The sequence below is a fragment of the Gymnoscopelus microlampas genome (assembly GCF_963454915.1).
Source record: "Gymnoscopelus microlampas genome assembly, chromosome: 6".
NCBI lineage: Eukaryota > Metazoa > Chordata > Actinopteri > Myctophiformes > Myctophidae > Gymnoscopelus > Gymnoscopelus microlampas.
This window is the reverse complement of record NC_139943.1, coordinates 50,851,801-50,903,316: the sequence shown is the minus strand read 5'-3', so window position 1 is coordinate 50,903,316 and position 51,516 is coordinate 50,851,801. Positions and strand designations below refer to the sequence as shown.

Below are 51,516 nucleotides of genomic sequence, written 5' to 3'. Positions count from 1 at the left end.
GGCTACAAGCCTACGTGACAGAGATTGTACCGCTACGCTACGGATTACATGAAAGACAAACTTATATACATACTTATTGGCTTTTCATGCTTTGTTTGGGTCGTATTCTGGTTCTTCATGTCGTAAAATCGGGGCGTTTTGAGAATATTTAAGGGCGTGTTATTTAAATGATGCTCGTTTTCAGACGTTGGCTGGGACCAAATGTACGCTCGGATCAGCTGTGTAGGATGCGTTGATAAATGTGACTTCGACGTTGGTGTACGGCCGAATATATGGAAAAATATACGCCGGTTTATACGCTGCGTTGATAAATGAGGGCCAGTGTATCCTCATATCAACCCTGCGATGGCACATACTCCTATTTAGTGACATGTCTGACCCTGATGAGTGGCACACAACTTCTAACCTTGGATGGATGGAGGGCAACCTGCAGTGTAGCATGCGGCCTTGTGATTGGGAGCAGCAGCGAGGGCGGCTCCTCCTACTCGTATACGGAAGGAGGGACAGACAGACAGGTGCATCTGGATTCTGACAAGTTCCGGAAAGGACACGCTGTGATTGGCTAGTAGTCGCTTTGATTATCAGCTGCGTCTTGTTAGTGTTTGTCAGCGTGATCTAGTATGAGAGTGACGACACTGGCATAGACTCATAAGAATGGAATGTAGAAATGCTCTGTCTATCTCAATGAGGAAGTATATTATGTGTTATCTATGTTATACTTTATTTTATATTTGAAAATAGCCGATGTAGGGTTAGGCTGGCGCAGGGCTCCAGACTAATATTTTGTTTTTATTAATTATTATTAACACATTGGGTGCCAGAGGTTTATTAAAATATTATACGTTGAGTGCCTACATTTCTTCCATCCACTTGCGTTTCGTGCTGTAGAAACCCCGACGCGGAAGTGCATGTAAACAAAGCGTGCGTGCGAGACAGCGGAGGGTCCCGACTAACGCCTGGAACAATAATATTTCCAACGCGATCCTCCATTGCAGCGTGATCGCTGATCGAAAACGGCTCGTTTCCACCACGTTAAAAAGAAATGGAGATATTAAGCTTTTAGTCAAGGAGATAACATTGGAAACGCCGACCGGAAGGATTTTTGACATGGAGCCACATCCAGCCTCTTCTTCTCAGAAACTCCTTGGGTGATCCCAAAGTTTCGTTTTAGCGCCTCACGTGGGCCCCTCGTATAAAAATAGAATTGGGTCAATAACGGTCCCGACCGTTTTCGGCACTTCTCGTTTGGATCCTCAAAAACGGTCCGGACCGTTTATGGCACTCGATGTGTTAATACAACATAAGAATTAATTAATTAAAACAATATGCGCGCACAGATAATTTTTTGCGCCCGTGAGTCTCTCTCTTTGTGCTCCTCCACACAAAGACAAACTCAGGCGCGCTTGGACTCCCAAATACATATTATTATGTCCCCGGGACAGGATTCCCTTCGTCTCGAACCCTGGTCTGGCATGTAGGGCAGCAATAAAGGATGTCCAGTCCTGTGTGTGGGATGAAGAAGAAGTGAAACATTTTCTTTTTGTAAGTTTTCTGGCAATTTTTATTTAGGAAAAAAAAACTAAACCAAGTAAAAGTAATAATATTCATTTGGTAGGAAAATCCCTCTTGACTTGAAAAAACAATGAATACATCTGCACCTGATGTTACATGAGCATGTATATTTAAGAAAACAAACAGATACATCATTCTACTTCTACGTACAGGTAATCTGTATGTGAAGGGCCGATATTTACACACAATATTTACAGCATGAGGGAAACATACCGGAGAGAAATGCCCTCGTTTCCTGAAACTTAAACCCTAAATATTAAAATGTGGAGGTGATGTAGATGTTTACTTTGTATTGTTTATATTTATAACTCAGCAGCTCATTGAGATGCATATTTTTCAAGTGTTTAATATTAACTGAAACGAGATTATTTTTTCAGTTCATGTTGTCACTTAGAAAATGTACTTTTTTATAAACCTCTGAATTATAAATGTACAGAATATTATCGTAAAGACAGACAGACAGACAGACAGACACACAGACAGACAGACAGACAGACAGACAGACAGACAGACAGACAGAGGGTCAGGGTCAGTCCTTCATGTTAATCATCTCATATTTGTCCTTCACAGAGCTGTCCTCTTCGTCCTCTATGTCTTCGTCCTCGTTCTCCTCTTCCTCGTGGGCGGTGCCCGTGTCGTCCTCATCCTCGGCGTTGACGCTGCCGTGACAACGGGGGTGGTGCATCTGGATGAGCAGGTAGTAGAGCACCGCCCCCACCAGCCCCCCCAGCATGGGCCCCGCCACCGGAACCCACCACCAGTATCCTCCTGTACTGTAAACATATATACATATATACATACATTATAAACCCACCAGCAGTATCCCCCTGTACTGTAAACATATATGTACATACATTATACACACATAGAGAGAGAGAGAGAGAGAGAGAGAGAGAGAGAGAGAGAGAGAGAGAGAGAGAGAGAGAGAGATTTCAACGCACGTCCCCTCCCCTCCTGTTTTTGGTTTTTTTTTAGGTCATTCATTCATAAAAAAGTTACGCATGTGCATACTCTCTATCGACAAGTTTCCTAGGGGTTGTGGGCATCACCTCCTGTCGATTTCATTGGATGTCATTGGATATCATTGGATTTGATTGGATTTGATTGGATCAAATTGACAGGAAGTGATGCCCACAACGCCCTAGGAAACTTGTGGATAGAGAGTATGCACATGCGTCCTGTGTACCACTTGTTTCTAAATGTCACATGATGCAGGAGGCAGCAGGACGTTGCGTTGTTGAAAACGAGCGCTTCCAAACTCTGACACACAGTTACCAGTTGTATCCAGCTACAGTATCAGCTGCAGTGACAGTTACCTGAACACTTCCATGCCGTACCCGGCCACAGCGGTGAACAGTCGGGGTCCCAGGTCCCTGGCAGGGTTCAGAGGGTATCCACAGTTCAGACCCATGGACACCCCGATGGCCATGATGATCAGACCAATGGCCAGAGGCTCCACCCCTTTAGGAGCCCCGATGTTCCTCCCGTCAATGATGGCCAGAATACACAACACCAGCATCCCTGTACCCACAACCTGAAAGATACACAACATGTACACACAACCTGAAACATACACAATAAACCAACACACTGTATCACAGGGGTCTTCAACAGGGGATCCAGGACCCCTAGGAGGTCCTCAGAGATACTGCAGGCGGCCACCAAATCTTTGTGTGATAGGATTACTATAGTGTTATTTTTCCATTAACCACTTGAACCCTTGCGTCCCTATTCTGGGGGGAACCATAGCCGCAAATAGCAGATCTACAAGCTCACAACGCATTGTGAGCTTGTAGATCTGCTATTGCAGATCTGCTACGCCTTTCTCTCTCCCTCCATTGGCTTCCAGTCACCTAGACTCTTCTCTCTTCTCTAAAACACCCTGGACAACGCTCCACATGTCCTAGACTCTTCCCTAAAACACCCTGGACAACTCTCCACACGTCCTAGACTCTTCTCTCTTCTCTAAAACACCCTGGACAACACTCCACATGTCCTAGACTCTTCCCTAAAACACTCTGGACAACTCTCCACACGTCCTAGACTCTTCTCTCTTCTGTAAAACACCCTGGACAACACTCCACATGTCCTAGACTCTTCCCTAAAACACTCTGGACAACTCTCCACACGTCCTAGACTCTTCTCTCTTCTCTAAAACACCCTGGACAACACTCCACATGTCCTAGACTCTTCCCTAAAACACTCTGGACAACTCTCCACACGTCCTAGACTCTTCTCTCTTCTGTAAAACACCCTGGACAACACTCCACATGTCCTAGACTCTTCTCTAAAACACCCTGGACAAAGCTCCACACGTCCCAGACTCTTCTCCCTTCTCTAAAACACCCTGGACAACGCTCCTCACGTCCTAGACTCTTCTCTCTTCTCTAAAACACCTTGGAAAACGCTCCACACGTCCTAGACTCTTCTCTCTTCTCTAAAACACCCTGGACAATGCTCCACACGTCCCAGTTTCTTCTCGCTTCTGGCTCCTAAACTGTGGAACAAACTCCCCATTGCAGTTAGAACTGCAGACTCACTCCCATTCTTCCGCCGTAATCTGAAGACTCACCTCTTCAGACTACACCTCAGCCCGTAGCACTTGACCTAGACTTGACGACCATGCAGTCTTATGTAAAGGTTAAAATGTAACTTAGATAATATTGTTATGTAGACAGATGCCAGGTTCATGTGTTGACCTGGCATCCTATAGTGTGTATAGTTTCAATGTACAGATTTTTTTTTTTTTATATTCTACTGTTTAGACTGATGATATGATGTTTTTGGTTTACCTATGATCCTAGATCACTATTTCTTTGCATTTGATGTGTTACCTTGTGTTTACCTTGCTTACTGTAAATCTCTCTGGATTAAAAGTGTCTGATAAAAGCCTACATTGTTAATTGTACTACACTTAATCTAACCATTTAAACCTGATACTTAGTTGTCTCAAGGGCTCTATTACCAGACCCACTCCTGTTTTCCCTTCGTTTACACTACTGTAAATATCCTCGCTGAAAATGGCTGATCTACAAGCTCTCAAGGTTTGTAGGTCTGCTACACCAGACAGACTGATACTGAGAGCAGAGTGAAGCGTTGACATCAGCTAGTTTTATCTAAAATGGCATGTTTAGAGACAAACAGACGCAACGGATGTGAAGTAAAGATCTGAGCATCCATTGAATGACTGGAAGTGGGTCATTACAGCGGTTAAGTGGGACAATCAATTTGCATTTAGACACAATTCCCACAGAACAGCTGTTTTCATGACTGAATAGAACCAGTAGCACAGACTGGTTATAAAGGTCCATTTGGTTCCATTTGTACACTCTCAAAGTTACAGACCTGTAAGGGTCCATTTGGTTCCATTTGTACACTCTCAGAGTTACAGACCTGTAAGGGTCCATTTGGTTCCATTAGTACACTCTCAGAGTTACAGACCTGTAAGAGTCCATTTGGTTCCATTTGTACACTCTCAGAGTTACAGACCTGTAAGAGTCCATTTGGTTCCATTTGTACACTCTCAGAGTTACAGACCTGTAAGGGTCCATTTGGTTCCATTTGTACACTCTCAGAGTTACAGACCTGTAAGGGTCCATTTGGTTCCATTTGTACACTCTCAGAGTTACAGACCTGTAAGGGTCCATTTGGTCCCATGTGTACACTCTCACAAGTACAGTACATAAAGGACTTTAGGTGAGCTCTGCTGATGATCTGTTGAAGCTGCCTAGTCAGGAGACTCACCTGGTCGACCAGCCCTCCCAGAACAGACAGATGGTTGCCAGGGTAGGAGGCAAAGATGTGGCCGGTGGCATTGATGCCCGTTACCGACAGGATGCCGTTGGTGAAGTCCATGATGGAGTCTGGAAACACAGCAACACAACATGCTATCATTATAGTTTAACATGATGTAGTCTGGAAACACAGCAACACAACATGCTATTATTATAGTTTAACATGATGGAGTCTGGAAGCACAGCAAGGCTGTTATTATAGTTTAACATGTTTCATCAGTTTGTCTCTGGTCAGATGAAGGAGGAGCCAGGCCCGGAGTCGACCCACAGTGCCAGAGCCTCCTAGTGTCGCCAACCCTTGCAGTTAAACATCTCACCTGCCACCCTGAACCCTAACCCCCTCATTAGCACTGTCTCTGACTCCCCTCAAGAGACAGTGGGGGGGCAGTAGCATGCCAGTAGGGGGCTGTAGAATGCCACTTGGACACTACACAGGCCGGGGTCTGATCAGCCTCGGTCGGGTTGTCTGGAGGAGAGTGTCAAGACCCCAAACACCCAGTGACTCCAGGAAACAACACTGATGATGTGTCCAAGTTTGTGCATCAGTACAGTAGATGTTTTTTTTTGTCTCCGCCAGGCCAAAAGGCATGGTGAGAGTATGTTTTGCCCCCTGTCCGCCCGTCCGCGTGTCCGTGTGTCCGTCCGTGTGTGTGTGTCATTCTGTCTGTGTATAGCACTGTCAAATGTGTCATTTATACAGTAACTAATGATGTCAAATGTATCATTTATACAGTAACTAATGATGTCAACTGTCAATTTATACAGTAACTAATTAACTACATACAGTATCATATATAATACTGCATATTTACCATAGTACATACTGTATAGTATCATATATAATCTAGTATATTTACCATAGTAAAGTCCAAAGACTGCAGCAGCTCCAGTGAACGCTCCCAGGAACTGGGCGATGACATAGAATGGAAACTTCCACACCTTCAGTTTACCCAGGATGACCATGGCTAGAGAGACAGCTGGGTTCACATGTCCTCCTGGATGAAGACATAATGTTATAATATTTAATGTCCCCATGGCCAGAGAGACAGCTGGGTTCACATGTCCTCCTGTATGAAGACATAATGTTATAATGTTTAATGTCCCCATGGCCAGAGAGACAGCTGGGTTCACATGTCCTCCATAATGTTATAATGTTTAATGTCCCCAAGGATAGAAACATGTCCGCCTGGATGAAAACATTTCATTATGTTATCATGAATAGAGACATGTCCTCCTTTATGGCCAGTGACATGTCCGCCTGGATGAAGGACACAGCCGATCACACCCTAACATTCTAAAATGTTATAATCATAATGTTCAAATGTCAAAAACACTATTCTCTGGAAATGTATTTGTCAAAATATAAAGTAACTGGTAGATGCTGTTATCCAGTATTATACTGAAAAGCGTCTTTAGGCATGTGACACTGGGTAACAGTCTTCCACGCCGACATCTCGCCACTCCGACTAGTGGCTTCCGCGTGCGGTTAGGGTTAGGGTGAGGGTTAGGTATAGGGTTCGTTAACGTCGGAAAGGCGACATGTCGGAAAGCCGCCATGTAACCGTGACACTGCCACATACATGTGTGAAATAATGTATTTCCTGTCCAGGTATGATGAGTATTTAAAGAAAAAGATACGCAAGACATAACATACTTGGTGATAACAGGGGAATATATTGGTTAAAATATGATTGAATATTTAACACCTAAATGTAGTGTACGGAAAACATGTTTTGTTTTGTGTAAGTTGATTATGGCCATTATGATTCATTTTCTGTTGACATGGTTCACGCATAGGGGGCGCTGTGGGAAAAAAAGTAGCACATGTGGCAAAAGTTCCAGGAAGTGATCACTGTGGAAAGTTCCACAGGAAGTGAGGTATCAGGAACAGCTGTAAAAGTACAGGAAGTGAGGCGGCCGGGGGTTCCATTTTAGGTATATAGAAAAAAAGTGTTTGGTGGTGTCTGAGAAAGAGACTCTTGTAAGCCTAAACTAAACCACTGAGTGGTGGCCTGGGGCCGGAGAACTTATGGATCTGGAAGGAGAGAAGTTTGGTCGAGGAACGTCTCTGAGGGTTTATATCTGAATCAATCCAGAGCTTTTGGACAGAGGAACCTCCTGTGGCCTCCTGACTTGAAGGTTGGGTGAAGAATATATGTTTTCCTTTTTTTAATGCAATGCGTTGCCTTTTTATTTGCTGACTTTGTGGACTTAAGTTAAGTTACTTAAGTAAAAGATGCGAGTTTTTCCTGTGTGTGTGTGTGTGTGTGTGTGTGTGTGTGTGTGTGTGTGTGTGTGTGTGTGTGTGTGTGTGTGTGTGTGTGTGTGTGTGTGTGTGTGTGTGTGTGTGTGTGTGTGTGTGCGAGAGAGAAATGATGAGTGTCGTTACAGAGCCAAAGGGTCAAACAGGGTTGGGGTGTGTGTGTACATGGTTGGTTTGGATCGATTCTGGATTCACTATTTAACACAGAGGAGAGAGAGACATTTACACAGGGTTGAGCTGGAGGGGCGATTAACGTCCCGTCCTGACTGACTGACTGAATGGTTTTGAACATGTAGCCTACATAAATAAATATATATGGACATATATGGACATGTATGTAAATAAATGAATAAATACAAAGGTACACTTGTAATTACGTCCAAAATAGGGAAGCCAGGTTGAAAATGGTTAAAGGAGAGCTCCACCCCCTCTATCATGTACTGATGATTTGATGGTCATTTCCTCCCCTGATGGTTTGAATACAAAGATAACTTTCATTATGTGTAACCAGTGGTGGAAAAAGTATTAACATTTTTTACTTAAGTAAAACTATCAATACTGCAATCTAGAAATACTTTGTTACAAGTAAGAGTCCGTAATTAAAAATGTACTTGAGTAAAAGTAGAAAGTATGGGTATCAAAATGTACTTTAAGTATCAAAAGTAGAAAGTAGTCATCATGCAGAATGTCCCAAGTTTTCAAATGTATAAAAATCTTTTGAAAATAGCAGATCTACAAGCTCACAACGACGCATTGTGAGCTTGTAGATCGGCTATTTTCAAATGGCCGAAATATAAATAGGGTTGAAGGGGTTAATGTATGTTTTGTAATAATAATCAAAATCTACAACGTAACTAGTAACTAAAGTTGCCAAATAATTGTTGTGGAGTAAAAGTATAATATTTGCCTCTGAAATGTAGTGGAGTAGGAGTAAAAGTACTGAAAATTGGACGTACTCAAGTAAAGTTAAAAATACCTCAAAATTGTACTTAAGTACAGTGCTTGAGTAAATGTACAGTTTACTTTCCACCACTGTGTATAACATTCCTTTACAGTGAATAAAGAATCCAACCAAAAATGTAAAAAATAAATACTTCATTGAAGTAAACAGGAGGCCAAGATTAGCAACAGCAAAACTTTATAAATCTGCTGGACGCTCCAAACACGGTGAGGATGCTTGAGTAAGGTTCTTTTCCTTTTCGTATGATCAGTGATTTTGATCCCTGTATTGGCCGTTAGGATCTCTATACATGAAAGAGATTGATCGCTGGGCTCCCGTGTGATGATCTATACAGTAATGTGATCTATATGATCTGTACAGTATTGTGATCTATATGATGATCTGTACAGTAATGTGATCTGTACATTAATGTGATCTATGATCTGTGTTTGTGGATGTGAGGGGTCAATACTTTTAAAGTAGGGATGTCCGATATTATCGGCCTCCCGATTTTTTTTTTTTTTTTTTTTTGCTTTATAAATAAGTTACAGGAGTTCTTACTGTATATGGTGTGTGTGATATGAAATTTGAGCTTACCCTAATCACAATAATCCCCGCATATATCGGTATCGGTTGATATCGGTATCGGTAATTAAGAGTTGGACAATATCGGTATATCGGTTATCGGTAAAAAAGCCAATATCGGACAACCCTATTTTAAAGCGGTTCTTTCAGAACGTAATGCATAGATTAATGTGTCACTTGGATGGGTCTGTGAATAATAGCATCATTGTCAGTATAAGTAGCTCTGTGAAGAGCTGCACCAGATACTCCTCTAGCCTGTACTTATAACCGTCTGACACGTTCATTTGGACTGTTTTTATTCATGTTGATTATTGTATGTAATTGTATGTTTTTCTATGGACCATGAATCTGCAACAAAGACATACTTGAGTACAGGTACTGTACTTAAGCAAAATAAAAACACCTCAAAATTGTACTTGAGTATTTCAAAATGTTAATACCTTTAATTTTACTCCACTACATCTCAGAGGCAAATACTGTACTTTTACTCCACTACAATTATTTGAAAACTTTAGTTACTGTTATTACAAAACATACATTAACCACTTCAGCCCTATATACATTTTTTCTGACATTTGAAAATAGCCGATCTACAAGCTCACTATGCGTTGCGATGCTACGCATAGTGAGCTTGTAGATCTGCTATTTTCAAAAGCTTTTTATACATGCATTTTATGCATTAGAGAAAACTTGTGAAATGGGACATTCTACATTTCTAATTTTGGTACTTAAAATACATTTTCATTAGTACTTTTCTACATTGCAGTATTGATACTTTTACTTAAGTAGAAATGTGAGTACTTTTTCCACCACTGCATGTCTGTTGAACGTTCACATGAGGGGAGAGGTGTGTGTGTGTGTGTGTGTGTGTGTGTGTGTGTGTGTGTGTGTGTGTGTGTGTGTGTGTGTGTGTGTGTGTGTGTGTGTGGCCTGTGTGACATCGATGGAGTTAGCAGGACAACCATCGCCCCGGGGTGAAGCCTGACCTCCAACGAGGCCAACGAGCTTCCACAAATCAATGGCCACATGACACTGAACGTGAAGCGTTTGTGTGGCACTAGAGGCCGAGGTGGCACATGGCCGAGCCAGCAGTCACTCTACAGACCGTATCAATATCACAGAGCAAACTGTTATTGTGATGGTAGCAGTTATATACTGTATAAACATCATATCGTTTGCTGTCAGGCAGAAACCTCTTATCTCCACGCAGTGGCGTAAAGTAACTAAGTACATTTACTCAAGTACTGTACTTAAGTACAATTTTCAGTACTTTTACTTCTACTCCACTACATCTCAGAGGCACATATTGTACGTTTTACTCCACTTTAAGTATTTTAAAACTTTAGTTACTTTGTAGATTTAGATTATTATTACAAAACATACATTAGCCACTTCAGCCCTATATACATTTAGACCATTTGAAAATGGCAGATCTACAAGCTCACAATGTGTCGCGATGCAACACATTGCGAGCTTGTAGATCTGCAATTTTCAAGGATTTTAAAACATTTAATCTATAGGTATTTATTACATCCTCATTAGCTTAATGTAGGCCTACCGTTACAGAAAATGTGTACTTTATAACCTATAGGTATTTATTAGACGCTCGTGTCCAGAGTGACTTACAAGTCTGTGAGATCAGAATAAGCAGAGTAAACATGAACTCTAGTCAATAAACAACAAGATAAACAGTCACATAAATAAAGTGCAGAGAGAGCCTCAAAGAAACTATATAGGATAGAAGGTAAACAATGAACCTAGCATCTGTCTAAAGCAGGGGTGATGCGTCTTTGATGATGCAGGGCCACTATATGGCCACACTCACTCCAGAGGGACACATTACATATACTGTCGGGCAGACACCTCTTATCTCCGTATTTTAACTTTTTTCCTAAATGAATTCCGTACTTCGACCATTCTATGTCACACAAAAGTAGCAAAAATAGCCGATCTACAAGCTGAGCTTGTAGATCTGCTATTTTTGCAATTTTTGAATTGGAATCCTGAAAAGGATTATGTAATTTCAAATGCATTTAGTTATACTTATGTTAACTTTATGAACTTAAATACAAATACATTGGACATAAAAAAGACAATAGAATTTAGATACTAGTCATTAGGCTACATACTAGTCATTAGGCTACATACTAGTCATTAGGCTACGATAATATAGACTGAAGTAATTCAAGCGGGTCATGTTTGCATGTTTGGAATTGTAACAGCTGAAATCAATATCAGTATTCCAATATTAACCTGTGGGCCACATTAAGTGAAGGTGTACTTCACCAGTCTCACCAGACCCGCTTTAATTATTTCAGTCTATATTAGTAGCACTAATGACTAGTATTACAATTCTATTGTCTTTTTTATGTCCAATGTATATGTATTTCATAAAGTTAACATGAGTAAAACTAAGTGCATTTGAAATTAAATACAAATGTTACTTTTCAGGATTCCAATTAAAAAATAGCACCCAAAAAAATAGCAGATCTACAAGCTCAAAACGCGCCGCAGTGTGACGTGTTTTGAGCTCGTAGATCGGCTATTTTTGCTACTTTTGTTTGACATAGACTGGTCGATGTACAGCATTAATTTAGGAAAAAAGTTAAAATATGAAGAGGTGTCTGCCCGACAGTATATGCAATGTGTCCCTCTGGAGTGAGTGTGGACATATAGTGGCCCTCTCCATCATCAAAGTTGCATCACCGCTGATCTAAAGCTATCTAAATAACTTTCAGTACATTTGTTGTCAAGAGCAACAAAACACTGAACAAGTAACCACCATACCATACCATACTGTATATCTATATAGCAATAACTAGCATCTATTGACAAAAAAGGTGAGGAGAAGGGAGAAGGGACAGGGGTGAGGTGAGTGCAAGGGGGTAAGGTAGTAATAATAATAATAATAATAAATAATAATATTATTAGGTACACTATGAAGAGCTCATACTCTATAGAGCATATTTAAAACTAGAAAAAGTGCTCCTCGGAGCACAGGTCTCCGCCAGGTCAGGTAGGCTATTGTGGGCCAGCAATGTTCGGAATTCGCCAATCAGGATGGAATATAAAAAATCAGACGGAACCATCTTTATCACTTGACTATAGAGATAATGTGTACCGATTTGCTTGATGTTTGGAGAAAAAAAATCAGGAGTAGGCTAATCTAAAAAAGGAAAGCGTTGGAAAACTCGGCCTCCTGGTGGCGCTATAATCGGGCAATGTTAAAAGGGTGGCATTTGTTCTTCAACGTAGTGCGAATGTGCATGCAAAGTTCCACCGCAATGGGACGCTGCATTCAGGATTTCCGGCATTTTGTTCAAAACGGGCCACTCCTGCAAACTTTAGATGTCAATGTTAGAAAATCAGGATGTAATATGAAAATATCAAACAGATCAATCTTGATCACGTGACTATAGAGATCATGTGTACTGATTTGCGTGAAATTTGGATACAATCTGAAGGCTTAATATCAAAAACATTGTTTTACATAAGTCGGCCTCCTGGTGGCGCTATAAAGGCAAATGTGAAGAATGCATGGCAGATGTTTTTCTTTGGCCTCTAGGGAATGTGCGTGCAAAGTTTCGCAGCGACCGGGCCAACGGTGCCAGAGATTAGCTGCTAACGGACAGACAGGACACACACACACACACACACACACACACACACACACACACACACACACACACACACACACACACACACACACACACACACACACACACACACACACACACACACACACACACACACACACACACACACACACACATACACACATACATACATACATACATACATACATACATACATACATACATACATACATACATACATACATACATACGGACGGACGGACGGACAGGGGGCAAAGCATACTCTCTCGCCATGCCTTTAGTCAATTTTTAGCGGCGCTAGCCGCTCTATACCTTTAGGTATAGAGCGGATATTAGCCCTCTATGCCTGGCTTTTGCGTCAACGTTCTGATTGGTCAGGTGCGCCAACGTTCTGATTGGTCAGGTGCGTCAACGTTCTGATTGGTCAGGTGCGTCAACGTTCTGATTGGTCAGGTGCGCCAAAGTTGTGATTGGTCACTATTCATGACATCACTATGATGTCATGAATATAGAATTCGATGTCTATATAAACGATGACAATGACTTCATCTTATTATTCATTTGGCTAAAGTCTCCGTCTAGGTAAGTTATTTAAAGTTAATATGACGAATAGAAAGAGAAAGATACAAGAACAGATGAAGGGTGAATGTATAGAAAGTCTGAGTTCGGGACCCAGTCATCCGTTATGACAGAATGGTTTGATAGAGACGATCGAGAATCCAAGAGTCCGTTAAGGTTCTGATTGGTCAGGCCCGTCAAGGTTCTGATTGGTCAGGCCCGTCAAGGTTCTGATTGGTCAGGCCCGTCAAGGTTGTGATTTGTCAGGCAAGGGGACTATTCATGACATCACTATGATGTCAAGGTTTATTTTTTATTTCCTCATGTTTTTTTTTGTATATATTTTTATTTGGCTAAAGTCTCCTTCTAGGTAAGTTATTTAAAGTTAGATCCTCAATTTAACTTTATCTGTCGTCGACGCTCTGATTGGTCAGACCCGTCAACAAAGTGATTGGTCAAGCTTCACATGACACATGGCTATAAACACATTATAAACACATATCGATGACATAATGTATTCAAAGGCGCCGCTACCTTCACACAGGGTGTGATTTTTTGATAATAAATCAGTAAAATCAGGCAAAAAATTGAATTAAATAACCTAACCCTAACCCTAAAACCGAAATAAAGTAACCAAAAACCAAAAAGAAACGAACACAATCCGCCCAGAAACCGTTTTTTTTTTTGCGTGCACGGATTTCCCCAGCCTTCCCAATTGTCAAGCTCACCCGCCGCCTATGATATTAACGTGATACAATGTGGTAGATAAATGCCTGAATAGACAGATGTGTATGTATGGTGCTGTAGTCTACATGTGTACACATCATATTAACGTGATACAATGTGGTAGATAATTACCTGAAACTCCTCCAGAAACGTAGGAGGCCATGGCCAGGCCCACAGAGAACCCAATGTGGATGGTCAGAGGTTCTCCCAGAGTGTTCCGACTGAGCACAGTCTGAGCCACGGAGCCAACACCAAACAACTGGAACACACACAGAACATTCAGCTAATGTTACTCAACATTAAAAACATTCATCTAGTGTTACTGAACATTAAAAACATGCATCTAGTGTTACTGAACATTAACAGTGTTACTGAACATTAAAAAAGTTCATCTAGTGTTACTGAAAATTAAAAACATTCATCTAGTGTTACTGAACATTAAAAACATTCATCTAGTGTTACTGAACATTAAAAACATTCATCTAGTGTTACTGAACATTAAAGACATTCATCTAGTGTTACTGAACATTAAAAACCTCTATTCTCTATTAATCAACATCTCTTAAAAACAAACAAACAAACAAAACAATCTCAACATCAACAATTATTGCAAAATTAAACTAGAAAAAGTGCTCAACGGAGCACAGGTCTCCGCCAGGTCAGGTACGTTATTGTGGCCTCCTGGTGGCGCTATAATAGGCCAATGTGAAAAGGGTGCCATTTGTTCAAGGGCTTTTCACTGCAATCGGACTCTGCATTCATGATTTGAGGCATTTTGTTCCAAAAATTTGTTTTGCAAAATTAGACCTGCTGGTGGCGCTATAATAGGCCAATGTGAAAAGGGTGGCATTTCTTCCTCGGCCTAATAAAAATGTGCGTGTGAAATTTCACGGAAATCGCAAGCTGCGTTCATGATTTGATTTGATGGCATTGTGTTAAAAACGGACCAATCCTGCAAACTTTGGAAGCCAATCTTAGGCAATCAGGATGTAATATGGGAAATTGGATGAATCTGTGCGTGCACAGTTTCGCAGTGGCCAACGGTGCCAGAGATTAGCTGCTAACGGACAGGACGGACGGACGGACGGACGGACAGAGGGTAAAACATACTCTCTTGCCATGCCTTTCGGCCTGGCGGAAACAAAAACATATAGATTTGAACCATAATATGAACCCTAGCGTCCCTATTCTGGTCATTTCATAACAGACAAACATGGCTGATCTACAAGCTCACAATGTGTCGCATTGCAAGTCTTAGTTGCAACACATTGTGAGCTTGTAGATCGGCTATTTTCGGCATAGAGATTTGGTGTGTGGAAGGCAAAAAGGAGGGGACCAAGTATAGACCCCTGGGGGATGCCGGTCAACAAAGTATACAAGGTTTAAGTTGTTAAAAAAAGACCAATCAAAAAGCACCATTTAAAGTGGCTGTAAGTGATATAATGTTTTGTTAGGTTCTATATTCAGCTTCAACTTTGTAGTGTTCCAGTTCCAACTGTTTTTGTCTTCTCATTTTTGTTGTTGTTTTGTTTCATCACTTCCAATTTCAAGTGTATGAGTTCTCTCTCTCCTGATCGGATGAACTTGGTATCCCGACCTAAAAATGCATTTTCCGACGGGGAGACTCCTGCTAGTGAACAAACACTCTATAGCAATGATTTCTACCAGAATATAGAGCTATTTAACACTTATTTTAACAAACAAAATACCTAATCTAAATAAATAAATACAAATTGATTAATTAATAACTTACCACCAAGACGAAGGTTCCCAGGAATTCGGCTAGGAATTCCCGGAGGATGGTGTGTTTGAGGGCACAGCGTCGTCTCATGGTGTTCTTGGGTGTTGTTTCCATGGATGCTCTGATGTCCTGCTGACTGCTGAAGCTACTGACCACTGAGTCACATGTTGACCACAGCTGTCTGTCACTCCCCACCCCCACTGCCAATCAGCCAATCAGCACGCAGCTCATTGATCCATGTCAGATGAACCACAACAATGCTGTTCAACACTAACAGAACCAGACCCACTCCAGATGTGTGTTCAACACTAACAGAACCAGACCCACTCCAGATGTTTGTTCAACACTAACAGAACCAGACCCACTCCAGATGTTTGTTAAACACTAAAGGAACCAGACCCCGGCCAGATGTTTGGGTCACATCTGGATTTCGGAGAGTTCTAGACCAACGATTACCCAAGTTTTGAACGATAGTTTGTTTATAAAAAATATAGCGCAAACTAATTTTTAAAAAATTTTGATTGAAGAATTTCTAAATGAGGACATTTAACTTATAAACAAACAAATAACACAAATAACTTTGAGCTTCAATATATGAGAAGAACATTTCACTTTAATTATACAATGAACAAGCAAACAAGTAAATATAAAATACACACATGAGCAATGCAATACAATACCTTTTTTTTGTATTGTAAAGCGTCCTTGGGTTTCTGAAAGGCACTATATAAATTCAAGTTATTATTATTACTATTATTATGAACAGACATTTATTTTTATTTAGCCACTAGAGCCATATTCCAAAATGTTCAAAAATAGCTGATCTACAAGCTGAACGCGTCACAACGTGTAGTGTTGTGATCTTGTAGATCAGTTATTTGTTTTACATTCTTGCAAGATTTGCCCAAAATAGGGATGCCAGGTAGAAAGTTGTTAAAAAATTGGGACTTGGGATTGAGATCTACAAGCTCAAAACGTGTCGCTTTGTGACGCTTTTGGAGCTTGTAGATCTGCTACTTTTGATGCTTTTGTGTGACACTGTAGTGTGGTCAAGAAGGACGTTAATTTACGAAAACGTTAATTTAAAATATGGAGATAGAGAGAGGTTTCTGCCTGATGTTGTGAAAAAAGTAAATAATGATGTATTGTCTCTCTATTCAAGACACAGTGAAAGGTGCAGAAAAGTGACAAGACAAAACTCATTGTTTTCACATTACAAATCGATCAAATGTTAATTACAAATGTTACATTTCATATTCAAGTCTGTAGGCACAGTTTCACAGCATGGATCATAATATAATATCCATGCTTCACTTCATATGACTTTCAGTCAGTAACACCATTCATGTTTGTGCAAGTATTAATCATTCAAAGCTTACAATATTAACTCAAACAACGCTGTCATAGCTTAGGGACAAAGATTCATTCATTTACAGTACATGTATGTAAATGAGCCATGAGATAAAACATGAGCCAGATGTTTATATGTAAATGAGCCATGAGATAAAACATGAGCCAAGTGTTTCTAAATGCATGGCCTGTGCATGCACAATGCACACTAGAGGCCAGTCTTGTGCTGCCCACAACTCACAAGCATGACAAGACCACAGCTGTAATTAACAAAGTTAATGTGATCAACAGCAACATAAATACAGTTATATAATCAACAGGAACATACATAAAGCTATATAATCAACAGGAACATAAATAAAGTTATATGATCAACAGCAACATAAATAAAGTTATATGATAAACAGGAACATACATGAGAGTGGAGATCAACATGTATGTAGATAAACGTAGATACATATGTGTGAATGTAAATCATAAACATCAGCATCAGTCAGAGCCCAGGTCATCTTCATCATTATCATCATCCCTCATGAGAGACCTGGATTTCTTCTGGCTCCTGAGATGATGAGAACCAAACAGAATGTGTTAACATCTGAGATCATGAGAACCAAACAGAATGTGTTAACATCTGAGATCATGAGAACCAAACAGAATGTGTTAACATCTGAGATCATGAGAACCAAACAGTGGTCAGTGAACACCTTTGAGTATGCACACACGCATGCACGCACGCACGCACGCACGCACGCACGCACGCACACACACACACACACACACACACACACACACACACACACACACACACACACACACACACACACACACACACACACACACACACACACACACACACACACACAAAAACACCTCGCGTGGCTGCGTAGGGCGTTCAGCTGGTCCTGTAGATGTTGGTTGTTCTCCATCTGTTCGTCCATCTCTCTCTGCAGTCTCTTCTTGTCGTGTTCCAGTCTCTCCATCTCGGCCTCCACTTCGTCTATCTGCCGCTTGGCCGTCTTCAGACGCTGAGTCAGCTACACCGTTTATACACATGATTGATTGATTCGGACATTCAGACAGAGGATTCAGACATCATCCCATCGTAGCATGGGACAATACAAAAAAATCACACTTAACACATTGAGTGCCAAACACGTAGATCTATGTTTTTGAAAAAAAACATAGATCTTAGGAATGATCCTAGGACCCTTTAAAATGGAATGGACCTAGAGACCAGATCAACAAATAGAGACCTGATCTCTAGTTGTTTATCTGGTCTCTATTTGTTTATCTGGTCTCTAGTTGTTTATCTGGTCTCTAGTTGTTTACCTGGTCTCTAGTTGTTCACCTAGTCTCTAGTTGTTTATCTGGTCTCTAGTTGTTCACCTGGTCTCTAGTTGTTTATCTGGTCTCTAGTTGTTTACCTGGTCTCTAGTTGTTTACCTGGTCTCTAGCCGTGTATCTGATCTCTAGATGTTTACCTGGTCTCTAGTTGTTTATCTGGTCTCTAGTTGTTTAACTGGTCTCTAGTGGTTTACCTGGTCTCTAGTTGTTTACCTGGTCTCGCTGGGTCTGCAGACTGATGTGTTCTTCATCCACTTGCATCTTCATTTCCTTCACCTTGCGCTCCAGTTTGCGGTTGGTTTGCAGCAGGTTGGTGTTGTCTCTGTGCAAGAGGAGAATATTAAAACCCACAGTATGCTAAGGTTTGACCTGTATCATGATTAGGAAACCATCTGTACTTTCACCTCTCCTCTCCCTGCAGCCTCTCAAGAGGAGAATATTAAAACCCACAGTATGCTAAGGTTTGACCTGTATCATGACTAGTTAAACCATCTGTACTTTCACCTCTCCTCTCCCTGCAGCCTCTCCTCCAGCTCTTGGATGCGACCGTTGAGTTTGGAGAGCAGTGAGTCTTGGTTGGTCTTCTGGGATCCTTCCAGATGTCCTAGTCTGCTCTTCAGGTCTTTGTTCTGACATGAAGAAATGAATGCATGGTGACTCCCTGGCCTTTAACAAGCCCCTGACACACTGCCAGCATCAGACACGTGCATTAACAAAAGCACATATTGTTTACAAACGGCTGCGGCCACACTGGAGACATTAAAACCTGTTGATACGTCTCTCGGCGCTCGGTTCCATTTTAGAACGTTGCCGCGATGCGCATATCATCCAACGCAGAATGTTAAAGGGATAGTTCACCTCCAAAATGACTTTTTTTTAAATGGATTAGTCTCCCCATGGAGACTTGAATTTATGGATTTTGTTTTTTGTTTTTGTCACATTCCTAAGACAATAATTTGATGACCGGCAGCGGTTCTGGTAGGAGACACAAAGAGTCTCTTACCGGAGACTGTCAATGCTTTCAGTGAGTCGAGGCCTAGAGCATGTCTGTCTCTCCTCCAGGGTGGCCTTACCTGTCTGTCTCTCCTCCAATCTGGTCTTACCTGTCTGTGTCTCCTCCAGTGTGGTCTTACCTGTCTGTGTCTCCTCCAGGGTGGTCTTACCCGTCTGTCTCTCCTCCAGTGTGGTCTTACCTGTCTGTCTCTCCTCCAGGGTTGTCTTACCTGTCTGTCCAAAGTGGTCTTGTCACACTCCAGGTCTTGTCGGACAGCTTTCTCCTGCAGCAGTTCAATCCTCGTCTGGTCCATCTGCAGAACAATAACTACAGTAAAGTACATTGACTCTCTCTCTTCTGGTGAAAGTGTCCTTTTATGACCTTTTGTGGACTCATGTGGTTGAACCTGACCATGCACTGATACTCTTTGCACTGTGACTTATTCACTGCCACTGACGTGTTTGACGTGTTCTTTCCAACGCCCACACCGCCAATGACGTGTTTCAGTGTTTTCAGTGTTTATGCTAGATGGCGCTCTTCACTAACCTATGAGTCACCATTTGACTCCCAGTGAAGCAGGAGATCACGTGATCGCAAAAAACAACCACATTTCCATGTTAATGGATTAGAATGGATTTTTCTCTGCTTTCTGTTGCTTTTTGGCAAAAATAACCTAAATTCAACTGCCAATAACTATGGAGTGGATTATCGCGACGGCACGCTTGTTTTTTGACTGGACAAACTGAACAAACTGAACAAACTGAACAGGATGGGCTGAGACACTAAACAGATCTAACAGACCTGCTCCTTGGTTTTGTCCACTCTCTCCATCAGGTGGTCTGCACTGCTGCGTTCCTCCTTCAGGTCCTCTTCCAGCTGACTGATACGACCCTGAAGATGCACCTTAATGTTAATATACAATACATGATATGACCCTGAAGATGCACCTTAATGTTAATATACAATACATGATACTACCCTGAAGGATGCACCTTAATGTTAATATAGAATACATGATACGACCCTGAAGATGCACCTTAATGTTAATATACAATACATGATACGACCCTGAAGTAATGACACCTTAATGTTAATATACAATACATGATACGACCCTGAAGGATGCACCTTAACGTTAATATACAATACATGACTGATACAACCCTGATGAGGGAGAATATATGATACATGAAGGACATTTAATACATTCATATCAAAACATGTGGATGTGTTTTATAAGGTCACTGTCGGCCAGAAACCTGTTCAAAATACTTACTTTTCCCCGAGTCTATACATTTATGGAAGGATGATTGTTATTGATTAAATATTTAACTTTTATATAATGTTGTGGGTTGTAATATGCTATATAGTTGTTAAAAAGTTACATAGTGCTGCTTTAGCCTTCACTTTCAAAAATATTCAGAGTCACAGACAATAGCCGATCTACAAGCTGATGTAAGAGTGAAATGCAGCCATGGAGTATTGTTAGGTTATAAGAAATAACCACTGTTCAGTGATGTGAGTTTCCGCTGGGGGCGCTGTGGGGAAAAGCGAGAGAGGGAAGGAGAGAAGAAGAGAGAGAGAGAGCGCGACCGGGGGGATTCCATTCATTCAATGTTTACGTCTTGACTGTACTGTTTGGCTCGAGAGACTTTAGTAAAAGTGATTGAGAAGAACCTATTACTGTGTTGAACTGAATCTATTCTGCACCCACACCCACGTCGCTTACACTGGTGGCAGCGGTGGCTGTTGGGATTTTTGCTCAACTTTGGGATTTTGCTCAACTTTAAGTCTCTCCGGAGTTTTAGGCTAACGGTGTGCTAACCGGTAGCTTAGCTTAGCCTAAGTACAGTCGGCTACTTCCACGTTGTTGTTTTTTTTCTTAGCCTCAAGTGAATGTAGAAACCTTGATTAGGTGGTCTAATTCCGTCTGGACTGAAGAAGTTGAGAAAGTAAGAAGAAAAACGAAAATACAAAAAAAAAAAAAAGGGAAAAAACGAAGTCATGTCTGAAGAGGACAACATTTCTGGACCCGGACCCAGCCCAAGCCCGCGGTCCGTGGGACTTACAACGAGAGATTTGCCTCCACCCAATGGGACACATGGAGCACCAAGGGGCATTCCTTTACCTCCACCATTCAACAACGATGGCCGCGAGTCTTTCAACCTGTGGGCTCGCCGCTATGAGGTGATTCAAGAGGCCCGTTACAAGGACAGTGGTGTAGATCTGAAGACAGTGTTAGCAGCGGAGTTGCCCACTAGATTACCACCAGAACTGTTCATTGTGTGGGACAACCTGCCCGGGGCAACAAAGGGGTCTTACAATTCAATTTCAATTCAATTCAATTCAATTCAAAGGGCTTTATTGGCATGAGAAAACATACGTTTACATTGCCAAAGCAAAAAGCACAATACAACAATACAGCAATACAATCAAAACAAAAAATGTACATTTGAAAGTCAGAATCTTCAATAGATCAATTTCTATGTACCAAGATCACTGGGTGCAAATATAGTGCAGGAATATACACAATGATTCGTCTTTAGGGTGGTTGTGTTCCGTTCGATATCCTTCTCCTATCACAGCAGCTCACGAATCTTGCTGCTGTGTTTGCACATTGTTGTACTTCGCCCAGCAGATATGGGAGTTTTTTGTCATTGGTCATGTTTTCAAAATCTCTGTGTGTGGTTGTAATCTGTGGGAAGTATGTGTCTCTGATGTCTTGGTACAATGGACAGACGGTTAGGAAGTGTAGCTCGGTTTCCACTTCCTTTTGTGTGCAGTGGGTGCATAGTCTGTCTTCTCTCGGGATACAGGTCTGCCTGTGACGACCTTTCTCGATCGCAAGACTGTGCTCACTGAGTCTGTACCTAGTTAAGATTTTTCTTTGTTTTGGGTCGGTCACGGTGCTCAGGTATTCTGCCACTGCGTATTCTCTGTTTAGGGCCAGATAGCATTCTAGTTTACTCTGCTTTTGTGTTGCTTCTTTCCAATGTGTCAGGTAGTTTTCCTTTTGCTGTTTTATAATTTTGTTTGGTCCGATGGGTTTTCTATCTCGTGGCTCTGTTTGTGTTTGTGCCCGGAGTTCCATGGCCAGCTGGCTGAGGGGGCATCTCCCTAGAGTTTCGCTGTGTGTGAGTGCTTTGTTATGGAGTGCATCTAGGTCGCTTTCTTTTAGGTGGTTGTAGAACTTAAGTGCTCTCTTTTTTATTTTGATTATGAGTGGGTATCGTCCTAGTTCTGCCCTGCATGCATTATTTGGTGTTTTTCGCTGGGTACGGAGAATGGATTTGCAGAATTCTGTGTGTAGGGTCTCGGTTTGGTGTTTATCCCATCTTACACTGAAGTTAAGAAGCAATTGCAGACAGCTTTTGGCCAAAAGGATGTCATTGCATCATTCCAAACATTCCCAAATGCCCGTCATAGGTTACCTAATGAAGCAATGGAAGTTTATGCTGCGGATGTATGCAGGCTGGTCAAGGAAGCATTTCCAGATTTTGAGCATAATGCTTCAGAGTATATGAAAATGACTCGCTTCATTGCTGGTCTTGATCAGGAGCTCCAAATAAAGTGTCATGAAAGAGGAGTGAAAAATTTCACTGAGGCTTTTGAGGTTGCCTCTCAGGCTGAAAGGGCTCGCCAGGCAGCTAGATTAATGTTGCCAGTGTCCTCAGCTAATGTCCCCAGCAGAGATAATGGTGCAATGCAGTCTGTGAATTCTGTTCGTGAACATGACATTGAGCTCAGGAAATCAGTCCAGGGCCTCACTGATACCGTTAAAGGTTTGAGTGCAGATCTGAGTGCACTGAAATTGCACCTTGAGGGGCGCAGCGATGTGCACCATCGTGACAGGGCACCACCTGTCCGTTCCCAGAGAACCCCCTCACCCTATGGGAGAAGCCCAGATAGAGGCCCTAATGCATGGAGCTCTGGCTATGGCAATTCCCCATCTAGATATTCACACTCCCATCAGTATTCCCCTGACCAATATTCCCCTCAGAGGCCTCGTCAGCAGGATTACACTAGCAGGGGGTCTGACAGGTACCAACAGCCTTATAGAGACAACCGCTACTCAGACCAGGCGTCTGGCCCATATGAGGAACGGAGGGGGAGGCAACCATCTCCTTACAGATCCTACCATGACTCCCGCCGCCGTAGCCCTAGTCCCTATGCCAAACATGTGTCCTTCCAAGAGTATGGAGACACAGGCCAATCACGACAACCACAGGACTGGGATCAGAACTACCCCACTAGGAGGGGCTACGAAGCTCGGGACAGGTTCCCGCAGGGAAACGGCCGCTAGCTGATGACGCGGGGTGCTCGTCAGCTACTTCTCTGGAAGCCCCAGATGTATGTGTCACTGAAATCAGTGGCAGCCTTGATAAGACGATTCCCTCAACCAACACTGAGACCATGGCAAGTACTATAAGTACAGACTTCACCTCTTATGTACATGGAAATGTTGAGGGCACTGACATGAACATTATGTTAGATACTGGATCATCCATTTCATTTATTAGTGAGGAAACGAAAATGTCGATTCCTTCCCTGGCAAAAAGGCCCATTAAAAAGAAGTTTGTCATGTCGCAAGCTGTGACTGGCCAGAGTCTAGATACATTGGGCATGGTGGACATAACTTTTAGGTTGGGGTCACACACACTGCAACAGGAAGTACAAGTCATTAGGAATGTCAGTCAAGGATTTATACTAGGCTTTGACTTTCTCACTCCTCACAGTGTTATCTTAGACATGGGGAGAGGGCTGTGTTATTTGGGTAATGATGTCCTGCCCCTTCTCAAGAACAGTAACCTGGCACCTGCTAGTTGTACAGCCCAAATAATGGAAAACACTACCATTCCCCCATGCAGTGAATTCATTTGTAAAGTCGCCTTGATTTCCCCTGTCATCACTGCAGGCATGCCAAATGCCTACAGTGGCTGTCTTGAACCCCGGCAACTTGAGTTAGATGGCATAGCAGTTGCCCGCACCCTGTCAACTGCTGAAAATGGCTGTACTGTTGTGCGCATCATCAACCCCACACATGGTCCTATGGTGCTTTATTCAGGAATGCAATTAGGACAGTTCACCCCTGTCTATGACACTGAGGTCATCCTAGAATCAGCCCCTGTATGTAAGGTGTCCACATGCCCAGTACAGCCAGCCAAACTGCCCTTTGATGTTAAGTGTGGTGATTTGACAAGTACACAGCAGTCTCAATTACACACATTAATCTCGTCTTATGATGATGTATTCAGTAAAACCAACACAGATTTTGGCAGTACAGATATTGTCAAACACAAGATCAACACTAACCAGGCCCCTCCAGTTCGAAAGCGTGCGTATCGCACTTCCCCCAAAATGCGAACAGTGATTCAGTCACATGTGGAGGAGATGCTGGACAAGGGACTGGTAGAGGTCAGTCACAGTCCCTGGGCAGCCCCAGTGGTAATGGTCAGGAAAAAGGATGGAACATGGCGTTTCTGTGTTGACTACAGAGGCTTGAATGCAGTAACTGTTAAGGATGCACACCCATTACCCAGAACTGATGACACCTTGGATGCTCTCGGGGGAGCCGCAGTATTCAGCACTATGGATCTCTCATCAGGATACTGGCAAGTACAGCTGCACGAGCAAGACAAATCAAAGACAGCTTTCACCACAGGCAGAGGACTTTATCAGTTTTGTGTGATGCCCATGGGCTTGGTAAATGCTCCTCCCACTTTTCAACATCTAATGCAGCTGGTGTTACAAGGTCTCTCGTGGAAAACATGCCTGGTTTATCTTGATGACATTATTGTCTATAGCCCCAGTTTTTCTGTCCATCTCGAGCATTTAAGAGAGGTCTTTGACCGCATCAGAGCCGCTAACCTGAAATTGAAGCCCTCAAAATGCTGCTTTGCACAACAAGAAGTGACGTTCCTGGGACATGTTGTCTCGGCTGCCGGGATAAAACCTGACCCAAGGAACATTGAGAAAGTGAGAGACTGGCCTGTCCCTAGAAACCCAGCTGAAGTTAGAGCATTCGTCTCCCTCTGCTCATATTATCGGCGTTTCATTTACCAGTTCTCTAAAATGTCAGAATCCCTTCATGCTCTCACTCAAAAAGGGAAGGAATTCTTATGGACTGATGTGGAGCAGCGAGCATTTGAAAGCCTACGTCATGCCTTGTGCAACACACCCGTTCTCTCCTATCCGGATTTCTCACAGGAGTTTCTCCTTTTCACTGATGCATCCAATACAGCCATTGGTTGTGTTTTGTCACAGAAGGATGCTGCAAACAGAGAACATGTTATTGCATATGGCAGTCGCATTCTGTCGAAAACAGAGAAGCGCTGGTCCACGTATGACAGGGAACTGTGGGCTATTGTGTGGGGCATACGTCATTTTCGCCAATATTTGACAGGTCACCCCTTTCGCGTCCTCACAGATCACAAACCTCTTCTCTCCCTGAGAAAGATGCCATTGGATTGTGACCCTACAGGCCGCAGGGCCAGATGGGCTCTGGAAATAGATCCCTATGACTGGACAATTGAATATAAACAAGGCACAAAACACGCCAATGCTGACTCTATGTCCCGTCGTCCTTCGACAGCCGTCGACACCAGCCCTGTGGTCACTGACAATCAGGTGAGATGTGTTTCCATCCACACCCAAACTGTACCAGCGGAGTCGGTCATATGCACCTCATCTAAGGAGCTGGCGCTCTGCTCAGAGACTGCACCCACTACTTTGGCTGCTACACCCTTGATATCTCACACGCAGTCTCCCTTACCTGATTTTGCAGCTGTGACTATGGACAATTCACTAACTATGGACAGGGAGTACTTGATCCGAGCTCAACAAGCTGATCCTGAGTTGCAAATTGTCAAAAACTGGGTGTTGGTTGGTCAGAGGCCGCCATTCTCGGGCATTAAGACAGCTTCACCTGTATTGAGACAGTACTGGAGAGAGTTCCCTAAAATCACCCTTGTCGGTGACCTCTTATATCGAACAATCAGACCTCCACCCGGTGACCTTGTTTTACAGACTGTAGTCCCCAGTAGCTTGCAGAAGGAGGTGTTTAACTCTTTACATGGTCATCCACTCTCTGGCCACTTCAGTGCTCAAAAGACATTACAAGGGGCTCAAATCAGATGTTTTTGGCCTCACATGGCACGTGACGTAACTCAGTGGTGTCTCGAATGCACTGCTTGTGAAGCACGCCGTCCACCAACACCACACCGACAAGCCCCTATGCAAAATATAGTGACATCCAGGCCGTTTGAGAAAATTGGGGCGGACCTGACAGAACTGCCACTCACAAGCCGTGGTAATCGCTATGTACTTGTTGTAATGGACTATTTCACGAAATATGTCAACTTGTATGCACTTCCTGATCAACGAGCGACCACTGTGGCTAAATGTCTGTTTGAGGACTACATTAACTGTCATGGTGTGTTTGAGGGTTTGCACACAGACCAAGGCCGCCAGTTTGAATCGGACCTTGTCAAGGGCCTATGCTCCAGCCTGGGCATACTTAAAACAAGGACTACTGCTTATCATCCTGAGTGCGATGGCATGGTGGAAAGGCATAACAGAACACTGAAAGACCAGTTGGCAAAGATCTTGTACACCAAAGGAGGTGAATGGGATGATTTCATACGACAGGTTGAATTTGCCTACAACACAACAGTGCACTCCTCCACCAAACACACCCCTTTCTTTCTGGCCCATGGTAGAGAGGCCCGTCTACCTGTTGATCTCCTACTTGGGGGTTCCCCAGGTGTTGCACGTTCCACTCCAGGCACTCCAGGTGAATATGCCACTTCAGTAGCACAGAGACTGTGTGCTGCTTTTCATTCTGTTGCTCAAAACATTGAGGCAGCAGGTGCACAACAAAAGCACTACCATGATCATCGGATGAGACACACAGCCTATGAACCGGGTGATTTAGTGTGGGTTGACCTTCCTGCCCTTTCTAGGTGCAAACTGGCACCAAAGTGGGCTGGCCCTTTCAAAGTGCTAAAAAGGATGGATTCAGGCACAGGTGACGTCGGAGTGGACTATGAACTCTTAGATCAACGAGACCCAAGAGCTAAACCTAAGATCATCCACTACAATCGCCTTAAACCCTATCGCTCTGCCTGGTCAGCTGGACAGCTTCCGCCCCCGTCTGTTACTATGGCTGCTCCAGCATACTGCTCAGGTCCCCCGCCACTTACTGCACTCTCTGGCTCCAGGCCTAATGTGTACCAATGCCCAGTAGCCACAAATGGGTGTTCTGTACCTTCGATTGGGGCTCAGTCACATGTTAACCCTCCGCCTCAAAGTCCTGCAAATCTCCCACCACAGGGGGGAGGCACTGCTGCTGGTGGACATTTAAGTGAGCCAGCCCCTGTAGTTCAACCTTTACCATGCGTACGGACCAGGACAGGTCGTTGTGTGCGTCCTCCAGTGCGGTACATGCATGATGACTGAATTGTTGCTCTCGCTTGGACCATTGAACAGTCGACTAAAAAGACACACAAAATAATTCAAGGGGGACTGTGAGAGCCTGTTATTGACTGAAAAAAAGAAAAAGAAAAGAAAGAACACTGTATTGTTAAAAAAAAAAAAAAAAAAAAAAAAAAAAGACATTGTATGCTATTATTATTTGTGATGTATCCTTATGTGGTGACATGTGCATGCTGTTTATTATAGTCACACTTTCAGTTTGTTTTTGGCTGTTTGAAGCGGGACGCTTCTTTTGTAAGGGGGGGAAGATATGTAAGAGTGAAATGCAGCCATGGAGTATTGTTAGGTTATAAGAAATAACCACTGTTCAGTGATGTGAGTTTCCGCTGGGGGCGCTGTGGGGAAAAGCGAGAGAGGGAAGGAGAGAAGAAGAGAGAGAGAGAGCGCGACCGGGGGGATTCCATTCATTCAATGTTTACGTCTTGACTGTACTGTTTGGCTCGAGAGACTTTAGTAAAAGTGATTGAGAAGAACCTATTACCGTGTTGAACTGAATCTATTCTGCACCCACACCCACGTCGCTTACACTGACAACAGCTTGCGATGCGACCTATTTCTACCTTGTACTTTTACTTAAACAAATGAGTACTTCTTCCTCCACTGGTCAGTGTAACTGTTGAGTCACCAGTCACCTGGTAATGCAGCTTTTGTTGGCATGAGGACACGAGTAAATTAACACATGAGTACTTTAAGGTATAAGTACTTTAAGACTAGTACGTTCAGACTGGTCTGACCACTTCTACGGTAAACACAGAACACTGTGTTTGTTGTGTCAACAGAAACTCAAAGGAGGAACTGCCCCCCCCCCCTGGCCCCTGTACTCCTCTGTGAGCAGCACTCAGCTGGGTGAAGCTGTGGGATTAAACAGGTTTAATTGTAAAGTGTATAGTTTCAACATGTTTATCTATATATTTTCAACATGTCTACCTTTCATTTTTAACACGTTCAATTACCTCCAGGAGTTTGACCTTCCTGTCCCTCTCGTCCAGCTGGGAGGAGCTCTTGTCCTCCAGCTCCTGCAGCCTCTCCTCCAGCTCTCTGCTCCTAAGCCGCGCCTCCTGCGACTCCCTGCGACACCTCTGGAGGTCCGCCTCCACAGGAAACAGCTGCACAACACACAAGTCAAGCTCAGCATCGTTAGCATAGTTTCACGCAACACACCGCCAAGCACAGCAACGTTAGCATAGTTTAACGCAACACACCGGCAAGCACAGCAACGTTAGCATAGTTTAATACAACACACCGTCAAGCATAGCATCATCAGCATAGTTTAAAACAACACACAGCCAAGTACAGCATCGTTAGTATAGTTTAATGCAACACACCATCAAGCACAGCATCGTTAGCATAGTTTAACACAACACACAGTCAAGCACAGCAACGTTAGCATAGTTTAACACAACACACAGCAAAGTACAGCAACGTTAGCATAGTTTAACGCAACACACCGCCAAGCACAGCAACGTTAGCATAGTTTAATACAACACACCGCCAATCACAGCATCGTTAGCATAGTTTAACGCAACACACCGTCAAACATAGCTATGTTAGCATAGTTTAATACAACACACCGCCAAGCACAGCAATGTTAGCATAGTTAAACGCAACACACCGCCAAGCACAGCAACGTTAGCATGGTTTAATACAACACACCGTCAAGCACAGCATTGTTAGCATAGTTTAACACAACACACTGTCAAACACAGCAACGTTAGCATAGTTTAACGCAACACACCGTCAAGCTCAGCAACATTAGCATAGTTTAATACAACACAACGCCAATCACAGCATCGTTAGCATAGTTTAACGCAACACACTGTCAAAAACAGCAACGTTAGCATAGTTTAACGCAACACACCACCAAGCACAGCAACGTTAGCATAGTTTAACGCAACACACCGCCAAGCACAGCAACATTAGCAAAGTTGAACAGTTTTTATATTCGTTTTGACTTATTGTTTCAGACTTCGGTTGGATTGAAATCGTTTTTAATGTGGGTTTACTGATTTAGTTTAGTTTATTATTTTGTTTAAAGGCTTAGTTTTTGTTTGTCTTTATTACTTTTAACGTTACAGTTTTAGTTTTCCGCATTGCAACGCAATGTAAGCTATATTTCAAGTAGCCTATATACCTGTATATATAGGGTTAAAGTGGTTAAACTGATAGTGATGCTATGTTAACTCAATTAGTTGGGGTATTATTATTATTATTATTATTACCCTTATTATTATTATTAGTGTGTGTATAGTATTAGGCCTATGGTATGTATTCATGAACTCTTCATGCTGTGTTTTAACAGTCTGTCTGGCTTTCTCCAGCTCCACTCCCTTCTCTCCCTATTATTCTGCCCGTTTTCGGATTGGTCAAGCTTCACGTGACATCACAATATGTAATATAAATAGGTAAGACAGAATTAATCAGGAACAGACTTTCTAGTGTGATACTATCAACATTCTTAGCGATCCCACACTGTTTCTTCAGGAACAGTACTTTCTAGTTATTACTCTCCGCAGGAGAGTTTTGTTTTCACTTTCTAAATATGACACACCGATTGGTCAAGCCTCACGTGACACGTGACAATACGGTGAAATACTGTATAAATACATGGCATCACTTTGACAGTGTCATTGCCACTGTCAAAGTGAGGTAAGACAGGAACCATCACGAAATGGCTGCATGGCTGATACATAATTGGCAGATAGGACAGATAGGACACTTATATAGACAGACAGGACGGATAGGACACTTATACAGACAGGACGGATAGGACACTTATACAGACAGGACGGATAGGACACTTATACAGACAGGACGGATAGGACACTTATACAGACAGGACGGATAGAACACTTACACAGACAGGACGGATAGGACACTTACATAGACAGGAGGGATATGACACTTACACAGACAGGACGGATAGGACACTTACAGTATACAGACAGGACGGATAGGACACCTACAGTATACAGACAGGACGGATAGGACACTTATACAGACAGGAGGGATAGGACACTTACACAGACAGGAGGGATAGGACACTTACATAGACAGGACGGATAGGACACTTATACAGACAAGACGGATAGGACACTTATACAGACGGATAGGACACTTATACAGACAGGACGGATCGGACACTTATACAGACAGGATGGATAGGACAGTTAGAACATAAGAATTAGAACATTCCCAACACAAGTCTGGTAAGAGTGAGGTAAGACAGGAACAATCACGAAATGGTTGAGAAATGGCGGATACTGTAACAATTGGATAGGACACTTACACAGACAGGACGGATAGGACACTTACACAGACAGGACGGATAGGACACTTACATAGACAGGACGGATAGGACACTTATACAGACAGGAGGGATAGGACACTTATACAGACAGGACGGATAGGACACTTATACAGATAGAACATTCCCAACATTCCCAACAGCGGAGAGTTGTGCTCCGAGGAGCACTTTTTCTAGTTATAATTACGTCTATAGTATTATGGTATGGATGTATAGACCTCTTCATGCAGTGTTTTAACAGCCTGTCTGGCTCTCTCCAGCTCCACTCCCTTCTCCTGCAGCTGAGCAGTGAGTTCAGCCAGCGCCCTCTGGTGGACGTCCCTGGACTCTTCTATCTGCCTCTGGAGTCTGTCTGTGGAAACCTCACACTCCTGCATCATACTGGTCATCTACACACACACACACACACACACACACACACACACACACACACACACACACACACACACACACACACACACACACACACACACACACACACACACACACACACACAGTGTGTGTCCACTTCATGGTACAACTGAGCAGAAACACAACACACTATTGTTCTGCACACAATAGAACACTTTAAAAGACAATCCTGAATGAGCTCCCTCTCCTCAATGAATATAATTAATTCACACACAAGGACAAGGATACTGTGTAGCTGGATTATCAACTGGGGTAGCCTAAGGCTATTTATGTTTGTTCCAATTGGAAACATTTATCTTAAAGGGTTAGTTCACCCAAAGAAATACTTATTTTCTATCAATTACACACACACCATGAAGCCTTGAATTTATTTATTTTTTGTTTTTGTTGCCAATAATTTGATGACCGGCAGAAAGATGCTAATGTATCCGGTAGGAGACTCAAAGTTGACTCTTTGTGTCTCCTACCGGAACCACCGCCAGTCATGAAATGATTGGCTCATAAATGAGACAAAAACTAACACATCTCCATGAATTCAAGTCTCCATGGGGAGACTAATCCATAGGAAAAAAAGTCATTTTGGGGTGGAACTATCCCGTGTGTGCACGTGCGAGACTGTTCTATCGCAGCCTTCACAGAGCAGGTTTAACTCTAGTGACAAACTCTATGACTCAATAAGTAAAGTAACTCATGTAATAATTAATGACTTATGAATGAATAGTGTGTATACATGGAGTTTGTATCAGTGTGAATGTAATGGTGAAGACTGTGTTGTGTTGAAATCACAAACAGACGCTACATTTCTCTTAAACATTTAAAAAGGAAAGGATGTAAGTGGGAGAAACGTGGGCGCTCTGTAACAGTGTTGGGAAGCAGCCATGGAATGGAGGGATGGGCAGGGAGGGGAGAGGTCAAAGGGCAGAGTTTAGGAGTTGAAGTTTGTGAGAAACAATGGACTCTCTCTCTCTCTCTCTCTCTCTCTCTCACACACACACCATGCGTTGCAGATGTCTCTCTCTCACCTTGCGTTGCAGAAGGTCAACGGTTCGGTCCAGTCTCTTCTTCTCTTCATCCAGGTCACTCTTGGTTTTCCACAGATCATCTGATTGGCTCTTCTGTTCCTTCAGTTTGACCTTCAGATCTCCATGCTCATGCTTCAGTTTGGTCAGCTGACCCTGTCGATCAATATGCTCACCTGTCAATCAACAGTATATACATATACCACTAGTCAATATATGAATGAATATAATATTCAGTGACCAGTCCTACCTGAACGTTCTCCAGGTGGACAGCCAGGGTTTGGTTGGACAGACAGACTTCATCCTCTTTCCTCCTCACCTCCACCAGTGTCTCTTCAACCTGTTGCTTCTCCACCTGGACACAAAATACCACATAACACAACATGACACATTTATCCATAAGGACACAAAATACCACACAACACATTTCTCCAGAAGTCGATCAACATAGTTTTTGTGGACCACATGAACACTATACCTCCAGCTGGTTGGCTCTCTGCTCCAGATGTTTCTCCAGGGCTTTGGACTTGTGTATGCAGTGGTTGAGTTCCTCCACCCGCTCCTCCAGATGTGATGCCCGTCTCCTCAGCGTCTCTCTCTCCTGGTTCAGGACCCCCAGCTGTGTGTCTGCTGCAGCTTTCTGCTCCTCCATCTGAGCCTTCTGCTGACCCAGCACAGCCACCCTCTAACACACACGCACGCGCGTGCACGCACACACACACACAGAGGAAAAAATAACATTAAATGAGCATGTCAAAGAGAACATAAAAAGATCTACAATACTGTATATCGTCGCTATCGGGCAGAAACCATTTCGTTTATAACGTTTATAAATCAGTGCTATTGAACACCCTTTACATCTGTGTAAGGGTTTTTACAAATATTAAACCAATAAACTCCATTGGATCCTCAAACTGTCAGTCAAACCACCTAACTCCAACTTGTGGAGAGAGTTGTTTTGTCCATCATTTATTAGAATGACCAAGTCTCACATTAATGGTCAAAAACCTAACTCCACTTGAGCTGTATCTGGGTAATGTGATGATAATATAATGTATTTAATATAATATAACGTATTTGGGTAAAGTGATGATAACATAATGTATTTAATATAATAATATAATGCATTTGACTGCGCGCCGCCCTCCGTCATGGTCCGAAACCAAAACTGAACTTTTTTAAGTCATCACCGTCGGTAGGTCAGTATGTCTTGATTACACCCAATGAATGGTCTGATAAATCACGGGTAGGTCAGTATGTCTTCTACTTCGCCCATTCAATGGTCTGGTAAAACGTGATAATCTCCCATTCAATGCATTGATAGCATCCGAATAGGGTGCCCTAGGCCGGGTCGTAACACCTACCAACAACATTACATGTTTGAGGCAGTAGTGACAGATTCTACTGTTGGCAGAATCTTCCACGATTACATAATGTAAATAAAAGCCTACGTCCATAACAGGGCTCTGGTGACACTGTAATAATACTACTGAACAGCTGTAACTTTACCTCCTGAGCCTGCTGGCCGTCTCTCTGCAGAACCTGGATCTTCTGCAGGAAGTCCTCTCTGAGGAGATCCATGTCTTTGTGGTGGCTGTCCACCTCGTCCTGCAGCGCCCCCTTCAGGGCGTTCAGCTCCCTCTCCCTCCGGCGTAGCACCTCCTCCTGCTCCTCCTGAACCTGCAGGAGCTCCTCCCACTCCGACCGGAGCTGAGTCATGTCCTACACGCAGGCACGCACGCACGCACGCACGTGCGTGCACACACACACACACACACACACACACACACACACACACACACACACACACACACACACACACACACACACACACACACTGTAGTAATGAGTCATGTCCTACACACACACACTGTAGTAATGATTATGTCCAGTGTTGGGTAACGTTACTTTTAAAAGTAACATGTTACGTTACATGATTACTGCCACATTCACTGCCAATCAAAGTATTCTATTATGTTCTCCCAAACACTGGTCATGTCCTGCACCAACACCTGACGTTTTATGGTTTTTATGGTCTTATTTATGGTTCATTGATTCATGAACATTCTTCTGAATATTCATGAATCACACTCATCAGGAGGACCCTTTCAGGAGCCCTGATTCAGCCTCTTTTTGACTATGCTTTCACCTCCTGGTACTCCAACATCTCAATGTCACTGAAGACTAAGCTCCAAACCTCCCAAAACAAACTGATTCAACTGCTTCTCGGACGGATCCTAGACCCACCTTTTCCCCACTAATTTTGCTAGCCTAGGATGGCTCAGGGTAGAATACCGGGTTAAACAACTAAAAATGGGATTGGTCTTCAAAATGGTCAACGCAAATTTGCCCTCAATGCCCTCAATACCCCCACATCTGACTAAATAGCACCAAAAAGTTAGCGACACCCATAGTCACAATACTAGAGGGAGCGTTAACAACGATCTGGTATCACCCACCTATAAAACAAACATGGGCAAATTCTCCTTCTACAGCACTGCCACCCAGGTGTGGAATAACCTGACCCCAGCCCTCAAAAATGTAGATCGCCGGCTTCCTTTAAAACAGCCCTGAAAATGCACCTTTCAGAAGGCCAAAGGGGGAGGTAGTACCACTTCTCCAATAGACAGGTGACCCCCCCCCCCCCCCCTTCATTCTACTCAGTCTGTACATAGTGTTTTTTATTTATTTATTTATTTATGTATTATACTGTGATGATATTGAATGTTTTGGTGTTAGTTTGTATGTCTATAAATTGGATACCTAGGACCCCAATGGAAACAAGACCGGAAGGACTTTTTTGGCATGATCCTTTTAGACAAAGTGTTTGACTGTACTCATGCTATTTTTTACATTTCTGTCTAATACAATATGCAATCAATCAATCAATCAATCAATCAATCAATCAATCAATCAATCAATCAATCAATAATGATAATAAGGATGATAATCATTAATAATGAATGATAATGAATCAATGTCCAGACCTTGAGAAGGGTTTCTTTCTCTGTGTTGATGAGCTGCATTTCTTTGGCCTGGTCCAGCTCATCATGCATGTCAGAGAGCTGCTGTTGAAGGTCCTTCATCTCCAACCTGGATCTGTCTCTCTCTGCTGCCACCTGGACCAGCCTAATATAGAATAATAATAATACTAATACCAATAACAATAACCGTAACAATAATAATAATAATAATAATAATAACCCCCTGGACCCCCCCCCCCAGAACCTATGATCAACCTACTTGTCCTTGGTTGACTGCAGCTCTGCCTCCATTCCAGACAGTCTGGTCCTGAGTTTACAGATCTCTTCCTGGTGTTTGGCCAACTGCTCCTGAAGGATGTTCTTCTGCGTTCTGGCCTTCTCACATGCCTTAGCTAACATCTTCTCATTCTGAGACACAGATAAACACAGAGAACATTACATTATTGCGAACGCGGAAGGAGGCGAAGGCGCGCCTCCGCCCAAGTGGAGCTTACTATGAAAGTCTGCTCGGCTTGTGTGTGTGTGTATCTCTCTGTCTGTCTGTCTGTGTGCAGTGCACTGTCTGTGTGCAGTGCACTGCCTGGGTGCGGCCAACAGAGTGCGCCAGAGTGCAGCTACAGTCAAAACACACACACACACACACACACACACACACACACACACACACACACACACACACACACACACACACACAAAGTCTGTAAATATACAATATTTTCGAGCTGCGTTCGCTTCCAGCGTTCGCGCGTCTTACTTGTTATTACATTACATCATTTAGCAGACGCTTTTATCCAACTCGACTTACAATAAGTGCATTCAACATAGGTAGGCAAGGAAACTACTAATCACCGGAAGTCTTAAGTGCATTCTTTTCTAAAAAAAAGAAACTAAGAGTATACCTAGCGCTAAGGTAAAAGTGCAATATATATCAGCTATACCTACTTTCTTAAACAGATGAGACAAATAGGAAAATCAAATGAGCAAGAGCTATAACAAATAAGTGTATCGAATAAACAAGATCCAATAAAATAAGAGCTCGCACAAATAATTGACAACAAGTAGGCCAGGCTAAGAGGAAGGGTCAGGGTAGTGTTTCCTGAAGAATTATGGGCAGTGACTCTGCTGTCCTGACATCAGTGGGGAGTTCATTCCACCACTGTGGGGCCAGAACAGAGAAAAGCTGTGACCGCGTAGATCGGCCAGAAGGACCACTGAGGGCCAGGGAAACCAGTCGGCCCGAGGCGGCAGACCGAAGTGGTCAGGCAGGGGTGTAAGCCTTGATCATAGAACAGAGAACAGGCCTTAGCTAACGTCTTCTCATTCTGAGACACAGAGATGAACACAGAACACAGGCAATGCTTCACAACGGCAAGAAGATCAAACCGAAAAGGACAGAATTAGACGAGAGAAAGAAGTGAATGAATATGAGGGGCTTCCATGAATCACATCACAGGTTTAACAGGCAGGTGTAAATCTGTCAACAGGTGGGTCAGATTGCTCTTAGTACAAGTTTCATTATTTGTCGTTTTCAGGAAAGGTAAGAAGAAAAGAGTGCGGAAGAAAAAAAAAAGATAGATCATCTAACCAAATAATCATTTAATACTTGTGTGTGACGCTGTAGTATGATCAAGTAGGGCAATACTTTATGAAAAAACACAAAAAGTTAGAACATGGAGATAAGAGACGATATGTACATAGACACGCAGTCAGATATATTGATTTTGAATGATAAACTGTACCTTAGTCTCAGTGTCCAGTTTGTTCTTTAAAACAGACACTTGTTTCTCCAGCGCTGCTGCTTTGTTCTGTAAAGCCTTCACTACAGCAGAATGATCCTGGAGAAACAACACGATATTTATTAAATGTATTACATGTTTTATCCCTTACAAGTCTGTAACTCTGAGAGTGTACCCCCCCCCCCCCCCAAAAAAAAAATCATTCCAAATTTTCCAAATGGCAAAGCGGTGTAGAAAAGCTTGTAGATTGGCTATACTTCCAAACAGCCGAAGATATAACATAAAAAAAAGTCAAAGTGTTCCTCATTTTGCTGGGGACCCCCTCAAGGACCCCTGGGGACCCGGACCCTACAGAGAAACAGTTACTCTGCAGGCCTCCACTTTACCTTGCTAATGGTGTGATCTGTCATGTGGGTGGTGCCCCCGTTATCGTCCTTCCTGAAGAAGCAACAACAATAACACAAAGTCAATATGTACCATTTACATTATTGTATTCATATGTGATTGTAGCCACTTTCAGACATGCACTGTATTATGGAAGTTTTCCAGAGTTCAAACCGGCTCAGTAGGATCGGACATGCAACGGATTTTATGCGGGCACGACCCTTGACTTAAAGGACGACTTCACCACTTTTCAACATATCTTCATATAATAGGTCCTCACTAACGCTCATGATAAAATGGTACAGTGAGGACCTATTATATGAAGATATGTTGAAAAGTGGTGAAGTCGTCCTTTAAGTCTGGGTAATGTACGATTTGGCTCAAGCCGATCTACGCGTGAATGTCCGCAGTGAATGTCCGGTGAATTTACATTCAGCGCTGACACTTCCCTCGGTGCGCACTTGGCTGTACAAATATTGCATTCGATCCTCGCATCTCCCTCAGGCTGTGCCTGGGTTATATTTAACTGGGAGTAGCTAATGTGTGCGTCTACCGTCTGCTACCCAGACTATGCCCCCTCGCCTCATCAAACAGAGTATTTACCTTCATGTGTGAACGCATCTGAAGCAGACATTCTCCTGTTGCATGCTACATGTGTGAACGCATCTGAAACAGACATTCTCCTGTCGCATGCTACATGTGAACGCATCTGAAACCTCCTGCTGCGCTTTTTTGGCTTGTAGATCTGCTATTTTCGAAAAATCTTGAAAATGTGTGCAAATCTCCAAATGTATATTTTTGTTCCAGGGACCTCCAGAAGCAAAGATTTAGTTAAAATGTTGTTTAAAAAATATATGTATTCAAAGATTTGCACAAATGTTCAAGATTTTTCAAAAATAGCAGATCTACAAGCTCGTAGCACGGCACAGAGTATAAAATAATGGTTACAGCTAAAATAAAAAATGACACAGATGGATGTTGGTTCAGATGAAGCTGAAAACAGAGCTGACAGACTACTGACCCTTCCTGCGGCAGAGGGAAGTGGTTCTGCTTCACTGCGTCTCCTTCTGGCTCCACTGAGATCTGAGAGCCACTGAGATCCACTGAGATCTCCTTCTGTCCTTTCAGAAGATCGGGAGTCACCTGGTTAAGGAACATAACAGCATAAATACTGTACAAGACACCTTCTAAAATAAATCTTAGTTCTACTGGATCTCTTCTCCACTAGTCTTAGTCCTACTGGATCTCTTCTCCACTAGTCTTAGTCCTACTGGATCTCTTCTCCACTAGGCTTAGTCCTACTGGATCTCTTCTCCACTAGGCTTAGTCCTACTGGATCTCTTCTCCACTAGTCTTAGTCCTACTGGATCTCTTCTACACTAGGCTTAGTCCTACTGGATCTCTTCTCCACTAGTCTTAGTTCTACTGGATCTCATCTCAGCTTAGTTTTCGGTCAGTGAAAAAGGGTAGTTGACCAATATTTTTCGTAATAGTTTAAGTCGACTAAATGAACAGCGTTTCAGGTCCAACTGTTTTTGTGTCTCTCTCATCATTCTGTTTACCTGTGTGTCTGTTTACCTGTCTGTCTGCTCTGTTTACCTGTGTGTCCCTCTGTTATACCTTTGTGTCTGTTTACCTGTGTGTCTGTTTACCTGTGTGTCTGTTTACCTGTATGTCTGTTTACCTGTGTGTCTGTTTACATGTATGTCTGTTTACCTGTGTGTCTGTTTACATGTGTCTGTTTACCTGTGTGTCTGTTTACATGTGTATGTTTACCTGTGTGTCTGTTTACCTGTGTGTCTGTTTACATGTATGTCTGTTTACCTGTGTGTCTGTTTACATGTGTCTGTTTACCTGTGTGTCTGTTTACCTGTGTGTCTGTTTACATGTATGTCTGTTTACCTGTGTGTCTGTTTACATGTGTCTGTTTACCTGTGTGTCTGTTTACCTGCTGTGTGTCTCTCTCATTAAGTTTACCTGTGTGTCTGTTTACCTGTCTGTGTGTTTACCTGTGTGTCTGTTTACCTCTGTGTGTTTACCTGTGTGTCTCTCTCATCAGCGTCCCGGGTGTGGATGGTGGAGGTTGATCTGGACAGACCGTTGACCAGCTTCTTCTCCTCACGGCCGTTTCCCTCAGAGGAGGAATCTCCGCTGGCGAAGCGAACCCTGGTCAGCCTGGGTGTCCTGGCCGGTCCGGGTGTCCTGGCCGGTCCGGGTGCACAGACCAAGCCCCCAGAGTTGCTGAGAAACATTGAGGCCGCCACCCCAGTGGCCAAAGCTGGAACTGCAGGCGGGGAGAAATACATGCACGAGCAAAACATACTGAGAGATTTTTATATATATAAATATAAACATATTATACATAAATATATATGCATTTACATATAAATAGGCATCTCGAGTGTATTTAATAAATATCTCGCGTTCATTCCTTGGCAACCGGGCTGCTGTAGGACGCAAAAAGGACACTAGTGCGCATGCTCATAACTCTATGGTGTGTCCAAAAACGAGTCAATAATTCTACTTCTGGCAGGCTTCCGGGTGCTTCAAAATGCCACTGAGCACGTTCATTGAAATGATAGCTGGGGGTGGGGCAATCCGCCCTCTAGTTATATTATACCTCTATGGCACAGACAGAGAATTCCAAAAAGTATAGCCTCTCATTCAGGGTCTGGTGACGCTGTAGACGTTTTCTCGGTTGAAAATCTAACCGGCGGGCCGGCCCGAATCGGGTTAATCCAGTATGAATCATACATACTGGTTCATACTGGTTAATCCATTCCAGTATGATGGAGTGAAACCAAATGAAAGGCTGAGTGTGCTAGTGTACCGTCTGCTACCCAGACTATGCCCCCTCGCCTCATCAAACAGAGTATTTACCTTCATGTGTGAACGCATCTGAAGCAGACATTCTCCTGTTGCATGCTACATGTGTGAACGCATCTGAAACAGACATTCTCCTGTCGCATGCTACATGTGTGAACTTATCTGAAACCTCCTGCTGTGCTTTTTTGGCTTGTAGATCTGCTATTTTCGAAGAATCGTGAAAATGTGTGCAAATCTTCAAATGTATATTTTTGTTCCAGGGACCTCCAGAAGCAAAGATTTAGTTAAAATGTTGTTTAAAATCTAACCGGCGGGCCGGCCCGAATCGGGTTAATCCAGTATGAATCATACATACTGGTTCATACTGGTTAATCCAGTATGATGGAGTGAAACCAAATGAAAGGCTGAGTGTCAGGCTAAAGGAGGACAATTTCACCATAAATTAAAATCTGTGTTTTTTTTAAATCAGGATAATAACAGTTATGGTCTTCATCCCTAACCCCTACCTTCCACACTGCGGGACCTCCTCCTCCTCTCCTCCTGGTCCATGCTGCTCCTGGCTCCTCCTCGCCTCCCGTTCTGCTGTCTACAGCTGAACCGGTCTATCAGCCTCCCCACCGATGGGATGGAGTCTGTGTCCACAGAGTTTGGAGACCGGGCTGGGGGGGTCGCTGCATCTACAAGACAACATTTACAATGTAGCAGTGGTGGTAAAAGTACTCACATTTCTTACTTAAATAAAACTTGCACTTGAGTGAAAGTACCAAAATATCGGCATCAAAATATACTTAAAGTACTGAAAGTAAAAGTACTCATTGTGCAGAATGTCCCATTTCACAAGTTCAAAATGTATGAAATATCTTTTGAAAATAACAGATCTACAAGCTCACAATGCGACAATTTGTACATGTACTTAGTTACTTTACACCACTGCAATGTAGGCATTTAGCAGACTCTCTTAACCAGAGACAATTACTAGTGTGAAATTGGAATACGCAGAGTAATGAACTCTAGTCAATAAACAAGGTAAATATTCACATAAGTGCAGTGAGAAGGAGAGAACAGTGTCGCCCACGGCCTCAAAGACAGGATTCTAGGTAAACAATGAACCTATGTGTCTGAGCAACATGCTGAATAACATTCTGTACAAAAATCTAACATGTTATGTCTGCATTAGTAACCATAATATCTTGGTCAGTCGCTAGCATGGATCCAAAGACTGTAAGAATGGGGGGTTTTACTAAATAAAAACTACAATAAAATAAATTAACCATAACTAACTGAAACTGTATTGTGTGTTTACAAAACTAACTAAAACAAACCGAAATTATAGACAAAATGCCCTTAGTTTTGGTTTGTGGATGGTTGGTGGTTCATCTGTAACTGAATACATTTTAAATTCTATCTTTTGTAGTAAGTTTTTATTACACAATACTTACCTTTTCAATCCTGCACCTGACAAATAACCCAAAGTATAAAAAAACGAAAACTAATAAAAACTAAAACTATTAGCATTTTTAAAAATTAAAACTAATAAAAACTAGCAAATCCGCTCAAGAAACTAATTAAAACTGAATTAGTTTTATTCAAAACAAACTTAAACTAAACTGAAAAGTCCAAAACTCTTATAAGCTCGGTCCACACCTGAAGCTGGGGTTGATCCACCTGAAACCAGTTCATTCTGGCTCTCACTCTCCGCCCCCCGTCCCGGTCCAGGCAGACAGGTTCTGGTTCTGGTCTCTCTGCCAGGCTGCTCCGTGTCAGACGGAGGATCAGGCTTTGGATCTGAGACCAGGACCTTGAGGTTGTTGTTCTGTGGGTCGTATGGTCTGAGGATCTCCGGGTGTCTCTGGAAATGGAACTCACACGGGTAGTCTTCTTTTTCTTCTCCGTCCGCTGACCGGCCCACCGGCCAGTCCCTGTGGTCCTGCTGCCCGCCGTTGTTCATGACCACGAAGGAGTGACCTCTGATCCCCTGGACCTGAACCTTGACCCCAAACCCGTTGTCGGGGTTCCCGTTGGGAGCCGAGCCTCTCTGGAGCCTGGAGTCTGGAGACACGCTCATTCTGGCTCTGGATCTCTAGAGGGTCTTCAGGGGTCTTCAGGGGTCTTCAACGTTTTTCAGTCCAAGGACCCATAAAGCTGAGAGAGAGATGAAGCCGTATAACATTACGTTACAGATTAAACTTTGCCATAGATTTCATAGATATCTTTAGACTTGTTTGACAGCAACTAGAAGCAGAGAAGATCGCCCAACACCGAACTAGCTGGAGGAAATTCATACTGTAAATGACCTATGCTCCCCAAAGAGCAAAAGGGTTTAAATCAAGTTAAGTCATCATCTGTGTTGTGTAAATCGTTAGCCTCGTAGCATAATTGACTAACTCATATTTTGAAGGTTTTCAAGAGAGACAGAACAAAAAAAACACTTTCTGCTCAACTCACCTAGATGACTAAGGGTCGTTCCAGACGGGGAGCGGCCGACGCGCCTATGTAATTCATTTTCAATGAGAGGCGGGCGATTATTTGGGAAATTCTCGTGCTCGTTTGTGCACACGCACGCGGGCGGCAAGAGCTGGATTGCGGTGAGTTTTTTTCCCTACTAGGCGCAGGAGGACAAAACAATAATGACCGCGGCGCGATCCCTGCTGATCCGCTGAATGTAATTGAAATGTAACTGAAATGTACTTTCTGCCTGTGAGCTTTGGTTATGAGCTTGTAGATTTGCTATTTTAGGCTAAAGTTCTCCTCAGAATAGGGATGCTATATGTATATAGGGTTCAAGTGGTTAATGTAAAAAATACATAGTCCCCCCCTGTATAGTAACTCTGAGGACCCCCAGGGGTCCCGGACCCCCTGTTGAAGACGCATGTGCTAGAGAGTTAACAGAAGATCTCAGTGTGTGACAGAGAGACAGACAGACAGACAGACAGACAGAATGATGTTGAATTCATTCATTAATTTAAAGGTTTACAGTATGAGTGGTCAGTAATAGCTTGTAGGTTAATTAAAGCATACTTACATGTAAACAGTGTGTCCATAATGGTTTAAATCAGTTAGATGTTAGTGTTGAGTCCAACTAGATTCTATAATGAACACCATGGAAGGACAGATGAGTTAGTTTAGACCCTGTGAAGAAATTCAGTATGAATGAAGTTAATGACAATGAATCCACTTTACACACAATAACACATCTAAATATATACTTAAAGAACCATAAGTACTGTCTGGACTCATGAGACAGAACTGGCTATTGTTTTTTAGTCGATCTACAAGCTCACAACTCCTCGCATATAGCGACTCTGTGTGAGCTTGTAGATCAGCTATTTCTCGGTGTGTGTGTGTGTGTGTGTGTGTGTGTGTGTGTGTGTGTGTGTGTGTGTGTGTGTGTTGGTTAAGGTGTGTGTGTGTTTACACAACAGTGCTCAGTGGAGGATGACACCTCACGCCCCCCCCCCTTACATACATGAATGACGTCACAGACTAACAGTGATGACAGTGTACTTTATACTGTTGTGTTTGTTAATAACAGCCTGCTTATTGTTTACACACACACACACACACACACACACACGCGCACACACGCGCACACACACACACACACACACACACACACACACACACACACACACACACACACACACACAGTGTAAGTGTGTCCACTTCATGGTACAACAGAGCAGAAACACAACACTATTGTTCTAAAACACAATAGAACACTTTAAAAGACGATCCTGAATGAGCTTCTCCTCAATGGATATATTATTCACTCATTAGATGAATATATGAATATATCCACTCATAAAGACAATAATGTGTAGATTATCTAGGAATATTAGTATATACACTCTAAGGACAATATTTTGTAGATTATCTATGAATATATTAATATATACACTATAAGGACAATAACGTGGAGAATGATAGATTATCGACTTGAGTATTGTCTCTATCAGGCAGAAACCTCATATTTCCATATGTAGACTTTTTATGTTTTCTCGCAAATTAATGTCTTACTTCATCATACGAACAAAAGTAGGCTACTGACAATAGCAGATCTACAAGCTCACATTCCGAGGCGTTGTGAGCTTATAGATCGGCTATTTTCACTATTTCAAATTGTTTTTAAAATAATAATAGAAAAGGAAGAGTTTTGGATTTACAAGGTTTCCACAGCAATGATCAGCTTATTTCTGTTTGTTCCAAATGGAAACATTTAGCTTTAAGTTTACAAACACTGTTTAAATAGTTCTAACTTCTATAGGAAATAAACCATGAATATGAAAATACTAAAGTGATAATATAACTATAATGAGAACAGATAGACAGTAGATCATAGTTAATCAGATCACAGACAGTCTCTTTCACATCACAGATGAAAAGTTTTTGGGCAAATAACAATTAAACAGAACAATCATGTTAAAAGTCATTCACTTACCAGTAATAATAATAATATAAAGTATAATTGTCCACAGCAGAGCGTGTTGCAGGTGGTTGTAGTAGACACAGCTGTCTGTGTGTGTGCATGTGTGCATGTGTGCGCGTGTGCGTGTGCGTGTGTCATTCCTCTCAGTCAGAGACACTCAGACATGAATAGATGATGAAGTGACTCTCAGCTCATCATCTCCCTCTACAGGTCACTGATGGTCATCCGATCAAGACTATCTTACTAAGATAGTCTTGATTTGATGACCATCAGACTCGATAAAATACATATAAGATAATCTTAGATGTATTTTATCGAGTCTGACTTTTACTTTCGTATCTACCAGAGTCTACCCCCCCCCCCCCCTAGTTTACCTTGGAATGTCACCAGTTTGGGCGTTCTTCCCAGACGGGATTAAAACACTTCTTTATTAATACATTACACAAATACTCCGGACACCTAGTTAACATTTAAGGCAAGCGGGTAAGCGCCTTATATTTTCCATTTGTACATGTTTGGAGAAATACGGGCTTTGCTATTGCTAGTGACATTTCAGCCAGCTAAACTTGGGGGAAGGAGCTAAGACTCTCGTAGAGATAAAACATTTCAAAATCGATAAAAATACATCTATGATAGTCTTGATCTAAGGCTACTAATGTTGTATGGATGGAGGTATAGCATTGGATCATGTATTCATGTATACTGTACTTAAGTACAATTTTGAGGTATTTGTACTTTACTGGAGTATTTCCGATTTCCTATACTTTTACTTCTAGGGCAAATGTTGTACTTTTACTCCAGTTACTTTTCAGATATAAATTATGATATTATAAAACATAAATTAACCACTTTGGCTTTATTTTGTACATACAAATAAAACATACCCTTTCTCTACTCACCAAAACAAAGACTGTACTATGATGATGAAAGCCTACTTTCCTTAGTGGCAACACTCTGAGCCCCTCACCTCATGTCTAAAATACACTTTTTGGACAGAAAAGAAAATATTTCACCGGATGGAATAACTATTTAGTTACTCCACTGCGCCCCCTACAGATCTGATCAATGGAAACATTGCATTCTACGTCTGTCTGTCTGTCTGTCTGTCTGTGTGTCTGTCTGTCTATTCTCAGACATAACATATAACAGACAAACTACACTAATAGTCTATCTATCTTCTTCTTGACCATACTGTTGCTAAAGTCTTTGTTTTGTATTCTTTTATTTATTTTGCATTGCAAAGCTATTACTTTTTATACATGTTTTGAGAGATGCTATACAAATAGCTGATTATTATTATTATTATTATTATTATTATTATTATTATCATTATTATTATTATTATTATAGGCTATATTTCTCTGCACCATTTTTACCCAGCAGAATAAAGAAAGAATACACCAGATTTATGGAAAAGACATTTATTGCCATTGACATTTATATAACAGCATTTTTAACACATGCCTATAGGCTACTTAAACTGTACACATAATAATACTGTAGTGATAGGAGTTATTTATATGATTATTCAGAGTTTAAACAGTAAAGACATCATTCTGTAAGACTTGTTGTATTGCTCAGGATAAGAACCATCTACAAAATATAACCCTACATTTAGTCAAACTGTGTCAAATCAAGTAGCCGAGTTCATAAACGTACAATATTTGTATAAAACATAACTTACATAACTTTAAAAAACAAACAAAAAAACATTCTATTTAAAAAAAGAAAAACTCAAATATTACAGAGTAAATACTAAAACTGAAGCAAAGAGGTTTAAAACTAGAATATATCGTCTCTGTCGGGTAGAAACCTCATTGGTCCAAAACTGTTACTTTTCAGGATTCAAATTGGCAAAAGCAGCAGATCTTCAGAGCTTGTAGATCTGTTATTTTTGTATGATGCTGTTGTATGATCAAGTAGGGCGTTAATTTACGACAAAACACGAAAAATTGAAATATGGAGATAAGAGGTTTCTGAGCGACCGCAACGGTATATGAATATGATGACACAATAACACATTAATATTAATTTATATGAATTAATATGAATATTATGACAACACATTAAGATGAACATTCTTACAGATTCTAGTCGTAGTAGAATATTATCAGATGTTTTGCAAATCTGGGAATAAGTTCCGAATCCGGAACTTTTTTCACCAACAATGTGTTTGTAAAGGTGTTTATCATAATATTATAAACATTTTAGATTGAACTCCCGTACAGGAGTCTGTGACAGGCTCTCCAGGTGACCTTGACTCCTGAGATATTTGACATTGTGGAGCAGTATCTCATCATAGTACTGAAGACATTGAAATAAACCACTTAAACTACTTTATATTGAGATAAGTGAGAAAAGTGGGCGTGACGGTTTCCCCACCAAGGGGTCTTTTTGGTGCAAAGCAAATGCTTGCAATCGATTCAGAATCATGAAAAAATACATATATGGTAGATAATTATACATGCATATATAGTGTGACCCCTCACAAGCTACTTAAGGCAGATTTAAACATTTAAAATGTGTGTTAAACTCCTGGAGGAGTTGAGTTTTAACTCTTTGAAATGTGCTCCTGGACATCTTCACAAACACATTGGGGGAAACTTTCCTTGGTAAATAATTTCTTCCCAGATTTTTGACTGATATTAATTCACAGAATGGGTAGAAAACTCATACGTCAAAACACACACACACACGCACACACACACACACACACACACACACACGCACACGCACACGCACACACACACACACACACACACACACACACACACACACACACACACACTCTCTCTCTCTCTCGTACATGCTTAACAGACACAGAAGTGTAAATATGAATTCCTCTGAGCTTTAGTCAAAACCAGGAAAAATACACAGTAAATGATACGATGGCGACGAAAAATAATCTCAAGGTGTACGCCGTACACAGCATCTGACGGTAGAACACACCACTGATGTTTGGAGAAATACAGGCTTTGCTAGTGACATTTCAGGCTAAACTTGGGGGAAGGAGCTAAGACTCTCGTAGAGATAAAACATTTCAAAATCGATAAAAATACATCTACGATAGTCTTGATCTAAGCAGGCTACTAATGTTGTATGGATGGAGGTATAGCCTTGGATCATGTATTCATGTACTTAAAAACTCACCTTTCAGGAGGCCAAAAGAGGAGACCCCCCCCCCCTTTTTGTACAGATGTTTTTTTTTTTTCTCTGCATTTTTTGTTTTTGTTTGTGTTATTTTTTATTTCTTATTTTTCTGTATTATTGTGTTGATTTTGAACTGTTTGGTTGCTATATATGACCACCAAAACAAAGACTGTTCTAAGACTTTCCTTAGTGGCAACACTCTGAGCCCCTCACCTCATGTCTAAAATACACTTTTTGGACAGAAAAGAAAATATTTCACCGGATGGAATAACTATTTAGTTACTCTACTGCGCCCCCTACAGATCTGGTCAATGGAAACATTAGATTCTACGCCTGTCTGTCTGTCTGTCTGTCTGTCTGTCTGTCTGTCTGTCTGTCTGTCTGTCTGTCTGTCTGTCTATTCTCAGCCATAACATATAACAGACAAACTACACTAATAGTCTATCTATCCTCTTCTTGACCATACTGTTGCTAAAGTCTTTGTTTTGTATTCTTTTATTTTGCATTGCAAAGCTATTACTTTTTTATACATGTTTTGAGAGATGCTATACAAATAGCTGATTATTATTATTATCATTATTATTATTATTATTATTATTATTATTATTATTATTATTATTATTATTATTATTATTATTATAGGTTATATTTCTCTGCACCATTTTTACCCAGCAGAATAAAGAAAGAATACACCAGATTTATGGAAAAGACATTTATTGCTACAACAGCATTTTTAACACATGCCTATAGGCTACTTAAACTGTACACATAATAATACTGTAGTGATAGGAGTTATTTATATGATTATTCAGAGTTTAAACAGTAAAGACATCATTCTGTAAGACTTGTTGTATTGCTCAGGATAAGAACCATCTACAAAATATAACCCTAAATTTAGTCAAACTGTGTCAAATCAAGTAGCCGAGTTCATAAACGTACAATATTTGTATAAAACATAACTTACATAACTTTAAAAAACAAACAAAAAAACATTCTATTTAAAAAAAGAAAAACTCAAATATTACAGAGTAAATACTAAAACTGAAGCAAAGAGGTTTAAAACTAGAATATATCGTCTCTGTCGGGTAGAAACCTCATTGGTCCAAAACTGTTACTTTTCAGGATTCAAATTGGCAAAAGTAGCAGATCTTCAGAGCTTGTAGATCTGTTATTTTTGTATGATGCTGTTGTATGATCAAGTAGGGCGTTAATTTACGACAAAACCCGAAAAATTGAAATATGGAGATAAGAGGTTTCTGAGCGACCGCAACGGTATATGAATATGATGACACAATAACACATTAATATTAATTTATATGAATTAATATGAATATTATGACAACACATTAAGATGAACATTCTTACAGATTCTAGTCGTAGCAGAATATTATCAGATGTTTTGCAAATCTGGGAATAAGTTCCGAATCTGGAACTTTTTTCACCAACAATGTGTTTGTAAAAGTGTTTATCATAATATTATAAACATTTTAGATTGAACTATCAGGAGTCTGTGACAGGCTCTCCAGGTGACCTTGACTCCTGAGATATTTGACATTGTGGAGCAGTATCTCATCATAGTACTGAAGACATTGAAATAAACCACTTAAACTACTTTATATTGAGATAAGTGAGAAAAGTGGGCGTGACGGTTTCCCCACCAAGGGGTCTTTTTGGTGCAAAGCAAATGCTTGCAATCTATTCAGAATCATGAAAAAATACATATATGGTAGATAATTATACATGTATATATAGTGTGACCCCTCACAAGCTACTTAAGGCAGATTTAAACATTTACAATGTGTGTTAAACTCCTGGAGGAGTTGAGTTTTAACTTTTTGAAATGTGCTCCTGGACATCTTCACAAACACATTGGGGGAAACCTTCCTTGGTAAATAATTTCTTCCCAGATTTTTGACTGACTATTAATTCACAGAATGGGTAGAAACCTCATACGTCAAAACACACACACACGCACACGCGCACGCACGCACTCTCTCTCTCTCTCTCGTACATGCTTAACAGACACAGAAGTGTAAATATGAATTCCTCTGAGCTTTAGTCAAAACCAGGAAAAATACACAGTAAATGATAATAATAATACAGTCTAAAAAGTCATAATAATGTCAAACTATAGGCCAACAAACTGCAGGTGATCTTTTCCACCGCTGATATGAATCCTCTCAGATATATTTAAACACAAAAGATAAAATCAATAAATAGAAAATATGTACAAAACATCTGCAGATTACAATGCATTCGTCAGTTACAAGGAGGTTTAGGCACGAGTTTAAGAGTTCATTTGGGGGCGGGGGGGTGGTGGGGGCTGGGTGATTGTTGAACTGCATCCCGTTGGACACGGTGAGCGCTCACATCCCACGACAACACGACGGATGTCACATCATCTTCTCCAACATCCAACATGATGGATGTACCATGTTCTCCATCGTCCAACAACATCTGTACGTTAAAGACACGATCACAATGCAAAACAATGTGAGAATGGAGGTATACATTCAGCATTGTTATTTAATGTATATCTTTTGAAGAGTTATGTTTCTAATTGATATAGTATATATAGAACATAGTCTATATGCACCTGCTGTAGACCTGGCTAGATGTTCACAGATGCCCCATGGTGCTGGGCCCATCAGTCAGACCAGGATGGAAGGCCAGCTGCATGGAGGAGACCTGAGGGTCTGAGAGCTTCTCCTCCTCTCTCCTCCTCAGACAGGCTGCTTTGGGGTTCAGGTTCCTCTCTGTGGAGAAACACACACAACCGCTCAACCAATCAGTCAATCAATGGAACCAGACATGGAGACCATGTGTTAATCAGTTGTCCATCAGAGAGGTCACTGGTTCACCTCCCCGCCCTGCTGTGTCCAAGTGTCCTTGAGCGAGACTCTTAACCCCTTGCATGGTTTCCTCTGCTGTGTGTGTGTGTGTGTGTGTGTGTGTGTGTGTGTGTGTGTGTGTGTGTGTGTGTGTGTGTGTGTGTGTGTGTGTGTGTGTGTGTGTGTGTGTGTGAGAGCAACATTTACCATTTAATTCATGAGACCAACATAGTGAACAGACAGACAGGCAGACAGACAGACAGAAAATTGGGAGATTTGTTCCAGTCATCATCAGAAATCCACAAATGAAATAAAGTCTGTTTGTGTTGCAAAGCTGTCCTTGTTCAACTTGGTCTGTGAGCTCTATTCAATCAATAACATCATCAATCTATTGATCTCTTTGTTCCCAGGATGCTCTGCTAACACTCAGAGGTTAATCACATCATTCCAACCGTTTAATGAAAATCT

General features: G+C 41.9%; 3 protein-coding genes across 5 annotated transcripts in view; all 3 read right to left on the bottom strand.

The window, feature by feature from the left end:
- Positions 1 to 2,065: 2,065 nt before the first annotated feature.
- On the bottom strand, positions 2,066 to 15,886 carry LOC311046758 (aquaporin-9-like; the record flags this gene model as incomplete). Its single annotated transcript, XM_084059290.1, has 6 exons — positions 2,066 to 2,345; positions 2,889 to 3,106; positions 5,317 to 5,435; positions 6,224 to 6,361; positions 14,188 to 14,314; positions 15,809 to 15,886. The coding sequence occupies 6 exons, from the start codon at positions 15,884 to 15,886 to the stop codon at positions 2,102 to 2,104; spliced, it is 924 nt and encodes a 307-aa protein (XP_083915416.1). The 3' UTR covers positions 2,066 to 2,101.
- A 503-nt stretch (positions 15,887 to 16,389) lies between these two features.
- LOC311047313 (cingulin-like protein 1) lies at positions 16,390 to 45,172 on the bottom strand. 3 transcript variants are annotated; one of them, XM_084059984.1, is made up of 22 exons: positions 45,080 to 45,172; positions 43,664 to 43,727; positions 42,286 to 42,783; positions 41,148 to 41,318; positions 39,855 to 40,099; positions 38,837 to 38,958; positions 37,818 to 37,869; positions 37,435 to 37,530; positions 35,955 to 36,103; positions 35,699 to 35,840; positions 34,221 to 34,433; positions 33,190 to 33,396; positions 32,962 to 33,066; positions 32,715 to 32,867; positions 31,500 to 31,670; positions 28,931 to 29,083; positions 20,286 to 20,375; positions 19,714 to 19,797; positions 18,995 to 19,119; positions 18,704 to 18,812; positions 18,017 to 18,180; positions 16,390 to 17,705 (listed from the first exon to the last, which is right to left on the bottom strand). In XM_084059984.1, the coding sequence occupies exons 3-22, from the start codon at positions 42,704 to 42,706 to the stop codon at positions 17,636 to 17,638; spliced, it is 3,042 nt and encodes a 1,013-aa protein (XP_083916110.1). In that variant the 5' UTR covers positions 42,707 to 42,783; positions 43,664 to 43,727; positions 45,080 to 45,172; the 3' UTR covers positions 16,390 to 17,635. The 3 variants fall into 3 exon arrangements, with proteins under 3 accessions (XP_083916110.1, XP_083916112.1, XP_083916111.1); XM_084059986.1 differs by having other exon boundaries at positions 41,148 to 41,312; XM_084059985.1 differs by having other exon boundaries at positions 43,664 to 43,770; positions 45,080 to 45,151.
- Positions 45,173 to 50,213: 5,041 nt separating this feature from the next.
- The window catches only part of LOC311046754 (transcription factor 12-like), a 23,938-nt gene continuing 22,635 nt past the window's right edge, over positions 50,214 to 51,516 (bottom strand). The window contains exons 12-13 of the mRNA XM_084059283.1: positions 50,814 to 50,973; positions 50,214 to 50,674 (exon numbers count right to left, since the gene is read on the bottom strand). Coding sequence (XP_083915409.1) covers positions 50,837 to 50,973 — 137 coding nt within the window. The 3' untranslated portion in view covers positions 50,214 to 50,674; positions 50,814 to 50,836. The remainder of the gene's footprint in view (positions 50,675 to 50,813; positions 50,974 to 51,516) is intronic.

Coding starts and splice junctions, on each gene's coding strand:
- LOC311047313 (XM_084059984.1), bottom strand. CDS start 42,706: ATGAGCGTGTCTCCAGACTCCAGGCTCCAGAGAGGCTCGGCTCCCAAC. Junction 32,868..32,961: donor TCCACCTGGAGAACGTTCAG/GTAGGACTGGTC, acceptor ATTGATCGACAG/GGTCAGCTGACCAAACTGAA. Junction 31,671..32,714: donor TTGACCTTCTGCAACGCAAG/GTGAGAGAGAGA, acceptor GTGTGTGTGTAG/ATGACCAGTATGATGCAGGA.